General features: G+C 38.1%; 1 protein-coding gene across 1 annotated transcript; it reads right to left on the bottom strand.

Annotated features, from left to right (window-relative positions):
• Positions 1-19,881: 19,881 nt before the first annotated feature.
• LOC308439041 (cytochrome P450 3A11-like) lies at positions 19,882-44,840 on the bottom strand (the record flags this gene model as incomplete). The annotated part of the gene is made up of 13 exons (XM_080940620.1): positions 19,882-19,977; positions 22,533-22,695; positions 24,119-24,345; positions 26,061-26,221; positions 29,150-29,219; positions 30,103-30,230; positions 36,403-36,551; positions 36,849-36,937; positions 37,017-37,130; positions 38,805-38,904; positions 40,955-41,007; positions 42,769-42,862; positions 44,770-44,840. 13 exons carry the CDS (start codon positions 44,838-44,840, stop codon positions 19,882-19,884), a joined length of 1,515 nt encoding a protein of 504 aa, XP_080796746.1.
• Positions 44,841-72,089: the final 27,249 nt, after the last annotated feature.

Raw genomic sequence — 72,089 nt, 5'->3', positions numbered from 1 at the left:
TCTTCTATTGTTGAAAATAGTTTTCCAATTTTTGTTTGTTTTTTCTTTTTTTAATAAATTGAACAACTTTATTTTAAAAAACAAAGATAAATCTACAGATTTTACACATTTTTGCATAAATATATGAATATATTTTTGTCATTACCTTATTTTTTAAAGATTTGATAGTGTGGATTAAAATCTTACTAGTTACAATGGGCATAAAGTACATATAAAACAAAATATGACCTGGAAATAGCCAAAGTTTTCTTGGTGGGTAAAGATTAAGCATAATTGTTTTTCATTTTCTTATCTTTTTTTCGGACTTTGTTTATTCTTGAACTTCCTATAGTCTGTGAGTTGTATATGGGGTGTTCAGAGCTTTCTAGGATTAGTATTCAATTATCAGTGACTACATATTATGTCTGTTCTTTTGTGACTGGGTAATCTCACTCAGAAAGATATTCTCTAGATGCATCAATTTTCTTAAAATTTCATAAAGTCATTATTTCTGATTGCTGAGTACTACTTCATTGTGTAAATTTACTGAAATTTTGTATCCATTCATCTACTAAAGGAAATCTGGGATCTTTGAAGCTTCTGGCTATTATAAATAAGGCTGCTATGAATATTGTGGTACATGTGTCTTTGTTGTATGTTGGAGCATCTCTGGGGTATATGTACAGAAGTGGAATAACTGGATTTTCAGTTAGTACTATGTTCATTTTTATGATGAATCGCCAGATTGATTTCCAGAGTGGTTGTACCAGTTTACAACCACACCAAGAATGGTGGAGTGTTCCTTTTTTTCTGCATCCTCACGAGCATCTGCTGTCATCTGAATTTTTGATCTTAGCCATTCTGGTTTGTGTGAGGTGGAATCTCAGGTTGTTTTGATTTGCATTTTCCTGATGGCTAATGATGGTGAGCACTTCCTTAGATGCTTTTCATCAATTCAACATTCCTCATTTGAGAACTATTTGTTTAGCTCTGTACTCCATTATTTAATAGGATTGTTTGATTCTCTGGTATCTAACTTCTTGAGTTCTTTTTATACCTTAGATATTAGGCCTCTATCAGACGTGGGGTTGGTAAAGATCTTTTCCCAAGAACAGGGCTCGGCCCATCTGCCACCTGGATCAGCAGTTCCCAGAGATAAAGGCCTGGTGAAAAGGGGATCTGCATAGCCAAGGGGCAGAGATATCTTTGCCGAGTGCACATGGAAAGCAAGCCCCTTCCCTGCCTGATCCAGGGATGCAGAACAGGGCAAAGACCATCCACCACCTGGAACAGCGGAGATCCAGGGACAAAGGCAAGGTACAAGGAAAAGGCAAGAACAAGATAGCAAAAGGAAAGAAAAAAAGAATATCCCAGGAAAACCAAGGCAACCTGGCAAAACCAGTACCTAATTCTCGCACCTAAAAAGAAATCAGGAATCACAGAAGCAAGGATTTCCATTATACTACAAGAGATGGAAGAGAGAATCTCGGGGGTCAAAGACAACATTGAAAAAATACAAAAAGCAGTCAGAGAAGATGCAAAAACCAAAAAGCTCATAAATCAAAATGTCAAGGAGATCCAGGACACAATGAGAAGACCAAACCTAAGGATAATAGGAAGAGAAGAGGGAGAAGAATATCAACTAGGAGGCACAGTAAAATCTTCAACAACTTCCCTACCCTTAAGAATGAAATGACCTCAAGCATAAAACAAGCCTTCAGAACTCCAAATAGGTTGGACCAGAAAAGAAATTCCTCCCAACACATAATAGTCAAAACACCAAGTGCCCAAAGCAAAGAAAGAATACGAAAAGCAGTAAGGGAAAAGGTCATGTAACATATAAAGGCAGACCAATCAGAATCACACCTGATTTCTCAACAGAGACTTTGAAAGCTAGAAGAGCCTGGACAGACATAATACAGACCCTAAGAGAGCAAAAGTGCAAGCCCAACCTGCTATACACAGCAAAACTATCAATCACCGTAGATGGAGAGATGATGATATTTCAAGACAAATCAAAATTTACACAATATCTGCCCACAAACCCAGCACTAGTACAATGAATTATAGGTGGAAAACCCTACAATGAGGGGAACGACATCCTAGTAAAAACCAGAAAACTCCTAAGCAAGAAAACCAAAAGATGAAAGAGACACAGACACAACCAACCTACAAAAGAAATAATGGCAGGAAACAGCAAACACTATTCCTTGATATCTATTAACATAAATGGACTCAACTCCTCAATAAAGAGACATAGGCTATCAGACTGGATACATAAACAAAATCCAGCCTTTTGCTACATACAGGAAACTCATCTCAGAGACAAAGACAGACACTATCTCAGAATAAAAGGTTGGAAAAAAATTCCAAGCAAACAACCCCAAGAAGCAAGCTGGACTGGGTATTCTAATAAAGCAATTTTTCAACCAAAACTTATCAGAAACGATAAGAAAGGACGCTTTTTACTCATTACAGGGGAAATCAGTCAGGAGGAACTCTCAATCCTTAACATATACGCTACAAATACAAAAGCACCCACATTCATAAAAGAAACCCTACTAAAGCTTAAAAAATACATTTCACCCCACACAATAATAGTGGGAGACCTTAATACCCACTCTCACCAATGGACAGATCATGGAAACAGAAACTGAACAAGGACACTGTAAAATTAGCACAGACTATGAACCAACTGGAATTAATAAATATCTACAGAAAATACCATCCTGAAATAAAAGAATACACCTTCTTCTAAGCACCCCATGACGCTTTCTCAAAAATTGACCACATAATTGGACACAGTACAAGCCTCAATCAATATAAGAAGATTGAAATATTCCCATGCATCCTCTCAGATCACCATGGTCTAAGGCTGGTCTTTAACAACAACAAAGACAGAAAAAAGCCCAAATAAACATAGAAACTAAACAACGCTCTGTTAAATGATAGCAGGGTCAAAGAAGAAATAAAGAAATAAATTAAGGATTTTCTAGAATTCATTAAAAATGAAAACACAACATACCCAAACCAATGGGATGCAATGAAAGCAGAACTGAGAGGAAAACTCATAGCTCAGAGTGTTTCGAAAAAGAAACTGGAAAGAGCATACACTAGCATCATGACAGCACAGTTGAAAGCTCTAGAACAAAAGGAAGCAGATACACCCAAGAGGATTAAACAAAAAGAAATAATCATACTTAGGGTAGAAATAGACCAAATAGAAACAAAAAGAACAATCGAAAGAATCAATAAAACCAAGAGCAGATTCTTTGTGAAAACCAACAACATTGATAAACCCTTAGCCAGACTAACTAGAGGGCAGAGAGTATACAAATTAACAAAATCAGAAAGGAAAGTGGAGACATACCTACTGAAACTGAGGAAATTCAAGAAATCATCAGATCCTACTACAAAAGCCTATACTCAACAAAGTTGGAAAACCTGGAGGATATGGATGAATTCCTAGACAGATACAAGATCCTAAACTTAAACCAGGACCAGGTAAACTATCTAAATAATTGATAACACTGGAAGAAATAGAACAGGTCATCAAAAGCCTCCCAACCAAAGAAAGCCCATGTCTAGACGGGTTCAGTGCAGAATTTTATCAGTCATTTATTGCGGACATAACACCAATACTCTCCAAACTATTCCAAAAGTTAGAATCAGATGGAAAACTACCTAACTCATTTTTTTGAGGCTACAATAATCCTCATTCCTAAACCACACAAAGACCCTACAAGGAAAGAGATCTACAGAACAATCTCACTTATGAACATTGATGTAAAAATACTCAACAAAATCCTTGCAAACCGAATCCAAGAACACATCAAAACGATCATTCACCATGATCAAGTAGGCTTCATCCCTGGGATGCAGGGATGGTAAAATATAAGGAAATCTATTAATGTCATCCACCATATAAACAAACTCAAATCACATGGTCATCTCACTAGATGCTGAGAAAGCATTTGACAAAATTCAACACCCCTTCACGTTAAAAAGTCCTGGAAAGAACAGGAATCCAAGGTCCATACTTAAACATAATAAAAGCAATATACAGCAAACCAACAGCCAACATCAAACTTAATGGTGGGAAACTTGAAGAAATCCCACTAAAATCAGGGACTTGACAAGGCTGCCCACTCTATCCCACCTATTCAACATAGTACTGGAAGTCCTGGCTGGAGCAATTAGACAGCAAAAGGAGATCTAGGAGATTCAAATCGGACAGGAGGAAGTAAAAACTTTACTCTTTGCAGATGACATGATAATGTACTTAAGTGACCCTATAAATTCTACCAGTGAACTCCTACATCTGATAATCAAGTTCAGCAAAGTGGCTAGATACAAAATTAAATCAAACAAATTAGTAGCCTTCCTATATTCAAAGGACAAACATGGAGAAAGAAATTACGGAAAGGATACCCTTCACAATAGTCACAAAAACTATGAAATACCTTGGTGTGTCTGTAACTAAGCAAGTGAAGGACATGTATGAGAAGAACTTCAAACCTTTAAAGAAGGAAATAGAGGAAGATCACAGAAAATGAAATGATCTCCCATTCTCATGGATTGGAAGATTCAATATTTTGAAAATGGCAATCCTACTAAAAGTGATGTACATAATCAATTCAATCCAAATCAAAATTTCAACCCAGTTCTTCATTGAGTTGAAAAGATAAATGTGCAATTTCTTCTGGAATAAAAAAAAACCTAGAATTGTGAAATCCATCCTCAACAACAAGAAAACATCTTCAGGAATCACTGTGCCTGTCCTCAAGTTATATTACAAGGCAATTGTGCTGAAAACTGTAAGGTAGTGGTACAGAAATAGGAACGTGGATCAATAGAATAGAATAGAAGATCCAGAAATGAGTTCTCACGGATATGGTCACCTGATTTTGACAAAGTAGCCGTAAACATTCATTGGAAAAAGGACAGCCTATTCAACAAATGGTGCTGGTCTAACTGGCACTCAGCATGCAAAAGAATGAAAATAGAGCTTTACTTATCTCCTTGTACAAAGCTCAAATGTAAGTGGATCACAGATCTCCGCATTAAACCAGATACCCAGAAACTATTAGATGTGAAAGTAGGGAAAACCTTAGAACACATAGGCACAGGAGAAAATTTTCTGAACAAAACAACAATGGCTCAAGCTCAAATGTCAAAGATTAACAAATGGGACTTAATGAGATTGCAAACTTTCCTTAAGGCTAAGAACATTGTCAAGAAAACAAAAAGGCAGCCAACAAAATGGGAAAAGATCTTTACCAACTCCACATCAGATAGAGGACTAATATCCAAGGTATATAAAGAACCCCAAAAGCTAGACACCAGAGAATCAAACAACCCTATTAAAAATGGGGTACAGATCTAAACAAAATGTGCTCAGTTGAGGAATATGGAATGGCTGAAAAACATCTTAGGAAGTGCTCAACATCCTTAGCCATCAGAGAAATGTAAATCAAAACAACCTTGAGATTCCACCTCACACCAGTCAGATATGCCAAGACCCAAAACTTAGATGACAGCATATGCTGGCGAGGTTGTGGATAAAGAGGAACACTTCTCCAATGTTGGTGGGGTTGTAAACTGATACAACCACTTGGAAATCAGTCTGGCGATTCCTCAGAAAATTGGACATAGTACTACCTGAAGATCCAGCTATTCCACTTCTGGGCATATACCCCAGAGACTCTCCAATATACAACAAAGATACATGCACCACAATGTTCATAGCAGCTCTATTTATAATAGCCAGAATCTGGAAAGAACCCAGATGTCCTTCAGTAGATGAATGGATACAAAAATTGTGGTACATTTACACAATGGAGTACTACTCAGCTATCAGAAACCATGACTTAACCAAATTCTTAAGAAAATGGTTGCATCTAGAGAATATCATCCTGAGATAACCCAGTCACAAAAGAACAAACATAATATGCAGTCACTGATAGTGGGATGCTAACTCCAGAGGTTTGGACTGCCCCAGAAACAACTCACAGACTGTGTGAAGTTCAAGAAAAAAGAAAACAAAAGAGACAAAAATAAACCCATTATGCTCAATCCTTACACACCAAGTGAAACGTTGACTAATTCCAGGTTACATCCTGTTTTGCGTGTACATTTTGCTCATTGTAACTAGTAAGACCTTAATGCAGAGTATCAAACCTTAAAAAAAAAAAAAAAAGCCAAGCCTGGACAAAAATGTATTCGTATACATTTATGCAAAAATATTTAAAATTTTTGTCTTTTATCTTTGTTTTTTGAAATAAAGTTAAAAAAAAAAATCTTCCAAACTGTTGGCTACCGTTTTGTTTTCTGGACAGTGTCCTTAGACTTACAGGAACTTTTCAATATCACTAACTACCATTTGTTGATATTTGACCTTACACCAGAACTGTTGCTGTTCTGCTCAGGAACTTTTCTCCTGTGCCTCTGAGTTCTAATGTTTTTTCTATTTTCTCTTCTATTAATTTCAGTGTACTTGGTTTAATGTGGAGATCTTGGATCCACTTACACTGGAACTTTTGACAAGGTGATAAGAAAGGATCTTTTTTTATTCTTCTGCATGCTGAGTTCCAGTTGGACCAACACCATTTGTTGAAAAGGTGGTCAATTTTCCATTGAATGTTTACAGCTCCTTTGTCAAAAATCAAGTGACCATATATCTGAGCGCTCATTTCTGGAGCATTATTTCTATTTGATGGATGCATGTGCCTGTCTCTATAGCAGTCCCATGCAGTTTTTAGCACAATTGCCTCATAATATACCTTGATGTCAGGGATAGTAATTCCTGCAGATATTTTCTTTTTGTGGAGGATGGATTTTACTATTCTAGGTCTTTTGTTATTCCAGTTGAAATTGCATATTGCTCTTTCCAACTCTATGAAGAACTGGGTTGAAATTTTGATGGAAATTGCATTGAATATGTAGATTGCGTTTGGTAAGATGGCCATTTCTACAATGTTGATCCTTCCCATCTATGAGCATGGGAGATCTTTCCATTTTCTGAGATCTTCCTCAATTTCATTCTTTAGAGATTTGAAGTCCTTGTCCTACAGGTCCTTTACTTGCTTAGTTGGAGTCACACCAAGTTATTTCATATTGTTTGTGACTATTGTGAAGGGAATCTATTCTCTAATTTCTTTCTCCCCATATTTGTCCTTTGAGTAGAGGATGGCTATGATTTGTTTTAGTTAATTTTATATCCAGCCACTTTGCTGAACATGTTTATCAGCTGTAGGAGTTCTCTGGTGGATTTTTTGTGGTCACTTACATACACTATCATGTCATTTGCAAACAGTGATGTTTTTACTTCTTCCTTTCATATTTATATCCCTTTGATTTCCTTTTGCTGTCTAGTTGCTCTGACCAGGACTTCCAGTACTATGATGAACAGGTAGGAGAGAGCAGGCAGCCTTGTCTACTCCCTGATTTTAGTGGGATTGCTTCACATTTCCCACATTTATGTTTCATGTTGGCTATTGATTTGCTGTATATTGCTTTTATTATTTTTAGGTGTGGGTCTTGGATTTCTGTTCTTTCCAAGACTTTTAACAGGAAGGGGTTTTGGATTTTTTTAAATACTTTCTCAGCATGTAGTGAGATGACCATGTGGTTTTTTTATCTTTGAGATTGTTTATTTGTTGGATTACACTGATGGATTTCTGTATATTAAACCATCTCTTTATCCCAGGGATGAAGCCTATTTGATCATGGTGAATGATCGTTTTGATGTGTTCTTTGATTCGGTTACAAAGATTTTGTTGAGTGTTTTTGCATCACGTTCATAAGTGAGATTGTTCTGAAGTTCTCTTTCCTTGTAGGGTCTTTGTGTGGTTTAGGAAAGAGGGTTATTTTAGTCTGGACAAATGAGTTAGGTAGTGTTCCATCTAACTCTATTTTGTGGAATAGTTTGGAGAGTATTGGTATTAGGTTGTCAATAAATGTCTGATAAATTCTACACTGAACACATCTAAACCTGGGCTTCTTTTGTTTGGGAGGCTTTGATTACTGCTTTTATTTCTTTAGGTGTTATGGGATCATTTAGATGGCTTATCTGGTCCTGGCTTAATTTTAGTATCTGATATCTGTCTAGGAATCCATCCAGCTACTCTGTATTTTCTAACTATGTTGAATTTAGGCTTTGGTAGTAGGAACTGATGATTTCTTTAATTTCTTCAGTTTTAGTTTTTATGTCTTCACTTTCACTTCTTATTTTGTTAATTTGGATATCTATCTTTGCCCTCTAGTAACTCTGGCTAATGGTTTATCAATCTGATTAAATTTCTCCAAAAACCAGCTCTTGTTTTTATGGATTCTGTGATTGGTTCTTTCTGTTTCTATTTGGTCAATTTATGCTCTGAGTTTGATTTTTTCATGCCATCTACTTCTCTTGGGTTTATCTGCATCCTTTTGTTCTAGAGTCTTCAACTGTGCAATCAAGTTTCTAGTGTACACTCTTTCCAATTTCTTTTTGGAAGCACTCAGAGCTATGAGTTTTCCTCTTAGTACTGCTTTCATTGCAGCCCATATGTTTGGGTATTTTGTGTTTTCATTTTCATTAATTTCTATAAAATCCTTAATTTCTTTCTTTATTTCTTCTTTGACTATGCTATCACTTAATAGACCATTGTTTAGTTTCCATGGGTATATGGGATTTTTGTTATCTTTGTTGTTATTAAAGATCAGCCTTTGACCATGGTGATCTGATAGGATGCATAGGAGTATTTCAATCTTCTTATATCTATTGAGGCTTATTTTGTGACAAATTATATGGTCAATATTGGAGCAGGTGCCGTGAGGTACTGAGAAGTTGTATTCTTTTGTTTTAGGATGATATGTTCTGTAGATGTCAATTAATTTCAATTGGTTCATACCTCTGTTAGTTTGACTGTTTCCTTGTTCACTTTCTGTTTACATGATCTGTCCATTGATGAGAGGGGTTGTTGAGGTCTCCCAGTATTATTCGGTGGTGTGTAATGTATTTTTGAGTTTTAGTAGGGTTGCTTTTATGATATGGGTGCTCATGTATTTGGAGCATATATGTTAAGGAATGAGAGTTCCTCCTTACAACTTTTCCCTGTAATGAATAAAAAGATTCCTTCCTAATCTTTTTTGATAACCTTTGGTTGAAAATCTACTTTATTCAATATTAGAATGGCCATTCCAAATTGTTTCTTGGGCCATTTGCTTGTAATGTTTTTTTCCTAACCTTTTACTCTGAGATAGTGTCTGTCTTTATCTCTGAGATGAGTTTCCTGCATGCAGCAAAGTGCTGGATTTTGTATATGCATCCAGTCTGATACCTTAAATCATTGTATTGGGTAATTGAGACCATTTATGTTAATAGATCTCAAGGAATAGTGGTTGCTGTTTCCTGCTATTTTTGCTTTTTGGAGGTAGAATTGTGCCTGTGTTTTTCTTCTTTTGGTTTTATTGCTTAGGAGTTGTCTTGTTTTTACTAGGATGTAGTTCCCCTCCTTGTATTGTGTTTTCCACATATAATTCGATGTAGTGCTATATTTGTGGTCAAATATTGTGTAAATTTAGTTTCCTCTTGGAATATCGTGGTCTCTCCATTTATGGTGATTGAGAGTTTTGCTGGGCATAGCAGCTTGGACTGACACTTGTTCTCTCTTAGGGTCTGCATGATTTCTGTCCAGGATCTCCTTATTTTCATACTCTCTGTTGAGAAATCGGGTATGATTCTGATTGGTCTACCTTTATACGATACATGACCTTTTTCTCTTACTGCTTTTAGTATTCTTTCTTTGTTTTGGGCACTTGGCATTTTGACTCTCATGTGTCAAGAGGAATTTCTTTTCTGGCCCAACCTATTTGGAGTTTTGTAGGCTTCTTTTATGCTCATGGTCATCTCATTCTTAAGTGTGGGGAAGTGTTCTTCTAAGATTTTGTTGAAGATATTTACTGTGCCTCTTAGTTGATATTCTTTGCCCTCTTCTATTTTCATTATCCTTAGGTTTGGTCTTCTCATTGTTTCTTGGATCTCCTGGATATTTTGGGTTAGAAGATTTTTGGCTTTTGCATCTTCTCTGACTGTTTGTTTATGTTTTTAATGTTGTATTAAGCCCCCGAGATTCTCTCTTCCATCTCTCGTAGTCTCCTGGAGATGCTTGCATCTGTGACTCCTGATTTCTTTTTTAGGTTTTCTACCTCTAGTTTTGTCTCTTTTAGTGTTTTCTTTATTGTGTCCATTTCCGTTTTAAATTACTTTTTCCATTCCTTCATCTCTTTGGTTCTGTTCTCCTCTAGTTCTTTCAGTTCTTTGAGTGTTTTTTTTTCTTGTTTCCTCTTTAAGAGCTTCTAATGTTTTGTTATTTTCCTCCTGTTCTTGTTTAAGGATTTCTACCATCATCTTGAAGTAGGATTTCATGTCTGAGTCTTCTTTTTCTGGAATGTTTGGCATTCTGCTGTTTGCTGTGATGGGAGAGCTTGGGTTTGGGGTTGCCAGGTTGTCTTGGTTTCTCTGGGGTACGTACTCTCACTTTCCTCTTGTAATCTTGTTGTCTGTGTTTATACATGGTCTTGTCAGTGTTTACTTCTCGTCTCTCCCTTGTACTTGGCCTATGTTCCTGGATCTCGGCTGTTCCTGGTCACACATGATCTTAGTGCCAGTTCTGCACATAGTGCAGCCATATGGAAATAGACAACCAAAGGCAGGATTCCTTCTCCCATGAAACAATGGGGAGGTGCACATTCCTAACACTCAGTACAGACCACATTGCACCCCAGCTACTCAAAGCACTGTCTCTCCAGGTCTGTGTCCCTGGATCTCTGCTGTTCCTGGTGGCAGATGGCCTGAGCACCTGTTCTGTATGAACCGGCTACCGGCTGAAAACACACAAACCCAAATCACAGTTCCTGCTTCTTTGAAACATTCAGGGTGGGGAGTGCTCTTTCTGAGAGCTTGGCAGAGACCTCTATTCCCAGGATACTTGGCTACTCGGAACACCAGAATCTCCCTAGTCTGTGTCCCTGCATCTCCACTGTTCCTGGTGGCAGATGGCTTGAGAGCCTGTTCTGCACTGAAAGGCTGCAGGCTGGAAACAGACAGCCCAAAGTAGGGTGCCTGTTTGCCTGAACCAGTCGGGGGTGCACCAATTCCACATGCTCGGCTCAGACCTTTCTGTCCAACAGCTACTCTGCTACTTGGAGGGCCGGCTCACCGGGCCTGTGTCCCTGGATCTCTGCTGTTCCCAGTGGCAGATGGCCTCAATGCCTAGTCTGCATGCAAGGGCTGCAGATGGAAACAGACAGCCCAAAGCAGGGTTCCAGTTTCCCTGAACCAAGGAGGAGGAGGGGCACACTTTTCGCATGCTTGGCACAGACCTCTCTATTCCCCGGCTACTCAGCTACTTGGAGCACTGTGTCACCAGTCATATGTTTCTGGATCTCTGCTGTTCCTGGTAGCAGATGGCCTGAGACCCTGTGCTGCACTCATGGTTCGCAAGCTAGAAACACACACCTCCAAAGGATGGTTCCTACTCCTGTTTTTTTTATTTATTATTTATTTAATCCACTTCTGGGAGGTTCAGACAAATAGTTAAAATGCATAATTTGTTTCTCTATGTTTCTGTTTTTAGTTGTTCTTTATCAGAAACCTGTTTGAACAAAGACAGGTGCGAAATTAGGGGAGTTTGATGAAAATTAAAAGCTAATCAGAGTACAGGGCCTTTAAAATATAAAAACACTGTTAAAAACTGAAACAATATGAAAAGCATAGTTGTTGTCTTGAAAGTAAGATCTTGGTGCACAAACATGAAATAAAGGCACCATTCGTAAATCATAGCCAAAGCAACACAATCCCACAAAGCAGTGTAGCTGAGCTAATGTTTACCTAGGTTGAAAAGCTCACCTACTTTTGTTTTCTTGAACTTCACACAGTCTGTGGCTTGTTTCTGGGGTGTTCAGATCTTTCTGGGGTTAGTATCCCATTATCAGTGCATGCATATTATGTCAGTTTTTTGTGACTGGATTATCTCACTCAGGATGATATTCTTTAGATGCATCTGTTTTCTTAAGAATTTCATGAAGTCATTGTTTCTGATAGCTAAGTAGTACTCCATATTATAAATGTATCACAACATTTGTATCTATTCATCTACTGAAGGACATCTGTGTTCTTTCCAGATTCTGGCTGTTATAAATATAGCTGCTTTGAACATTGTGGTTCAAGCGTCTCTGGGGTATATGCCCAGAAGTGGAATAGCTGGGTCTTCATGGAAGTACTATGTCTAATTTTCTGAGAAATCACCAGACTGATTTCCAGAGTAGTTGTATCAGTTTACAACCTCACCAACAGTGGGGAAGTGTTCCTCTTTCTCTACATCCTTGCCAGCATTGTTGTCATCTGAGTTTTGGATCTTGGCCAATCTGACAAGTGTGAGGTGGAATCTCAGGGTTGTTTTGTTATGCATTTCCCTGATGGCTAAGGATGTTGAGCACTTCCTTAGATGTTTCTGTGCCATGTGATATTCCTCGATTGAGAACATTTTGTTTAGCTCTGTACCACATTTTTAATAGGGTTGTTTGATTCTCTGGTGTCTAGCTTTTGGAGTTCTCTGTATACCTTGGATTTTAGTCCTCTATCTTCTGTGGGGTTGGTAAAGATCTATTTCCACTCTGTTGACTGCCGTTTTGTTTTCTTGACAGTGTCTTTAACCTTACAGAAACTTTGCAATCATATTAAGTCCCATTTGTCAATCTTTGAACTTAGAGCTCGAGCTATTGTTGTTCTGTTCATGAAATTTTATTCAGTTGCTTTGAGTTCTAAGATTTTCCCTACTTTTTAATCTAATAGTTTCAGTTTAATGTGGTTTAATGTGGAGATCTTTGATCTACTTGCACTTGAACTTTGTACAAGGAGATAAGAAAGGGTCTGTCTTCATTATTCTGCATGATGAGTGCTAGTTGAACCAATACCATTTGTTGAATAGGCTGTCCTTTCTTCATTGAATGTTTACAGCTCCTTTGTCAAAAATCAGGTGGCCATATATGTGAGGGCTAATTTCTGGATCTTCTGTTCTATTCCATAGATCCATGTGCCTATTTCAGTACAAGTAACATACAGTTTTCAGCACAATTGCCTTGAAATATAGTTTGAGGTCAGGGATAGTGATTTCTGAAGACATTTTATTCTTGTTGAGGATGGATTTTGCTTTCTAGGTCTTTTGTTATTCCAGATGAAATTGCACATTGCTTTTTCCAACTCTATGAAGAACTGGGTTGGAATTTTGATGGGGATTGGATTGAATCTGAAGATTGCTTTTGGTAAGATGGCCATTTTTACAATATTGATCCTTCCAATTCATGAGCATGGGAGATCTTTCCATTTTCTGAGATCTTCCTTGATTTCCTTCTTTAGCGGTTTGAAGTTCTTGTCATACAGGTCCTTCACTTGCTTAGTTACAGTCACACCAAAGTATTTCATAGTTTTTGTGACTATTGTGAAGGGTATCTTTTCCCTAATTTCTTTCTCCACATGTTTGTCCTTGGAATAATGGAAGGCTATTGATTTGCTTGAGTTAATTTTATATCCAGCAACTTTGCTGAACTTGTTTATAAGGTGTAGGTGTTCTCTGTTGGAATTTGTGGGGTCACTTAAGTACACTATTATGTCATCTGCAAAGAGTGATGTTTTTACTTCTTCCTTTCCCATTTGAATTCCCTTGATCTCCATTTTGCTGTCTATTTGCTCCGACCAGGACTTCCAATACTGTGTTGGATAGTTAGGGGAAGAGTGGGCAGCATTGTCGAGTCTGCGATTTTTAATGATTGTTTCAAGTTTCACACTTTTACATTTGATATTGTCTGTTGGTTTGCTGTATGTTGCTTTTACTATGTTTAGGTATGGGCCTTGGATTCCTGTTATTTCCAAGACTTTTAACATTAAGGGCTGTTGAATTTTGTCAAATGCTTTCTCAGCATCTAGTGAGATGACAATGTGGTTTTTTTTTTTTTCCTTGAGATTGTTTATATGGTGGATTACATTGATGGATTTTCTTATATAAAACCATCCCTGCATTCCAGGGATGAAGCCTACTTGGTCATGGTGAATGATTGTTTGATGTGTTCTTGGATTCGGTTTTCAAGGATTTTGTTGAGCATTTTTTGCATCAATGTTCATAAGGGAGTTGGTCTGAAGTTCTCTTTCCTTGTAGGGTTTTTTTTTTTGTGGTTTAGGAATGAGGGTTATTGTAGTTTCAAAAATGAGTTAGGTAGTGATCCATCTGATTCTTTTTTGTGGAATAGTTTAGAAAATATTGGTATTATGTCGTCAATAAATGTCTGATAAAACTCTGCACTGAACCCATCTAGACCTGGGCTTTTTTTTCGTTGGGAGGCTTTTGATGACTGCTTCTATTTCTTTAGGTGTTATGGGATTATTTAAATGGTTTACATGGTCCTGGTTTAACTTTGGTATCTTGTATATGTCCAAGAATTCATCTATATCCTCTAGATTTTCCAGCTTTGTTGAGTATAGGCTTTTGTAGTAGGATCTGATGATTTCTTGGATTTCCCCAATTTCAGTTGGTATATCTCCACTTTTCTTTCTGATTTTGTTAATTTGTATACTCTCTCTTTGCCCTGTAGTTAGTCTGGCTAAGGGTTTATCAATGTTGTTAATTTTCTCAAAGAAGCAGCTCTTGGTTTTGTTGATTTTTTTGAATGGTTCTTTTTGTTTCTATTTTGTCTATTTCTGCCCTAAGTTTGATTATTTCTTGCCGTCTACTCCTCTTGGGTGTATCTGCTTCCTTTTGTTCTAGAGCTTTCAACTGTGCTGTGAGGTTGCTAGTGTATGCTCTCTCCAGTTTCTTTTTGCAAGCACTCAGAGCTATGAGTTTTCCTCTCAGTAATGCTTTCATTGCATCTCATATGATTGGGTATGTCGTGTTTACATTTTCATTGAATTCTAGAAAATCCTTAATTTCTTTCTTTATTTCTTCTTTGACCCTGTTATTGTTTAATAGAGCATTGTTTATTTTCCATGTGTATATCGGCTTTTTGGTTTTTTTTTTTTTTTTTTTTTTTTTTTTTTTTTTTTGTTATTCAAGACTAGCCTTAGAACATTGTGATCTGAAAGGATGCATGGGAGTATTTCAATCTTCTTATATCGATTGAGCCTTGTTCTGCATCCAATTATGTGGTCAATTTTTTAGAAGGTGCTGTGAAGTGCTGAGAAGAAGGTGTATTCTTTTGTTTTAGGATGATGTGTTCTATAGATATCTATTAATTCCAGTTGTTCTATAGTCTCGGCTGGTTTTACAGTGTCCTTGTTCAGTTTCTGTTTCCATGATCAGTTTCCATGGTGAGAGTGGGTTACTAAAGTCTCCCACTATTATTGTGTGGGGTAAAATGTATTTTTTGAGCTTTGGTAGGGTTTCTCTTATGAATATGGGGGCTTTTGAATTTGAGGCATATATTTAAGGATTGAGAGTTTCTCTGAGAGGTTTCCCCTGTACTGAGTAAAAAGTGTCCTTCCTTATATTTTATGATAACTTTTGGTTGAAAATCTACTTTATTTTATATTAGAGTGGCCACTCCAGCTTGCTCTTGGGGCCATTTCCTTGGAAGGTTTTTTTTACAACCTTTTATTCTGAGATAGTTTCTGTCTTTGTCTCTTAGGTGAGTTTCCTGTATGCAGAAAAATGCTGTGTTTTGTTTATGTATCCAGTCTGATAGCCTATATCTTTTTATTTGGGAGTTGAGTCCATTTATGTTAATAGATCTCAATGAATAATGGTTGCTGTTTCCTGCTATTATTGCTTTTCTATGTTGAATTGTGCCTGTGTGTCTTTCTTCTTTTGGTTTTCTTGCTTAGGAATTTTCCTGTTTTTATTATGTGGTGATTCAAGGACTCCAGAGCACTGAGGAAATTCGAATCACAATATCTCAGCCATGAAGTAAAGAGCAGGTCAATGGTGCTTGACATCCCTAGTCATCATGGAAATGCAAATCAAAACAACAGTTAGATTCCACTTCACACCAGTCAGAATGGCCAAGATCAAAAACTCAGATGATAGCAGGTGCTGGTGAGGATGGGGAGAAAGAGGAATACTTCTCTACTGTTTGTGGGGTTGTAAACTAATACAACCACTCTGGAAATCAATCTCTATTCCTCATACAATTGGACGTAGTACTACCTAAAGTCCCAGTTATTCCACTTCTGGGCATATACCCCAGAGATGTTCTAACATTCAATAATGGTACATGCTCCATAATGTTCATAACAGCCCTATTTATAATAGACAGAAGCTGGAAAGAACCCATATTTCCTTCAGTAGATAAATGGATACAAAAATTGTGGTATATTTACACAATGCATTACTACTCAGCCATTAGAAAAAAATGACTTTATGAAATTCCTAAGAAAATAGATGTATCTAGAGAATATCATCCTGAGTGAGGTAACTCAGTCACAAAAGAACAGGAATAATATGCAGTCACTGATAATTGGATACTAAACCCAGGAAACTCTGAACACCCCTGAAGCAACTCACAGGTCATATGAAGTTCAAGGAAAACAAAGACCAAAAATAAAATAAAATAAAATAAAGCCTCAGTCCTTCTTAGGAAAAATAATATATAGCACCCTCTCAGAGTGTGGCACACCTGGACCTTAAATCATTTATAATTCATGGGCTAAGAATATATCCTTGTGGCAATTTTGTATTCTAAGATAATTATGCTTAGTATATACTCACGAAGAAAACTGTTTCCATGTTAAGTTCTGTCCTACATGTATGTACTAAAGATAGTCTTTAAGAAACATAAAAAATCCAAAAAATATGGCATTTAATACTAATTCACTATTAAAAATCATTTGAATACAAGACATGTCTGCTCTTGACATTACCTCCTTCATGGTTCAAAGAGGATATTGGGAATCTTTACCTCCAGACAGAGTTGTTATCATAGTAAGTTAACTACTGGACAAAAATTGCCCTAATTGTTCTGCAGACAATGACTGTCCATGAAAGGACACAAATGTGAAATAGTTGACAATGTAAATCTGCCAAGACAGTGTAAGATATTTGTTCACAATTTCTGTTTCATTTATGGTCTGAAAGATGATCCTGGGTCAGAAGGCTAAAGACAGGTGATCCAACATGTTGAAGAATGGGGGACTATTCAGGTAGTCAGCTGTCTCTAGAATTTTGTAAATTTATGAGAACTATTTTTTTCTGCTTCTTGTATATTCAGGTGATATATAATTTATTCTCAGATTTATGACTGCATTGAAGACTACTTATAGTCTCATATTCAAACGTAAGTTCTTTAGCCTTACAGTAGATTATGTAGATTTGAAAGAATGGTTTTTAGATAGTTATGCATGTTAAAATCAGAACATTATTCAAATATAGAGTTGTAAACTCTTTAATTTAACATAGTTGTTAGAATGATGTACTTATATTGACAGTACTGATGGGTTGAACATTGTTAGTATATATCATATCTCATAATTTACATAACTTTTATAATTGTGTTCTATGTATATCTGAAAGAAAAGCCTCTTTAGCAGAGAAAAAGTGGGAGAATGTAAAAGATTGTGTTCTCAGGCTGATTATGTTACCCAAAAACCTGTTTGCAGTGTCCAGCACAGAGGCTAAAGGAAGCCTTCCCCCAGATGGTTCTGATTGGGAAATAAAGTTACCAGCACCCAATATCTGGAGAAAGATTGAGTCAGGACTTGTAGTCTTCTGGGAAAAAATACACAGGAGAAGGGCAAGAGGGCCCCACCATGAGAGGAGCATAGGGCTAACCTCACTGGGGAGGTACAAGATGGAGAGACATAGCCAAAAAATAGGCACAAAGGGAAAATCAATACTAGAAGGGGCCCCTTCCAGTTTGCATCAGGAAAAGTAGCAAAGATAAAATACAGACTCAATAAGTATTAACTCAGAAATATTGGAAGGAAATGCATTATCCAGATGTAGGTACAGCCAAACATTGCGATAGTTAAGGCATACTAAAATTAATACTGAGCTTTGTGTCTTTCATTTAGGGACTCTAGAGCTTTGGGTGGGTACAATCAGGCCACTCCACCTGAGGAATAATAAGAGAATTAACAGGTCACTGCTATACTAGAGGAGACAGAGTCAGTTTTTCTTCAATAGTGTAGCACCAGAAAGTTATGTCTGCTCCAGTGGATGGCACAAAAGTATGCACATAAGGGAAGCACTAAATAGACTTAATGAGTCATTAACAGATAAGAAGGCATAAAGTTGGGGGGTAGATTTGGCAAGGCATTAAAAGGAATTTGAGGGGAATGCATGAGCATGTATGGAATAAATGTATTGTGTCCACATATAAAATTCTCAGAGTAAAATTTTTACTAATTTTTTCTATTTTTCTTCTGATTCTCATTTATTCAAATTTCTATCTTTCCTCATAATATATATGAACCCTCTGTTCATGGGATCCTGTTCACAAAAGTAAAATGTTCTGTATTCAATACTTGATGTTTTAAGAAATCATTACTGTCACACAACTGTGAGCCATGTAAGCTATGATAATTACCTACCAAAAAGACATGCCCATTTGAACACAATATTGTGCCATTATGGCACAGATATTATTGGAGAAACCACTCAGTTTTTAAATTGGATTTTAGGCCCACTCCAGAAGATTGAATTAATAACAGATACTGTCTATGAAGCCACAAAACTGAGACTTGATATGTCATGATTTCTAAGTGAAAATCTATTAATATTAAGATACTAAATGAATATAGCAATAAAAGTGAATCCTGATAATATACTTCTCTAGTCATAGAATGGTGCATCACTCAACGTGCATTAGAGAAATTTCTTTATGCCACAGTCAATAATTAATGAGAAAACCTAAAATTTGCAAAGATAAAAAGACTTTGAAATGCTCAACTCTAAGCAGGTAGGCTGTGTATAGCATAGGTTTCCCCTCAAAGCACAAGGATCTATGTAGAATGAAAAGAAAATAATTGTAAGATCCAGATGTAGTATATGACTTAAAGGAAACAACATTTACAGACACAGCATGCAGGTGTGCATACAAACTAACAGAGACTGTGACAAAATTTACACAATCTTCAAGAGCGCAAATAAGAAAAAAATCCTACTAGTGAGAAGATCAAAGTTTAGCCAAGGACACATTGTATGCTGAGAGCTTCTGAGAGGGAAAAGATGAGTCTTCTCTGGGATAAAAATGGGTATATCAACTACACTCAAGAGCAGCAGTTGCTCCCAGGAATAGCTATCAAACAAAAACTAGACTACATAGTTTTTGTTTTGTTTTCAAACTCTGTGAGAAAATATAAAGTAGATGGGAAATGAGATGGGATAGAATCTAGGAAGAGTCTGAAGATAGGAATTAATATGATCAAAATATATTTAATAAATCTCACAATAAATAAAAAAACACTTTAAAAAATGGATTTTAAAAAGAAATATTTATTTATATTTCCAAGTACCACTTATTGTAGAATATTGCAACTAAAATATCTGATAAAAATCCTATAATTAAAGTTTTCACATTTGTTTACCATATCATCAAATTATTATTGATCAAATTACAGAGACATGATTACTAATGAAAGAGCTCAAAAGAAACTGACAGACAAAACCAGATGTGGATGGAGATGGTACCATGAGAATTAGCAAAGGCACATATTCTGTTCTGTCACTAACTTGTCATCTCCTTTATATTATATAGTATTTTATGTAGACATTGAAAAAGATCAGTGGATGTTCTGAATCTTTAACCATATATCAAGAGCAGTCAATTAAGCCCCATTTTTTCTCTAGAATTCAGTCAGGAGGTAAATTAAAGGGTTCAATGATCTTAGACATCACCTTTCTGAAGATCCCAATAGAAATCCTTGAGGGAAAGTCATGCTTCAGTTACGACTGCATCCCGTGGCACAATCTTAAGAACAATGGGTTTTTCTGGTTGAAGAATTCTTTGTCTGCTTAATATCACAGGTATCTGTAATACGGGAAGAAAAATATTAAGAAGCAGCAAGTTAACCAACAAGAAGCATGAAAGAAAAGCAAATAAATAAATAAATAAATAAATAAATAAATAAATAAATAAATAAACAAATAAATAGTGTTTTAGATAATAATGCTTTGCAGAACAAAAAAGCAGCATTTAATATTGTGTGGCATGACATTAATTCTCCCTTATTCTAAAGGTTGTATCTATTATATGTTGAGAGCTTTCATCTAAATATGCATTAGGTAAGATGGTGATTGAGAAACTACTGTATTCAGGGTCTGAGACAAATGCATGCTGATTTATGCTATTTGTACTCTGTGCTGATGTAGAGTAAACCATAATTTTAATGTTTTAACCTAGTTCTTAGTTTTAATGTCATATTACTTTTTAACTCATGGAAAGTTATTTTTGGATTTAAAACTTGCAAGATAGCCTTGAAAGGATACATCTCATCTTTATTAACAATCCTTAGCCTTCATATTGTATCTCACCACTATGCTTCAACATATACAGAGGAAGTCTTCGGGAGGATAGAGTTTGCTTTCCTTTCGGGCATCTATTCCTGTCTTTCAAGGATGTGATGAGTGGGAAACTCTAATTATACAGGACTTTTCAGCAATGATTTAGTCACAAGCTCTTTAGTAATAAATGGAAAAAGCCTCTAATTGAGAAATATTCTAGTTACAGGTAAAGGAAGGAGAACCAATTAGTCATGAAGACAGAATTGTCAAACTTTAAATGACTGGAACTTGAAAGAGCATCAGCCCCATGCCAGGTGTGCCTTTGGGTCTAAAACTAGAACCATTTTTTTTTCTGTATAAATCCTTGTACATAATTTAAATGCATTAGTCATAAAGTACCATAGTAAGTGAATATGTGTATGGATAAAGCCATACAACTGCCTTAATGAACAAATCAAATAATGAACAAATCTATCTCCCTGTCAAAAAGAGAACCCATTAATATATAAAAGCCACAAACTAAAAACACAAGTCCTGTACAATTCACGCATTGCTTTACATGAAACAAGAATATGGTATTCAGAAAATGCAATGTAAATGCTTTTTGTAAATGTCTTATTTTACTCTTTTATAATTTTAAGTACTGTACTCATGATTTTGATGGAGGCATACAAATAAGATGGACATATAAATATTTACATAAATTCTATTGTTACTATATATTACTTTTTATGATTAAAAATAATAACTAACCATGTTTTCAGGAATTTATAAAATATTTTCAATACCAAAACTCTTCTCAAAGAACAAATTAGAGTTTGTGGAAAGAATAATATGAGGTGATATACAAAAGGGATTAGCTATCCTTCAAAACATAGAGATAAACAGTTTTTAAAAATCCAAGGTTTTAATGACACAAGCATGGTGAAAATAACCTGCAGGAGCCAAAATCTGAACATGGAGCAAATAAGGAAATAAAGTTAAAAGAAAGATTTATTTGGAGAGTGAACAGGAACTTTAAGTATGAGGGTAGAATAAGAGGAGGAATAAAGATACATCATTTCTGGAAACATGACAAATACCTGTTTTCTAGAGCAGAGCTCCTGAGAAATGAGCTGGAATCACCAAGATGAACCATAAGGTAAAAACTCATGATAACATAAAACTTTTAAAAGACTTAAAGTTTACATATAAGAGTGTCTTGCCTGCACATTGCATAGCTGACAAAATAGGAAATCTGAAGAGAAGCCGAAGTGGGGCAACAGAGACCCTGGAACTAGCTACCATTGGGTACTAGGAATTAAACTTAAGTCCTTTCAAAGAGTAGCAAGTGCTCTTAACGACTGAGACATCTCATGAGAACTAGCGACCATCTTTTAAAATAATTATTACATATTTGGCATGACATGGGAAGTGAAACATTAGCTTTTAAAACTACACTATGGGTAAGATGTATTAGGATATCAAGAAAGACCAGGCATTTTACATTTCTGATTAGTTTTTTGAGACACAAAGTCCATGTTGGCTTCAAATTCACTAAGTGGCCAAGGATATTTTGAAATTATAATCCTCTAGCCTCTAACTCCTGACTGCAGGGATTACAGGTATGTGCCAACACGCTTTTTTATTTACTTCTGGGAATTGGAACCAGAAATTTGTGTATGATATTTTGTCAGCTGAGAAAAATCTAGACACCATGTATGTATTTTAAAACTCTTCTCTAAAACTAATCTAGATCCACTGATTGAAAAGGCTGTGAGAAGAGGAATTCTGTGAGCTCTGAAAGAAGAGTACAACACATAAAAAAGATTGAAGATAGGATGAACGCACCTCTGCATGGTAAAGATATACAAATGTCCAATGAAAAAGACTAGAATTTTAAACAAAATTAATGGAATAATGCCATACTATTCTATAATGTAGAAAAAAGTCTCCATATTTAATTCCTAAATACAAATAGATTATTTACCCAGAAAACAATTATTAAACCTCAAACATGGATAATCATTTTTATACACACAACCCCCATTGGAAAAATGCCTCCCATAAAACACTATTTATAAAGAGAGTTTCCTTCCTTACCTGTGTTTCCTTACAAGGCTGGAAGAAGAAGTTCTGCAGAACTTTGGTGAGAGCAAGTTTCATGTTCATGAGAGCAAACCTCATGCCAATGCAGTTCCTGGGTCCATTTCCAAAGGGCATGTATACATAAGGATCAATGCAGCCCTTGTTCTCCCTGCTGAACCTGGAGACACAACAGTAGATGACAAGTTCACAGAGGATAAAAATCACAAGAGCTACACATGTAAAGATGCCTTTTAACATCTAACTAATATACAAAGAAAGTTTGTGAGTGGTTCATTAAACTTCTGCTTGCAGAAATTTGGCTCTGAGAATTTTGCACTAAATGTTCTTTCAATTCCCCTTTCCTTATAAGAGTCTCTATATAGTTGAGATAAGAAAAATGCATTTTTGAAAAATGAATCCTTGTGTGGAAACACAGTAGTGTAATACTGGATTTATGGGGTAGGTGAAAGAACCATTTTCTGATTGGATGGAAGGCCAATAATTTTGCTAAGTGGACATGGTACTGAAATGCCTTTTAAATATCTTTACACATGAAATTTATTGCTGATCCCAGTGTTTGTCAGGAAACCTTTAGTTTGCAGTTGAAACAGTAAATATATAAACTCATGACTGGTCATAGTGATAAAAATTGGTGGTAGAGTGTTCAGCCCATCCTAGGCTCAAGAAAAATTACAAAAGAAGGGGCAGCTGATTATCATGATGCACACCAGTAGGATTTGCTGAAGGAGGCAGAGACATGAGGATCACAAAAGAAAGAGCAGAAAAATGTAGGAATCAAGGCATGAAATAGATGCTGTGATATATTTTCTTCTGGAAATGATGTGTCCAGTGCACTCATGAACCCACAGTATCTGTTAATACCTACACAAGACTAGATACATCATCAATCCATCATTGGAGCAAAAGGGAGCCCACGTTAATCATCATCCCTAAAGAGATGTTGATAATGAATGTTTGATGCACAGGAGAATCTTTTCTTCAGTGGTGTAGCCCACTGGTAAGCTGACCATTCTCCAGATTTTAACTCATACACCTATACTTACGCAAGTAACCCAAAGAAAACTCGCAAGTCACAAAAAATAAAAGATAAAAAAAAAACATAAAAACAGGAGGAAGTCTGAATAAAGATAGACAGAGATTCCACATAATTGGGAGAAAAAATAGAAAGGGCAATGTGAGATGAAAATGACAGAATCCATTATTCATCCAGGTATCAAAAAATAAAAAAGAACTAGAAAGCAAATACATCTTTAAACACTAAAAAACTATCCAGGATAATGTTGTGTTTCAACTATGAAGAGCACATTTCATTTATGCTACATGAAAAGTGGGTTCCTGACTCACATTTCAGTGGGTTATTAACTATTTGAGAAAGAAGAGGGAAATGCTCTTTGTTTAAATGGTCTTTTTTTCTTTCGCTTTCACTTCACCACTACTCTTTTTTCTTCCCTTTGTCTGTCATTCTTCCCACAGAATGGGAATAGATGCAAAGCACATCTAACTCATCATCCTTTAAGAGACTCATAGCATGCACAGGTCTGCATAGTGCTAGTCAGTTTCTGCTCCTGGGGTTTTGGTACCTTTCGGGGCAGAATTCCTCAGGTTCTGACCAGTGCTGTGGGTCATGGTGAAGAGCATAAGATGGAATTATCATTATTGACCCTTTAGGGATATACACACCATGGATTTCAACATCTTTTTTACAGGCTCTCTCAAGTCTATTACAAATTGGATACAATCTGAGGGTTTCATTCACCACCATATCCAGGTACTCTATCTCCATCACAGTATCATAGGTGGGAGGTGCCTGGGAAGAAATAACAAGATTATAGATAAGATTTTAGATTAACTTTCAACTGAGTCTAGTATTGAATTCTACCAAACTTGAGTTTGGCAGTTCAAAGGGTATTAGTTAGTACTGACAATACATTTTAAAGAATTTATAAAATTGTTTTATTTTGTATGTGTAGGTGTTTTGCTTACACACGTTTATATACACCATATTAGAACAATGCCCACAGAAGCCAAAATAGGGTATCAGACCGCCCGAAACAGAGAGAATAGGCATTTTCATATTGGAATGCAAATATGGATAAATCCTATGGAAGAGTATAAGAGTACTAAGTGCTCTTAAACATTGTGGCACCTCTCAAGCTCCTTACAAAGTGGAATAAATATCCCTTGGTGCCTGAAAGATGCTCAACTAGTGAAGGGTCTACTATGTAACCCTTAGGAAGTTCACATACAAACCATTTACAAAGCCAGATAGAGAGACACCAAACTACAATACAAGTGGCAGGTAGACTGAGACAGTGGATTCCTGGTGCTCACTGGCTACAAAACCTAACCCAATCAATAAGTTCCAGGTTTGGTAAAAGAGCCTGTATCATAAAACATGTTGGACTGTGATTTAGAAATATAGGCAATCTATGTCTATGACCTATACACACATACATACACACGTGTACACATTTTCATACATCCATTCGTATACACACATACACACTCAAACACACACACACACACACACACACACACAGAGGGGGAGAGGGAGAAGAATGTTTCATGATTTACACTTTGGCTTCTCCTGTAACTATAAATATGGAGAATCATGGCACAGAGCTGAGTCAAATATGCAACTTAAATAGGGCCAAGGCTATACTCTCTGGGTACACAGCTGGGACACAGATATTAGAAGTACTTTTGAGACATGTGGACAGCTGTATGATAAATGCATATCATCATCACACAGGTTGTTTACATATTGCTTGCTTAATACTCTGTGGTCCTAGATTACAGACACACCAGGCCCAGAACTGTGTCCCAACAACCTTCTATTGCTATAATAGGATTTACTGTACATTTCTCCTTCTATGGACCTTTTATGATAATTTATAAATTGTACTAGAATAAAAACAGTGTTTGTGCCCTTGTTACAAATTATCAAATGCTGCAGAGTCAACTTGGTGAGTAAAGCCACATGCTACTGAGCCTACTGACTACATTTGGACTTTTAAAACACATGCAGCTGAGAGAACAAATACCCTCGGATTGTCCTCTGACATCCACACACATGCTGCAGCACAGGTCCCACAGATAAATAAATAAATAAATAAATAAATAAATACATACATACATACATACATACATACATACATACATACATACATACATTTATACATACATACATACATACATACATATATACATGACAATATGTAAAAAAACATCTGATGTGAAAGAAGGCTCAGTGATGTGAGTACTTATGCACACTCATACTCACACACAAATTTAAAAACACACACATTCAGCCAAAATTATATATATATACCCACACAAAAAACATAGAAACACTAACCCTCAATCACATACTCTCTCTGTCTCTGTTTCTCTCTTTCTCTCTCTCTCCTCTTCCCAACCTCCCCCCCCCACTCACTCACATACAGATGCATAACACTGTGGGTGACATGATTGTGTCTTCATTGAGGAATTTTCCTTTTACCTCCTAGACTATCCTCTCACCTTATTGGGCAGAGCCCTGTCAATTTCCTCCTGCAGTTTCTTCTGGATTTCAGGGTGCACGGCCAGGGAATACAGGACAAAGGAAAGTGTGATGCTGGTGGTTTCATAGCCCGCAATAATAAATGTAATTGACTGTGCTGTGATCTCTATGTCAGTCAGGGCTGGAAGTAAGAAAACATCTCAGGTAAGCCCTGTCAGGATGGACCATCCCAGTGGAGATCAAGAAGAAAATCAAATGAGCCCCTATGTTCCTAGAGAGGATATAGAGATGTCATTCAGTAACTCTGAGACTGTCTTCACTGTGACAGCCTCATGAAATATCCAGAAAAGGAGGATGCCTCAGCCAGGTTGTCCCAAAGTTTTTGTTGTTCCTCATTATTCCCAGTGGGCAGCTACAAGACATGGTCTTTCCTCTTTGTAAAATTTATTTTTATTTATGAGTATTTCTGTATCTGGGAGTAAGAGCTATGTGTGTGTAGAATGCCATGTGTGTGTGTCAATGGAGGCAAAAAGATGACACTGTAGGCCACAGAGATAGAGTTACAGTCAGTTGTACATCATCTACCATGAAGGCTGTGATTATGTTGCTGGTAAATTCTTTCTCCCAAGTAGTGTAAGTTCTTACTACTTAACTGAAAATAGACTATAAACCCACAATCAGTGTCTATTTTTAAAAACAATATTTATTTTAGCAATCAAAAATGAGAAAAAAGGCCTGAAGATATGAAGCTCAGTAGCTTGGGGCTGGGGATGTAAAGCCTTGGTACCAGTCCCCAGGATGTTTTATACCAAACATGGTTATGTTTCTGTTCTGTTTTACACTGGAAGTTTAACTGGAGACAAGAGAGCCAGTGATAGGAGAATTTGGCTTCTAGGCAACAGGAAGATCAGCCCCTCAATGACTGAACATGGAAAGTTGCCTAGAAGCTCACTTAATGTTACAAACAAGGCACACTTAGTAGGTGAATTCCCACATAGTAAAAATTCATATTTGACAGAGGATTTGTCTTCAAAGACCCACCACCTAGACAATTCTTTGCCATTGGAAGCTTCCTTTTGTGAAGCATTTCTTCACACCAAGTTATAAAAGGCCCTCAGAATAAATCCAAATAACACAATAAAATCTAAGATGATAATCAATGACAAAAGGCTACTTCAAATCTGAGGTGCCATCACTCCACATTCAGGCAAATAAAACAGTTCTGTGCAAACTATGCTACATGATAGCACACACCTGTAGTCTCAGGAGTTAAAGGTCATTCTCAGGTGGGGTCAACCTGGACTATATCTTCCATGTGGAAAAGGGTGAGGAGTTCTAGTAGAATTTGAAGTTAGCTTATGACATAAAATGGTTTTAAGTGGGCAAACAGGAGAGGACTCGAAATACAGAATACTTGGTGATTTTAAACAGTAAACGGGGAAATCCAAAAAATCATACTCCTACATATAACAAAGTGTGTGTGTGGGGGGGGAAATAATTGACTAGGTAAGAATAAAATAGTCTTTTTCCATTAGCTACTGATGCACATGTGTGTGGGGCTGACATTCAGTGCTTGGGTAAGGAATCAGTTGAGAACAGTTGAAGCCCCGTAACTGATTATGAAAATATTCATGAAATGGTAGGTGTTTTCTGAAATACAGAATTGTGAGCTCAATCTGCCTGAACCCTATCCCACTGTGGCATCCATACAAAACTCTAATCATGCCCCAAGTCTCACCTCCACAGGAGAAGATGATATAGACTCCTGCCAGATTAACCACTCCCTAAGTCCCTCCCCTGCACACACACTTAGCACTAGAAAAACAACTATGGCCAATCTCAGAGGCAAACAAATGCTAAGCTGGTGTTTGGATCCCAGGCTATTAAAAAGGACAGAATAATAAAAAGAGAAGGGGGGAAATAAAGCACACATGTTGAAACCTTCTCTTTGGTCTTGGCTTCCTTTGTACTCAGTGAATGTGCTAATCAAGAGTATTATCACTGGCTCTGCACTGTTTCTGAGAGTCCCCTTGTAAAAAGCCAGGTGGGGCAGCACACCCATATAACCAAAACACTGTGGATTGCTGGGACTTCCAGGCAGCAGGCTTAGCTCCTGTAATAAAAAGACCCTGTCTCAAAAAAGAGGGCAGAGAGGAATTGAGCAAGACATTTGGTGACTTTATCTGTTATCTGTACATTCACCTAGGGATACACATGTACACACACTCCAGCACATGTGTGTACTACAAAAAGAAAAAAAATCTTTAAGTGTTTTTTTTTGATGATTTTTGAAGACAGTGTTGCTCTCTGTAGCCCTGCCTGTTCTGGCATCCATGATGTAGACTGGGCTGCCATTAAACTTACAGATCGACCGATTTCTGCCTTGCAGTGCTAGGATTAAAGGCATGCTCCAGCACTGCTGAACTATGAGTGATTCTTAAGTGTATAAAAGAATGAAGAGGACCAGTGCATTTATTTAAATATGTTTTTCCCATAAGTTAATTACAGAACACACAAGAAAAAGTAAATCTATAGCATGAATTAGGATACAGAAATCTGTTAACTAGGGTATTCTGAGATTTGAATACATGTCTCTGGACTCCTTGTTTAGATGCAGATGTCTAGGCAGAGCTCTGAGACTGTGCTGGGAAAATCACAAACAGCACCTGGGATCACCCAGGTAACAAACAGACCACTGGAGAGGTCCAGCATGGCCACCTTCTTGTTAGGAGTAAGCTTTTGCTCATGGTACAAGACATGACCAATATCCAGACTCTCATAACTTCCAGCACAGATGGGCCAGACTCTTTATGAGCTCTGTTCTTTGCTAAGGAACAACTGGCAGGTAATAGGTGTGGAGGAAAGGTGTGAACACTGGTAGGTTCCTCATGTGGCAGTGGATGGACCCACAGCCATTCCTATGTGGTCATCATTAGCTGGACTCTATGGGGGAGTCCAGAAAATTCTATGATTATGAGAGCCACATATGTCTTTATGCAATGTATCAGAGGTATTTTTCTACCTAGAAAAGCTCGAATATATATATTCTCATCAACCCACCCGCTCCCAGAGAGTTTCCATGTCCATAGACAAGGAAAGGCATACTTACCTTTATGAAACTCTTTGTCTTTCGGATTACCATGAGTGTTCATCATCAGCTGAAGAAGATCTACTCGGTGCTGAAAGCAGAAAGAAAAGTTGCAAAAAATGGAAGGTCAATGGTAAGGTCAGAGGTCAGAAAGAAATCAGGAGTACAGAACCTTAACTTTCTTATTTTGAGGAAGTGGTTCCCTTAAATTCAAAACTGTGGATACGATTGTTTGAGTCAAGAAACAAAAGCAAGAGCAGATAAATTAGAAAGAACTGGCTTCTGAATTAACCACATTTACAGTGAATTATAATAGATAAAATTTTAAACAATCACTTTTATGCTTTGAAATCATTTTTGAGGGGGAGGAAAATAGTATTTCCTTTTACTAATTTGTATTTGGTATTTGAAAGTTTTATTTTTAAAAGCAATCAAGTATGGTCATTTCAACCACAAAGTTTTCCCATCCAATTACTTCTGTATCATCTGAAACATTTTTTCCTCCACACTCCATGCCAACTTCTTCATTGCCCACAGAGTCCAGCGAATGATGACCACAAATGCATGACTGTGGTGACATCCACTGCCACATGAAAAGCCAACCAGTTTTCACACCCTCCCTCCACAGCTATCAATGCCCAATTGTTCCTCAACCATGTACAGAGCTTGGAGATGTCCTATCCCATCTGTGCTGGAGTTTTGACAGTCTTGATCTTGTGTAGGTCTCATACTATGTCAATTTCTTTCAGTCCTTATGCATGATATTCTAGTTTTCATTCTTGCTACTTAGTGTTGATGCCTAGCTTATTACCAACCAATTATTAAAAGTTCCACTTCTCCATCCCAAGAAAATATAAATATTCTTTCTGTGTGTGAAAATTTAGAGTTTTCCACCTATCATTAGCACGCAGCTCAAATGTTCACAGCCCAACATCTTATCAAACTGTGAACTTATGATGAAATCAACACATTACCCTCTGCTTAGAATCCAGGCGGGTTTCCTTCATTTTGTACACAAATTTTTTGAAATATTCTATTGAATCCTTTTGGAACTTGCTGATATTTAACATCTCATATATTTTTGTGAAGAATGGAAAAAGTACTGGAAAAGTAAAAAGTAAGTTTTAATAAAAATGAAAGTTTAATCTTAAAAAAAATAAATAAAGCAATCCCAAGTGTAAGTCACCAGTGTCTCAACAAGATGCCATCTCTCCCTGAGCATGCTCACTCTGGGTCAGCACTATACTGCTGCTTCCATACTTTGGTGTAGGCAAAGTTGTAACATGACTCTTAAGTTTTACTCTGTTCCTGTATTCCATGTGGATTCACAAAGAAAATACAAGGGCCATTACAACGGCTCAACAGCTAAAATTTCTGAAGTTAAGGCTACAAACCTGAGTATAATCTTTGAATCCCACTCTGTGAAAGGAAATTTGTGCTCTAATCTACACATGCCACACAATCACCAAAATCATACAGGCACACACAAAACAGCCAAGGCTACACAGAGAATATTGTTTCAAAACTACCCCAGATAGAGCAAACCCCAGCATAAAGACAGGTGGACAAAAAGCAGGAAGAAGATTTGGCACATTTTGAGGACTCAGATTGAGACACTGCTTTGGAACAATGGAAGGACTACCCCTGATGTGGACTTTGGAATGCAGAGACATAGCTGGATCACAGCCATAAGCACTCAGGGACTGTTCACAGACTGCTAAGCACTCAGAAGAGCTTCAGAAGCACTCTACCCTCTGAGCACGGGTGAGCCTCCACTTCCTCCCCACTGACTAGGGAGAGACTTCTAGGAACACACAGGGCATGGGTAGTGCTGTGCTGACTCTGAACTGTCTGTTCTGGCCCAGAGACAGAGCTGGGCCACAGCAATCAGGACTCACTGCTGACCCTCAGAAAGCTGAATACCCAGGAGCAATCTCCCTATCATGCCCACAGACCCACTGAAGAAACAAGCTCCAATCAGAGACATCAAGATCACCTAACATTACAGATAACAAGATGGAAAGAGGCAAGCACAAGAACCTAAGCAATAGAAACCAAGACAACCAGGCAACATCAGAACCCAAATCTCCCACCACAGCAAGTAGTGGAAAACCTGACACACCAGGCAAAAACAAGATATAAACTTAAAATCATACTTCATGCTAATGATGGAGAACTTCAAGAAGAACATAAATAACTCCCTTAAACAAATAGAGCAGAAAACACATAAACAAGTCAAAGCCTTTAAAAAAAACACAATAAGAATTTAAAGAGCTAAACTGCTGAAGGAATTGAAAACATAAGTAGAAACAATAAGAAATCAAAAAAGGGAACAACCCGGGAGATTAAAAGACCTAAAAATGATGTCAGGAGTCAAAGATAAAAGCATCACCAACAGAATACAAGAGATAAAAAAGAGGATCACTTGGGAGAAAAATAACATAGAAAACATTACCTCATCTGAAAAAATACAAATATCAAAAAGCTTTTAACCAAAACATCCAGGATATCCAGGACACAATGAGGAGACCTATCCTAAGGGAGAAAGAAGATTCTCAACTAAAAGGCCCGCTAAATATCTTCAACAAATTAAGAGAAGAAAGCTTTCCTAACCTTAAGAACAAAATGACAATGAAAATACAAGAAGCCTACAGAACTCCAAATAGATTACACCAAAGAAGAAACTCCTTCTGAAGCATAATAGTCAAAACCCTGAATGTTCAAAAAAGAAAGAAAGAATACTAAGGGTAGTGAGGGAAAAAGAATAAGTAACAAATAAAGGCAGAGAAATCATAATTACACCAGAATTCTCAGCAGAGACTATGAAAGCTAGAAGACCTTGGACAGACATCATGCAGAGCCTAAAAGAACACCAATGCTAGCCCAGGGTATTTTACCTACCAAATCTCCCAATTACCATAGATGGAGAAACAAAGTATTCCAGACAAAATCAAATTTACACAGTACACAAACACAGCCCCACAAAGGAAAATAGATGGAAAGTTCCAACATAAGGAGGGAAAATACACCCTAGGAAAAACAAGAAAATAATCTCCTTGCAAGAAAATGTAAAGAAAAACACACAAACACAATTATTCCTTAAAAACAAAATAACAGAAAATAGCAATGCTTATTTCTTAATATCTTTTAACATCAATGGACTCAATTCCCTAATAAAAAGATATAGACTAATAGAATGGATATGTAAAAAGGATCCAGCATTATGATTCATACGGGAAATTCATCTCAAGGACAGACACAACCTCAGAGTAAAAAAAAAGGCTAGGAAAAAACTACTCAAGTAAATGGTCCCAATAAACAAGCTATAGTAGCCATTCTTATATCAAATAAAATAGATTTTTAACCAAAAGTGATCAAAAAATATAAGGACACTAATTGCTCATCAGATAAAACGTCAATCGGGATGAACTCTCAATCCTGAACATCTATGCTACAAAATAGTCTTCAAAATTGAAACAGGGGGAACTCTACCCAATTTGATCTTCAAAAGCCATCCATTCTTACATCCTTGTACAAAACTCAAGTTCAAGTGGATTATGTAGACCTCCACATAAATCAAGGTATACTAAAACTATTCCAAGAGAAGGTGAGAAAGAGCTTAGAACACATAGGCACAGGGCAATTTTTTTCTGAACAGAACACCAATGGTTTATACTCTAAAGTCAAGAATCAACAAATGGGACATCATGAAAATGCAGTTACTGAAGGCTAAGGACACTGTCAAGAAAACGAAACAGCAACCAACAGATTTGTTAGAGGTCTAATATCCAATATCTACCAAGAACTCAAGAAGAGAATAAAATAATCTTATTAAAAATGGGGTACAGAACTAAACAAAGACTTCTCAACTGAAGAATATTGAACGGCTGAGGAGCACCTAAAATATGCTCAACATCTCTAGTCAGCAAATCAAAACAACCCTGAGAGTCCACCTCACACCAATCAGAAGGGATAAGATCAAAATCTCAGGAGACAGCAGATGCTGGTGAGAATGTAAAGAAAGAGAAACATTCCTCAACTTTTCATGGGATTTCAAGCTGATACAACCACTCCTGAAATCAGTCTGGCAGTTCCTCAGAAAATTGGACATAGTACCACCTGAAAACCCAGCTCTTCAATTCCTGGGCATAACCCAACAGACCCTCCAACATATGACAAGGACAAATGCTTATAGCAGCCTATTTATAATAGCCAGAAGCTGGAAAGAACCAATATGTCCTTTGCTAGAAAAATGGATACAGAAATTGTGGTACATTTACACAATGGGGTACTACTTGCTCTTAGAAATAATGACGTTATTAAATTCCTAGGCAAATGGATGGAACTAGAAACTGTCATCCTGAGTGTGGTAACTCAGTCACAAAAGAACACACATGGTATGCACTCACTGATAAGCGGATTCTAGCCCCCAAAAGCTCTGAATATCAAAGAAACAATCCACAGACCTTGTGAAGCTCAAAAAGAAAGAAAGCCAAAATGTGGATGCCTCAGTCCTTCTTAGAAGGGAAAAGAAAACATTCACCGGAGGAAACACTAGATTGAATAGAGGAGCAAGGATTGAAGAAAAGATCTTTCAGAAACTGCCTCAACTGGGTATCTACCCCATATGCACCCACAAAACCCAAGCACTATTGCTGATGCCAATAAGTGCTTACTGGTAGGAACCAGATGTGGATGCCTCCTCTGGGGCTCTTCCAGAGTCATACAGATACAATTGAGGATGCTTACAGTTAACCATCGGACTGAACATGGGGACCCTAATAAAAGAGCTAGAGTAAGAACTGAAGGAGCTGAAAGGACTTGCAACCTCATGGGAAGAACAACATAATCAAATAACCAAACACTCCACAACTCCCATGGACTAAAACACCAACAAATAAGTACACATGGACAAACGCATATCTCCAGTTGCATATGTAGCAGAGGATAGCATTGCCTGGCATCAATGGGAGAAGAGGCATTTGGTTCATCAAATGTGTGTTTTCCCATTGTAGGGAAATGGCAAGGCACTGAGGTGGAGAGGATGATTGGGAGAGAGAGCACCTTCATATAAGCAAGGGGAGGGGGAGGGAGGAAAAGAGCAGGGAGTAGGGAAGTGATAAAATTTGAAATGTAAATACAGAGAATATCCAATAATATATTTTTAAAATCAGGAAAAATAGAAAATCAAACATTCTCCCTCACTTCCAGATTCTTGTCTATATGAATAAACATAAAAAAGTTCTAAATATTGATATCATCTAACATAAAAGCAGATTCATAGGACAATATTAGGTGACAAGGATGGAATGTAGGCAGAAGGACACATGAGCTGTGCATGGAAATATAATAGAAAGTTAATAAAACCCTAAATGACACACCGTGGTTTGTTGTACCCAGAAATGTATAGATAAAGAAAGATATAGAGATAGAGATAGGGGTAGAGGGAGGGAGGGAGGGAGGGAGGGAGAGAGAGGGAGAGAGAGAGAGAGAGAGAGAGAGAGAGAGAGAGAGAGAGAGAGAGAAACAGTTAGCACTCCCAGAAGAACAAGGATTGAATCCCAGCATCCACATAGTTTCTTTGAACAATATATATATAAAACACCAGTTCAAGGAAATACAAGATCCCCTTATGGCATTTTAGGTACTTCATGCATGAAAGCAAAACACCCATATGCAGAAAATAAAAAATAAATCTTATAAAATGAGAAAGAAATTAAGCTATGTAATAGAAAACCTATGCAGGCAGTGGACGTGCATTCCTTTAATCCCTGCACTCAGAAGGCAGGGAAGGTTGAACTAGGTGAGTTCAAGACCAGCCTACTCTACAGAGTGAGTTTCAGGTTGCTTAAAGATAGACAGAAAAATACTGATTCTAAAAATTAAGAGAGAGGGTGAGGGAAGTTGAGGGAGTGGGAGACAATGAGGGAGGGAAGAGTGAGAGGAATCTCTAGAAGCAGACATTAAAACATCTAAGTCCTGCATTTCTGGAAGACAATTGGAGGTACAGTAGCTGCAGCTACTGTAGACAATGTATGTTCAAAGGCTTAATATGTTAAAAAGTCATTTACTTTTTAACTCAGCAATGCTCATACTGAATATAACCCCCAAAACATAAAAACAAGTATTTAAATATAACCTTGTGTATGAAGGCTCATAGCAGTGAAATTCATGTCAAACACGTGTGACTAACTTCAATGTCTCTCAACAGACAGAGAGTAAAATTTGCTCATAGACCTAGGACATAGTGACACTTTCTTCCTTTAATATTGCTTCATTTAATAATGAAAGAGGCCTGTCACAGACTACATAGTCCATGATAACATTCATGTGAAATGCCCATAATACTCAGATAGAGAGGAAGTAAATCAGTGGCTCCTTGGGTAAAGGCTGCTTTAAAGTTGCAACATGACTAGAACAAGGTACTCTATGGTTTATACTGGCAATGGACCAAGTGAGCCTATAGTTGATGCTGATCACAGAGATCAGAGTTCTGAGCATAAAGGGCTGTTTTGTGCTGAGCTCTAAATGGACCATTTATATCATAATCCCACACATCAAGGCTCAAGGGAAATCATGCAAGAGGGTGTGCAAATAAAGTCAGAGGCTGGAAAAGGAGTATAAAATACCATATCTCAAACATGGCAGGGTCATCTCCTGAACTGACAATCTGCATCAGACCAAAACAATAATATTGGTCAGCATCCTAACAGGCAACACTGATTGGGCTCAACTGGCAACCAAAGCAAATAATGTGACAGGGATTTGGGAAAAAATGTATCTCAGTTTCTAAGCACTGTGAGACATTAGAGTTAGAGCTAAGTGTAGTCAATATCATACCTGTATGATCTTGCTACCATGGAGAGTTCTGGATTTACAGAAAGCCAAATTTGTAATAACATGAAAGGATTCTAAAATAAAACCAGGACTCAGAGAGGAACACTGTAATTCTAATCCTCAAGAGGCAAAGGTAGAAAGATCACTGTAAGTTTAAGGCCACTCTGGTATACACAGCAATATCCAGGTCAGCTGGAGCTACACTGTGAGACCCTGTCTCAAAGGAAAGCAAAGTTCAATAACAAAAATAATCAGGCTACATGTCTGTGAATACTCTGAAACACTAAACTGTTCCTTTAGGGGATGAATGATATGGCAGGTGAACTACACACCACTAGAGCTGTTAATTTGGGGGAAATGCAAAAAACAAAGGCAGAATTGACAAACATGGCCACACACAAGAGTAGTGGAACACAAGGAAGAAGAATAACACTCACCTACTGAAAATAACAATGGATCAAAAAAATCTGATCTTAAGAGCTTCTTGGCTTTCTCCACAAAAGGATCCTTCGGGTTGTTAAGGGAATCAACATCCACTCCAAATGAAGTGCTGGTGATCACATCCATGCTGTAGGCACCTAACACCCTAAGAAGAGAGAAGTGTGGGAATTTAACACATGCATCAGGTAGCGGAAAAGTATTCATATTTTTGGGAGACAAGCAATGGCACCTCAGTGTGAACCAAGCTCTTCCCAGCCTACCCACACTTTATCACTGCAAACTTCATGCTGTCACATTTATTCTTTTTAAAGTACATTTAATGCCATCTAGTGATTAAAGGGGCAAGGACAAGCAGCTGGCTCATGTGAACTACACCAAAAGGATTCCCTGCACCCCAGTTTCCCTTCCTCTCCCAGGATCACAGTGATGGACCAGCACTCACTCTTTCATATGGACAGGCTTGCCTTTCTCTGCCTCTTTCCTCAAGTACTTTACCAAAATGTCTCCATACTGTTCGATGATGGGGAACATCTAAACAAAACAGAAAAGCATCCACAGTTAGGATGGGGACTCCAGTCCCACAGGCTGCAGATAAAAGACTTTCACGCACCTCCTTGAGTTTTCCACTGGTGAATGTGGGGGACAGCAAGGCTCGGTATCTCTTCCAATCCTCATCCTTAGATATGGAGATGGCTTTTCTCATAATCCCCACTGGGCCAAAATCCTGTAGTCAAAAAATAGTATAAACAAATAAAAAAAAAAGCCTTTGAAAAATCAGGTGCAAGCTCACCTGCTGATTGTAGTTCCAACTCTTTATATTCCAGAATACTTTTAAATGTAAATATCTCTGTGGTTGTAAAACTAGGTCCAGGGGTGGAGGAGAAAATGAAAACAAGACTTAGTTGATCTCAAGAGGGGTGCAGATGGTATTTGCTTAGAGATATATAGAAAGTAATCTTTGCATGTGGCAAGATCTTCAGGTCTGTATGTCCTGTATTTACATGAGCAATGTGAAAATGATGTCTTCATATGGTCTCTGTCTTTCTGTCTGTTTATCTGTCTGTCTGTGTGTCTGTGTATGTCTGTCTCTCTGTCTCTCTCTGTCTCTCTCTGTCTCTCTCTGTCTCTCTCTCTCTCTCTCTCTCTCTCTCTCTCTCTCTCTCTCTCTGTGTGTGTGTGTGTGTGTATGTGTGTGTGTGTACATGAATACAGGTGCACATACCCATGTGTGCTCATGTGGGAATAGAGGTTAGGCTTCATTGTCTGTAACTTTATACACAATTTTATAGACGAGGTCTCTCTGAGAATCTAGAAGGCTCTAGTGTGGCTTGTGTTGCTACTAAACAAGCACCTGGGACTTTCCTGTTTGCACAGGAAGATCTAGAAGCACATATGAATGCTTTAGGGTTTTTAAAAAATTATTTCACTATGTTATTAGTTTAGTCTGTTGTTCTATGTGTTACAAAGTTAATTTTAATCCATAAAATTGCTTACAGGATTGTCTGCACATAAGAAACCAAGGGACCCTGCTCCCAGTTGGCTTCAGTTGGTAAATAAAAACAGCAACAGCCAATGCCTGAGCAGGACAAACAGAGGTGGGACTATTAGGATTCAGGGGCTTGGGAGAAAGATGAGGATGAAGCAGGATCACCATGAGAGGGACATAGGACAGACCAGCTGACATTCCTAGTAAGTGTGGACATGGAGACCAAAGTGGTCACCTCCTATGGGGAGGCAGGACTTCGAGAGGATGGAGAGGACACATCAATCCATGTGCAAAACCATCCACCCAAAAACCGTCTTGCTAAGAGATGTGCAGAGATAAAGATGAGTAAATGACCAACTAATGGCTGACCAAATATGAGAACCATACAGTGAGAGACACTATAAATGATACCTTACCATGCTTTCAAAACTAGCATAACTGAGTCCCGAGAGGATTCATACAGCAGCAGAGAGGAACAGGTCCAAACTCAACCAAAAATTGGGCAGAACTTGGGGAGTCATGTGGAAGAGTTGGAGGTAGGATTAAATAAGCCAGGGGGTTCAAGAACACCATAAGGAGATCCACAGTATCAACTACAGGGGACCATGCAGGCTCACTAACAGTTGAAGCTGGGACTGTCTCTGAGTTGGCTGCCTGACATATTATCTCATCTCCCTAGCTAGACTGCCTGGTTGGGTCTCAGTGGGAGAGGAGGCTCCTCATCCTGATGCTACTGGATGTCCCAGGGCAAGTTGATACACAAGAGGGAACTTCTGCTTCTCTGAGTAGAAGAGGACAGGGCTATGGAAGATGAATTAGCAGGATGAGACTGGGAGGAAAGGAAGTAGGGGAGCTCCAATTAGGATGTATAATTAGTATTTAATTAATTAACAAAAAAGCAATGTGGCCTACCCGCCGGTTTGTGAAGACAGAAAAGCATTCCTTGACTAGCACATTCTTGATCATCTCGGTGTCTGTGATGACAAACAGAGGTGTTGGACCATCAAACAACCTGTGTAGGGAAGACAGCTGATAAACTAGGTTCTGAAGTGACATCTACACCCAGACTTTGATGCTGCTGCTGCAGGACCCTCAAACTGCTTATACAATTCACAGTCACAGGGGTTCCCAGTTCAGCTTAGGAATTCTGATCACAGACACAGTGGAATCTTTGTAAAATGATAGGTAATGTCATTCAACATAAAATGAGTCACTAAAGAGTAAACATCTGTGAAAGGTGCCACAGTGAGAAATAACAAAAGCAATTTGCTAAGTCTACATGTGTATATGTAGGACTTGCCTATACCATTTTCTATGATTTTTCATATTTGAAATATTGCATGAGACTAGAGAGATGACTCCACATTTAAGACCACATAGTGCTCCTGCAGAAGACCTAAGTTTGGTCCCTAAGATGGCTCACAACCAACTGTAGCACCAGCTCCAGGGAAACCTGATACCACTAGTCTCCATGATCATTTATAATCATATACAGAGTGACACACTCTTGTATATAAACAACATTAAAAGCATTAAAAGTAGAGACTTAATAACTAAATATTAATGTTAAATATTTGAAAGTGAAAATAATACAGTCTTAAAACAAAAATGTCAATGTAAACATTGTTCTACCTAGGTGCTAGTTGCTGACATCATTTAATCCAAGCACTCAGAGTGCTTGTAGATCGCAAGTCAGAGACAGGTTGATCTCTGTGACTTGGAGAGTAGTCTGTTCTATAAAGTAAGTCAAGGACAACCAGGACTACATGTAGAGAAAGCCTAACTTGAAAATAAAACAAAGATTTTATCTTAAGAGTAATAGAATATGTCAATATCTGATGTTGAGAATGCAGCTCAATCTTAGGATGTCTGTCCTGGATTTTATACACTGACATGAAAACACAGATTTTAACTGAAGAGCCTATATCTAGATCTGCCAGGTCAGGTAGTCTGAAATTCAGGACAGGATGAGATGAAAGCATGGAAATGGGAGGCTGCACAGGCTGTCTTCTGTACTCCTGAATTCACTGCAGCAGGGATTCCATCACATGACTTGTGCATAACTGTCAGCATTCCAGCAGGAGTTTTGCAATGCTGATCTTCCCTGAGAATATGCACACAGCTAGTTCTTGGAGGGGGGATCAAAATGGCCCAAAGGAAGAGGCAACTAAAGATGTCAGCTCAGTCCATGGGAACTACAAGAAGGAAAGAAAACTGACTGGAACAGGATGTTATCTGATACACAATTTTACCAAAAACCTTGGCAGGTGTTAAGGAGAAGGCTGAGAAAATGAAGGCACCTGTACCAAGCCTGATGACCTGAATTCAGTTTTCTAGAAGTAGAGACCTAACTAACTTTGACAAAATATCATCTGACCTACATATATGCACCAGGACACAAGTCCCCATTCCCTGAAAATGTTAATCTAAAACAAATTATAAACAACAATGAAGTCTGTACATGCACTGAGGAAGCTGTTTTATTTTAATGCTATGGATGAACCATTTCTTGGGCCCTTAGCTGGCTCATTGCTCCCAGACCCCTGCTGTCAAGTGACATTAAAGTGAAGGAGAGTGGGCTTCTCTGGGGGAAATGAGACAGGGTGGAAAATAGATGGGACAAAACATTTGCCAAAGCAGATTAGAGGGAACCAAAGCAATGCATTTTGTATCAGGCAAAGGAGGTTTCAGAGGAGAAACAAATTAGAAAGTCTCCTTGGGTAAACATCAAGGCATGGGAGGATACCCAAGGGTCACACAATCACAGACAGTAGAAGAGGGAAGACTGTGTGAAGGGCATGAGAGGTAGTGACCAGGTTGCAAACTAAACACACAAATAATTAATGGAGAAAAGAAGAACTCAAGTCCATGGAACATCAAACCTTTCAAAGGCCACAGTGTGCAATGTTTTTATGTCAATTAGAACTTTGAACCCTGGCACTTCATGACATGAGGTATCACCTTTACACAGAGAGGTGCATGGCTTCATTTTATAGTCCTTGCACAATTGGAGTCCATCCTCTTAAAGGAAGTCAACTCCATAGACCTTTCAGAATACTCACCCCCATATTTTCTTATACTTTTTATAGCATTCCATGTCAAAATTCCATAAACCCTGGAAAGAGAAATAGCATAAAATCCATTATTGTCCTGTATGTACTGAGCCTTCTGTAGCCAGAGATTCGAACCCTCAGATCCCAAAAAGTCAGATTTATTGCTTCTGACACATAAAAGGTCTTATTCAGAAATGTTTGACATGTGATGAGCCAGATGTGGGAAAAAGTGAGAGAACAGGACACGTGACACCTTCCTGTGGCCTCTGAATGCCACACACATGTAAGCAGACACAACATAACTCACAAACACACATCTGTACACATCTGTACACAGATATAATGTACATATCACATAACCACACTAGTAATGATGATGATAATTATAACAAACAAAATGGTTTAAAATATTTCCAAGGTAAGCACAGATCCTGTAGGAAGAAAATCCTGAGGAGATAGAAACAAAAACTCTGCCACTGGCCCTGTGTCCTGAGCTTGGGAACGTCTGTCTGGGGGAAGGAACATGGCCAGGTATCAAAGCATGTTAGTCACAAATGGTTCACCTAGACTTAGAGCTTATATGGCACATTACATTCTTATTACTAATTTTAGTTTGTTAAATCGTTATTTTCCTAGTTGCCTACCTTTCAACAAACCTTTATAAGAAAAAGAATAAAGAAAAAAAAACAAAATATTACATAGATGGCTGACAACCATCATCCTGTCTCAGATGTTTTCACTTGCCACTCAGACTCCTGGATAAGACTGCTGCCTTTAAAATAAGAAAGGCAGATGTAGGTACAATTCATTACCTACATTAGAGCTATTTGTCTAACATATAATGTCTTGCATCTCACCCTAAGCACCAAAAAAAAAAAAAAAAAAAAAAAGAAAAAAAAAGAACCTAAAAATTGTCACTAGGTCTATAGCAGTGATTGACTTTGTAGAGTTTACAAGTTCCAAGTTCCATTTCCAGAACCCACATCCTCCATCTCACATCCATCTCTAACTCTAGCTCCAGGGAATCCATCACTGTCTTCTGTCCTCCATAGGTCCTGCATTCACATACAAAACCACACACATACCACCTGATACAAATAAAGTCTTTCTAAATGAACCAATCACTAACAAGGACTCCAATTTCTAAAGAAAGAGAGAAAGTAAATCCTCTACTTCTGAAGAACCCAAATATGCCATAAGAGTACAAGCAGAGTCTAGAGTCATAGGAAAAGCTTCATCGGTTCAGTCATTATTAAAGAATTCATGTATATAAAATGGGAGTTAGGGAGATGCTTTAGTGGGAAAACCACCCTATGAAAACAAGAATTTGAGTTCCTAGGATATGTGTAAATGTCTGTCAGGAGGTAATAGAACCAGTTCATAAGACTCATAGATAAGAGACCCCAGGAGAAAGCTGACTGGTAAAACTGGTCAGGACAGAAAAAATTAGGTAAAAGTGAGAGACTACCTCAAAGGTCAAAGTGCAGAGCAATCAGGAAGATACCCAGTGTCATCCTCTGACTTCCACAAGCACATACACACATGTACACATGCATATGTCCCTGCATACACATATGGGAACTCACACAGATACAAATGCCTGGATACACTCTCCAAAAATATATACACACACAAACATACTGTTAAGTTTTAAGGTGGCAATACAGCCCTCAAGGTACTCACAAATATTCTCAAGAAACAAGAGAACACACAGTATGGTGCCTCACATCTCAGAGTTTCCTCATAAAGAGCATTTAATAGAACTAAGACATTATTGACCACAAGCAGAAGCCATATTTAAAAAAAACTCAGTCAACACTAACCTTGTAGTAATTCAACAAAGTGCCTAAAAAAGGCAAAGGTGTGGGCCCAGGAATTCCCTGTTTCTTAAAAATTCCATGTGTACGGGTCCCATATCTATAAAGGGAAGCAGAAAGATTTGTGACCAGAAAAAAAAAAAACACAGAAGAGGAGAGAGGAGGAAAACCATCATCAAAAATTGAAACAAACCAACCACGTGACTGACCCTCCAATTCCCAAAGAGCTTTGGGAATCGTGAGAGGCCAATGTGAATATCTGCCCATTGCTGACATCTAAGTCTGCTGAGTTTGCATAGATTTAGAAAGAAACAAACAAAGTCAAGTCATACTTAGTCTAAGCCTTATCAATAAACTACTAAGGGATGATTTTGTGCTCTCTGTATTCAATTGCAATTTCTTACCCACAGATCTAGTTACAGAACTCTGGATCAGACTTTGGTATTTTTGTTATTATGAAGCATCTTCTGCGGCACTATTTTGTAAAACATTGTTCTCCACCATCTTCTGATTGGTTAAATCAAGGGTAGAAGAACCTATAGCTGAATGGGAGGGGAAAAAGTGGGACTTTTGTGACAAGAGAGAGGTAGAGAGTCTCAGGTGGGACCTGGGGACATAATGAAGTAGGTGCCAGAGCAAGGTTACAATATCATATAATAGATTATGTTATTGGGAAGTAGGCCAGGCCAGCATAGTCAGGTTAGAATAGCTAAGAATATGTCAACTTAGTGACTGAAGCTTTTAAAAAATATAAAGTTCTCTGTGTCATTATACAAACCATGGTTGGACATAGAAAACCCCATAGTTTTACAATAAACCTCAAAAAAGTAAGTGGAAGTAGGGTGAGGTTGAGGTGCTCAGCAAATCACTATAAACTCAGTATGAAATTAAATAAGTTAGTACCACTGGGGCTATAACTCAGAAGAAAACAGTTTGTCTAGCATATATAGGCCCTAGCATAAGCCCCAATATTGCCAAAACATTAATATGCAATATTAACTGTCATCATTTCATTTTGAGCCTTCGAGATGATTCCACAAGTAATGGCACTGGATGCTAATGTTAATAATCTGAGTTTTGTCTTCAGCACCCACATGATAGGCAAGAACTGACTCTGATAAGTTGTCCTCTGATCTACACACACATAAACACAAACTCACAAACACAACACAAACACGCACATCAATACACATACATTAAACTTTTTTCAAGAGTTAATGTCACTATCTGCCATCTCTTGGAGAAGATTCTTATTCCTCATGTGTTCAAAGGCTACTATCTGAACCCTGAGACATTGATACAAGCCAGACATTAGCAATGCCATTAGTATTGAAGACTCGCCCATATCAACATTGTATAAAGTATACTCCCAAGTTATCTCTGATTAGTTAATAAAAGATTGAACAGTAAATGACTGGAAAAGAAGACAGAGTTGTTGGCCACAATGCAGGTGAGGGTTTATGAGAAGCAAAGCCACCAGGAAGGTAGAGGAAGAAGGTCACCTTGAGGTAAGTCGTGAGAAAGAGTCACCAATGGAGCTCACAATGAAGACAGGAATGGAACAAAGTAAGCCAAGGAAAAAGTTAAATTGAAAGTAACATGGGGAGTATGGCTGGGGTGTACATAGCTTTGTGGGTTAGAAGAGTTAAGATCCTGCACAGTCATAGTCTTAAAATCTTGCTAATAAATTCACAAGGTCTTTGTCTCTATTATTTAGGAATTAGCCAGGTTTCAAAACTGCCACTTTTAATACCATCCTAGCTATGACTGTGGAAGGTGTTAGATAACATGGAAATATAGCTAGAGATGATTGTGATTTCCAGGTACAAGTGGGGTAAAAACTTGGGACCTCTGAAAGAGCAGCCACTGCCCTTAACCACAGAGCTATCATTTCACCAGCCCTGTACTGTTATCATTTCGATCCTCCCAATAATAACAGAATATGGTTCATATTATCACCCCAATACTCAAGACATGGTAGAAGAAAAATCTGTTCAGGTCACTCACCGGTAGAGGAGGATCAGGATGATTGCCAGGAGGATCCAGGTTTCCAGTGACAGAGCTGAAACCAGGTCCATCCCTGTTTGTCTATCAGCACTTTACTACTCTGTGTTCTCCCTCCAGCTGTGTGTGTGACCTTCTGCTTGGCTTTCCTCTGCACACTCTGCTGCACTGAGACCAGCCTGAAGTACTTATATGCTAGCAAGATGGGCAGGACAAGGGATCCAGCCAGTAGATGGATCACCTCTACATCACCTGGACTTTGCTACTCTCTTCCCCTAGATAGTCCACAAAGTTCATCCACAGCCTATTTTGAACTATTTTGTACTAATACTCTATGTGGCAGTAAACAACAGTGCCACATGGAGAAAACCAAAGGTTCTTAGTTTCAATCAAAATTCCAAGCAAAATCAAAACATGAAAAGCCCTCTCACCAGGAGAGGTTTCATTTAATAATACATGAAATGAAGACAAAATGATGTCATCTGCACAGCTTTACAGAATGACTTTCTCCTTTGCTGAAAAATTCTGGAGCTGCCCAAGGACCTGCAACTCCCATGTGATGTCTGTGAACCAAACACTAGTCCTCCAGAAGAGCAGCAAGCTGACAATGATGGCTAGGAAGGTGAGGAAAGAATTCCAAGTTCCCTTTGTTCCCCGAAAGCTAAGTCTGGCTGTTAATTTTATACCAAAGAAAACTGACAAGGATCTGCACACGATAGTCACTTTCCAATCCTTCCAAGAGACTGTCTTGAGTTTAGCTAGTTATTAACACACACACAGCACTTCACAGTATATGGGCCCTTACATTCTTTTTGTGGTCCTCATAATAAGTCCTTGAGGTAAGTAAGTCATTGTCTCCATGTTGGAAATTAATCTAAGTTCTGAAGATAAGATCATTGTCTGCCATTATAAAGGGTCTGGATTCAATTCTCAGTACCCATCTAGTGGTTCACAGTGGTCTTTATCTCTACCTTCTGGGTATTTGTAGCCATAAATTCTCCTATATAGTGCACAGATATACATGCCAACAAGACTCTCATACACATAAAGATCTCTTCTGAAATCTTTAAGCCCATGTTACAAGAGGGGAAACCTACAGCTAAGGATTGAATTTGCATGAAGTGGTTGCTATTAGGGTTTTGTATTTGTATATTTTTAGGTTAAAATTAGAAAAATTTCACCAAAAAACCATACTAACCCAGAGGCAAAGTAAGTAGGGCACAATGCCCAGCACATTTATAAATTTCTACAAATTAAACTCAAAGAAGAAATTAACAAATATATGTGTGCATTTATTGTCAGAATCACTACGAAAGAAAAGTCCTAAGCTAATTAATAGCAAACAAAACCAAGTGACGGGGTAACAAGAGGACATGCAATGACAACCGAGATTGAACCCAAACTCAGGAAACTTAGCCCAGAGATCAATGTGGAGCTTCTGGTTTCTACCTGCACTCTGGACCTAGACAATGCTGGGAGAGAGCCAGTCTCACAGAAGCATTGACACATTTGAAAGCACAGGGGAGACCACCACCACTGCTCAAATTCCTTTTCCAATAGGATCCTGCCTGGAGCACTCAGGACACTAGAAACAAATAGCAATCCTGGACAGGATCCTTCTTTCAGTTTTTGACTTGGACAAGGGCTGACCCTGTGCTATAGCTCTCTATAATCAGAATCTGCTGGGAAAGGGCTGGTCCACCAAACTTACTAAAACTACTGAAAGTACAGGAAAGACCACAATTTCTGCTCTGTGAGTCATTCCCAGAACCCTTATAACACAAGAATAGAGGAGCAGTCTGTGACAGGATACTTCAGGTTTTACCCTGTGCCCGGTGCTGACCCTGTGCCACATCTATTTCTATCTAGACCCTGGGAGAGAACTACTACCACAGTAATGCTAAGATAAAGGCTTACAAGAGGGTCAAGCCAGTGTCAGAATCAAAAAGATCAGCTAAAACCAGAGATAAATAGATGGTGAGTGGCAAGTCCAAGAACCTATGTAACAAAAACATAGGCCACTGGCATCATGAGAACCCAGTTCCCCCACCATAGCAAGTGGGTACCACAACACACTGAAAAAGAAAGTTCTGATTTAAAATTGCAACTCATGATAATGTTAGAAGACTTTAAGAAGGCCATAACTAACTCTTTTAAATAAATACAGAACACACAGGTAAACAGGTAGAAGCCCTTTAAGAGGAAACCCAAAAATCACTTAAACCATTACAGGAAAATACAACTAACCAACTGAATGAATTGAAAAAAGCCATGCAGGATCTAAAAACAGAAATAGAAACAATAAAGTATTCACAAAGGTAAACAACCCTGAAGATAGAAAACCTAGAAAAGCAATTAGGTGTCATAGACATAAGCATCAACAACACAATAGAACAGATGGATGAGAGAATGTCAAAGAAATCATTGACACAACAGTCAAATAAAATAAAAAAAATCTTCTAACCCAAAACACCCAGGAAACATAGGACACAATGAGAATATCAAACCTGAGGATAATAGGTATAGAAGAGAGAGAAGATTCCCAACTTAAAGGCCAGTAAATGCCTTCAACAAAATTGTAGGAAAAAAAAGTTCCCTACCCTAAAGAAAGATATGCTTAGAAACATACAAGAAGCCTACAGAAATCAGAATAGATTGGACTTGTAAAAATTCCTCAAATCATATAATAGTCAAAACAATAATGAACAAAACAAAGAAAATATATTAAAAGCAGTAAGGTAAAAATGTCAAATAATATAAAAGTAGGAGTATCAGAATCACACCAGATTTCTCAACAGAGACTATGAAAGCTAGAACATCCTGGGAAGATTTCATATACATTCTAAATGAACAAGAATAGCAGGCTAGACTACTATACCCAACAAAACACTTAATTAACATAGATGGAGAAACCAAGACATTCCATAACAAAATCAATTTAACAAAATATATTTCCACAAATCTTGTGTTGAAAAGGATAATAAACAGAAAACTTCAAACAAGGAGGAAAACCAAACCATAAAAAAAGCAAGAGAGTAATCATCTTTCAACTTACCTAAAAGAAAGAGCCACACAAACATAATTCCACCTCTAACAACAAAATTAACAAGAAACTATAATCACTGAACCCTACTATCTCTCAGCATCAATAGACTCAGTTCTCCAATAAAAAGACACAGACTAACAGACTGGATACATAAAGAGGACCAACGTTTTACAGAAGCAGAAAAAACACCTCGGTAACAAAGACAGACACTACTGTAAATAAACACTGGAAAACAATTTTGCAAGCAAATGGTTCCAAAAAAGAAGGTGCAGTCGCCATTCTAAAATAGAAAAAATCAAATTTCAATCGAAAGTTATTAAAAAATATATAAGGAAAGACACTTTATACTCCTCAAAAAATTCACCAAGATAAAAACTCAATTCTGAATATCTATGCTCCAAATGCAAGGGCAACTAAATTCATAAAAGAAATGCTCCTAAACCTCAAAGAACACATTGCACCTCACACAGTAATAGTGGCAGTTTCAATACTCCACACTTATCAATGGGCAGATTCTAAAAACAGAAACTAAACAGGGACACATTACAAACTAACAGAAGTTATGAACCAAATGGATTTAATAGGTATCTATGTAACACTTCATCCTAAAACAAAACAAAATATGCCTTCTTCTCAACACTTCATGGTACCTTCTCCAAAATTCATTATATGATTGGTCACAAAGCAGGCACCAAGAGAAAATGAAAATAATCCCATGTATTCTACCAGATCACCATGGACTAAGAGTTTTTTTTAAAAAAAATAAAAATGACAGAAATACAACATACACATAAAAGCTTTAAAATGCTGTAGTCAATGATAACTAGGTAAAGGAAGAAATAAAGAAAGAAATTAAAGATTCTTTAGAATTTAATGAGAATGAAGGTTTAACATGCTCAAACTTGTGGTATACAATGAAAGGAGTGCTAAGAGGAAAACTCACAGCTGAGAGTGCCTTCAAAAAAAAAAACTGGAGACAGCATAAACTAGCAGCTTGACACCACACCTAAAAAAAAAAAAACTAAAAGAAAAAGAAGCAAATATACATAAAATAGTAGAAAGGAGGTAACAATCAAACTTGAGGCTGAAACCAACCAAGTATAATAAAATAGAACTATACAAAGAACACACAAAACCAGAATTTGGTTATTTGAGGAACTCAACAAGATAAATAAAACCTTTGCCAGACTAACAAGAGAGCACAGGCACAGTATTCAAATAAACAGTATTCAAATAACATCATGGAAAGATCAAGAATTCAAGGCACATACCTAAACATAGAAAAAACAAAATACAGCAAATCACTAGAAAAATGAGACAAAATGGTGAGGAATTTGAATCAATCCCACTGCAATCAGGGACAATAAAAGGCTGCTCACTCACTTCCTGCCTATTCAATATAGTACTTGCAGTTCTAGTCACATCAAGTTAGACAACAAAGAGATTCCATTTCACCCAAGTGAGAAAGGCTTAGATAAAAAACTCAGGTTACAACAGATGCTGGTGAGGATGTGAAGAAAGAGGAAAACTCCTCCAATGTTGGTGGGATTATAATCTGATACAAGCCCTCCGGAAATCAGTCTGTTGGTTTCTCAAAAAATGGATATAGTACTTCCCGAGGACCCAGCTATACAACTCCTGGGCATATACCCAAAAGACAATTCAACATATAACAAGGATACCTGCTCCACTACGTTCATAGCAGCCTGATTTATAATAGCCAGAAGCTGGAAACCCAAGATGTTCTTCAACAGGGGAATGGTGACAGAAAATATAGTACATTTAATAACGAAGTTTTGACAGATATTAAAAATAATGAGTTCATGAAATTCTTACGCAAATGAATGGAACTACAAAATGTTCTGTGTGAGGTAATGTCCCGCGCAACCGTCTCGCCAGCAAGAATGACGCGGCACACTAAATAGGATTCTTCTGCGGTAAACTTTAATGCTCTCGAGAGGCAGAGCATAAGCTTGAACACGTGAAGACGAAGACCCCGAACTATCTAGCCCATCCCCTTATAAAGGGATCAGTCCTCGCCTTGGACGTGGAGCCCCCTGATTGGTTGAAACTCATCAGGCCCTATGACGCCACGGGAGAGGCAGAACTCAAGGAGTGGAAAGTTACACAGCGTGTACTCACATGACTTGTTTATTGCTAACTCCAGCCAGATGTCAGCACCATCTCGTAATGGAGAATGTGCAGGCAGCACCCCACATCTCCCCCTTTCTTTTATTCTTTAAGCAAAGTAGGACACCCATATTAGGAGGGCGGAGATAGAAGTCAAATCCTCATTAAGGTGTATAAAGACCAGGAGTAACCGCTAGGCTTTTTGTAGCCCGTAGTACTCTTGACCTGTCACTCTGCTATTTTTCTGAGGGAGGGACACTGGGGCAGGCAACCTTCACGCCAGATGACATACCTCCCAGAGATACCCCATGACAAGGGGTTCTCAGTGCGATGCTTTGCTCGGCATCCCTCATGGGCTGCTCAAACCAGACACTCTAATCTTGTGCAATAAACCGAAGTTCTAGGAGTGCAAGAGCTGTCTGGCCGGCGACCTACTGCTTAAGCAAAGACAACCAGATATTGGCTGATGCTCCATGTTCTAGAGCGACAAGCGCTTGGGCAATAACCACTTTGTCTCTCTTTTTGTTTGGGCCTTGAGCTTACAAACCAGCCAATGAAGCAACACAAGTCCACAGCAAAGGATTGCTCCAAAGAGTCCCACCCCCACCCAAGTTGATATCGGTGGTGAAAAACTTAGGGAAGACTGTAGCATCATGTTCCACTGGAATTGGTTTCGGGAATGCCGACAGAATCGCCCATCTCATCTCTCCTCTGACTCTCTGGTTCCAAAGCATCAGGAGCAGGGCTGTCATCAGGAGTCTCCACCATTTTTTGAGCCTCTAGGGGACCCAGAAGCGATTATTTTCATCCTGAGGGAAAACACAAACAGCTCCCCTGGATCTGATCAACACAAGATCCGGTCCTTTCCATTTATTAGATATGACATCTTTCCATTTCACCATCTCTCTTGGTTTGTCCATGGGTAGGCAATGCCTTTCAGCCGCTGTATGGCCATGGTCATCAAGACTTAAAAAATTTAAGGTGAATAGTGCCATGGATACTGCGATTTTAGGCACAGGGGGCAAAGCCTGCATAATTCCCCCTTTTTGTTTTATTAGATATGATTTAAGGGTGCGGTGAGCACGTTCCACAATACCTTGTTCTTGTGGATTATACGGCAAACCTGTAAGATGAGTCACAGCCATCTGGCTACAAAATTGTTGAAATTTTTGTGAGGTATAAGCAGGTCCATTTCTGTCTTTAAGAACTTTGGTTTACCCCAAGCACTCCAAGCCTCCAAACAATGTTGGATGGCATGTGAGGCCTTCTCTCCAGATAAGGGAGTGGCTGCAATTACACCCAAACAGGTGTCAATAGATACATGTACATATTGCAGATTACCAAAGGAGGAGACATGGGTAACATCCATTTGCCATATTTGAAGAGGTTAGATGCCCCGAGGATTAACTCCAGAGTGGGGCGCAGGCAGAAACTGACTGCAATTTTGGCAATTGACAACAATATTGTGAGCCTGTTTTTGGGAAATGGAAAAGCGGCATCACACAGTTTCAGAAGTTACATGAAAGTCTTTGTGAAAACTTTTAGCAGCCTCTAGAGGCAAAGACATGGCTATAGCAATCATTTTTGTAGCCCTGTCTGCCAAATCATTGCCTTGAGTCATAGGTCCTGGCAATCCAGAATGAGCTCCAATGTGAGTAATATAAAAGGGTGATCTTCTGACTAGAAGGCAGTTTTGAATTTGTGCAAAAATTGAGGCAACTCTTCTAGACGGTTTAATGATGCCAGCCGCCTCAAGCAGATTGACAGCATTAACAACATAAGATGAATCAGACACTATATTTATAGGTTCTGAGAAACGTTGTAAGACCTCAAGAACCACTACACATTCTACCACCTGTGGAGAGGCTTCTGTATACTGCCTCAAATAGACCTGTCCATTAACCACAAAAGCCCCCAGTCTGGTCTTGGAACCATCAGTATAAATCACTAACCCTTCTTTTAGGGGACTACAGGACGTTACTTTAGGAAAAACTACAGGTTGGGTTAAAGAAAACTGTAAAATTAGATGTTTTGGGTAATGATTATCTATTTTTCCCGAAAAGGAGGTGACTAAGATAGCCCAATCATTTGAAGTGGCAGCAAGAGTGGAAACCTGTATGGCATTATAGGGAACAATTAGCAAATGTGGTTCAGTGCCAAAATGTGTGATGGCAGATTTTAGTCCCCTCAGTGCCAATTGTGCCACAGCATCTGGATACCAGTCAATAATTTTAGCTGGCGAGGCATTAGGATGTACCCACAATAATGGTCCTTGTTGCCAAAGCACAGCAGTAGGGAGTCTGTTCGTTTTAAAAACACATAATAAAAAAGGTTTATCATAATCTATGCGAGCCAATTGTGCATCTTGTATAGCCTCTTCTACCAACTGTAATGCTCTTTCTGCTTGCGGGGTCAAACTTCTAGGTGAGGAGACACGAGGATATCCTTCTAGAATATCAAATAAGGGTTTAAGTTCAGCAGAAGGAATCTTAAGAAAAGGTCTAAGCCAATTGATGTCTCCCAGTAATTTTTGAAAATCATTAAGAGTGTGGAGGTGATCTCTTCTTATCTCGAGCTTTTGAGGGACAATCTTATCAGGGAATACCACAGACCCTAAAAATTGACCAGTATCAGAAATCTGGACCTTTTCTGTGGCAATATGTAGGCCCATTTTTGCCAAAGCTTGCTGCAGTAGGGGAAAAGCCTTTGATAAGATTGACAAGTCTTTGTCACATAATAAAACGTCATCTGTATAGTGCAGCATAAGTAACGATGGAAAATGTCTTTTAACAGGAATAAGGGCTTGGTGAACATATAACTGACATATAGTCGGGCTATTAGCCATGCCCTGAGGCAGGACCTTCCATTGGAACCTCTTGTCAGGTTCTGCATGATTAATAGAAGGAAGGGTAAAGGTGAACCTGGGCCTATCTTGAGAATGTAAAGGTATGGAAAAGAAACAATCTTTGATATCTATTATCATTAAAGGCCAATGTTTTGGGAGTGCCGTGAGAACCGGTAGGCCACCTTGTATAGGGCCAAGCAAATGCATTTGCTTATTGATGGCTCTCAAGTCATGCAACAATTGCCATTTTCTTGATTTCCTTTTAATCACAAAAATGGGGGTATTCCAAGGTGAAGTAAAGGGTTCTACATGACCCAATTGTAGTTGTTCTCTAACTAATTGGGTAACAGCTTCTAATTTTTCAGAGGTAAGGGGCCATTGAGGAACCCATACCGGATCCTCCGTTTTCCATGGTATGGGCCGTACTGCCTCAATGGCGCTTAGGAAAAACCCAGACCCTGCCTTTTTTTGTTGGGGTTAGGCGAGACAGGCTCTAGGGGTCCTTGTTCATAGCGTCCCAAGCCTTTTCCCTCTTTATATCCCATCTTATCCATAATATAAGCCTGTGCAGAATATTTATTGGATAGAATTAGCCCCATTTGTTGCATTATATCTCTCCCCCATAAGTTAACTAGAAGAGGGAGTACATAGGGGACAAATCGCCCACATTGGCCTTCAGGGGCTTTCCAGGTGAGCGAGGCTGCACTAATGGTGGGGCAGGACTTATAACCCAATCCTTGTAAGGAGTGTGATGACTCTACAACAGGCCAGTGTTTGGGCCACCAATGAGTGGATATAATACTTTTATCAGCCCCTGTATTGAGGATGCCCTCAAATTTCTTCTCATTAACCCATAAGTTAAGCCTTGGCCTGGTATTCAAAGATACTGCTAAATAAGCTAAGTCGGTCCCAGAGGAACCCATCTGTTTTTCTGCTTTTTCCTTAGTCTTTTTATCAGAGTTATCAGGGAGGAGCAATAACTGTGCAATCCTGTCGCCCTAAGTTACAGAGAATATGCCCATTGGGCTGGAGCACAGTACCTGTATTTCAGAGGAGTGGTCATTGTCTACTATGCCTGGGTGGACTATCAGTCCTTGTGCTGTAAGGGATCTTCATCTGAGGATCAGTCCTAGGGTTCCTGGAGGCAAGGTGACCGCTCCTACAGGAATGGGCTGAACGCCCATCTGAGGCATTAATACCAGTGAGGAGGAGGCACGCAGGTCCATTCTTGTTGGCCTGTTTGTATGCTCACTTTGTTCTCCCCTAGGGGTTTGGTAAATTTGCTCCCATATCTTTGAGGGCCCTGGAAACGGGGGCCCAATGGCCCGTTTTTTGGCATCTCATTGGTCTGGGCGGTCTGGCTCTCTAGTGGAGGGAGGAGCCAGCCTTTGAGGTCTCTGAAAGAGCGGCAATGTTCAGCTTTATGGTACCCCTTGCCACATCTTGTGCAAAGGGGCGGAGGATCTCTAGTGACCATCCGACAATCTTTTTTCAAGTGACCAGATTTTCCACATCTAAAACAGATCCATCTATCAGGGGCTTGTGGAGGGCCCCTCTGGGACTGCAAAATGGCTGCCACGAGACCTGCATTAGTGAGTGACCCTCCCAGTTCTCTACAGACTCGAAGCCAATCTTGAAGACCTTTGCCATTTCTAGGGGCGATAGCGGCTCGGCATTCTTGGGTGGCCTGTTCAAAAATAAGCTGTTCAATAAGAGGGGCAGCCTGCTCGGGATCCCCGAAGATCCGTCCTGCCGCCTCGGTCATGCGGGCTACAAAATCTGAAAAGGGCTCTTGAGGTCCCTGAATGATTTTTGTAAGCTGATTATTGGCCCCTCCCTTTTTTGAAAGTGCCTTCCAGGCTATGCTTGATACTTGGGCGTAGGCACCCCAATGATAAGCTGTCTGATCTGCTGCATAGCGACCTTGGCCAGTCAGCAGATCAAACATCCATTCTTGTTGTTCAGGAGTCAGGGCCGTAGCATTGGCTCTTGCTTGGGTTTGGGCAGCCTCATACCAAAGAGCCTTCCACTCCATATACTGTCCCATGCTCGGTAGAGCAGCCTTGGCAATTGTCTGCCAATCAGAGGGAGTTAAGGCAGAGATAGCCAATCTGTCAAGCTGAGCGATAGTAAAGTTGGCGGTTACCCCGTATTTTCTGACTGACTCTGCCAATTCTTTTATTTGATTATATTCTATGGGGGCATGAATGCGGCCACCCTCAGCTGTCTCAAACACAGAGAAAGCAAGACGCATCTGCCTTCTCACCCTTTCCGGGAGGAATTTACAGGCGTGCGTGCTGCATAAGAAGGAGGGGCCACGGGTAAAGGAGGTGCTGTCGGAACAATAGAGGACAAGCGCATGGGCCTGCACTGCTCATCAGGATAGTATCTTTTTTCCTCATATATAGCTTCTTCATCTATCTCTGCTTCTTCTTCTGGGTCTAAGCCTTCTCGCTCATCATCATCTGAAGTCTCGAGGCTATCAATGTTAAGAGCCTCAAAGTCTTCTACAGGGTACAAGCTGACTCCCCTTTTCTTAATATTAGAGGGCATAAGGGAATGAAACTCTGAAGGTTTGTGGGTAACAACTCTCCCACTGTGCAGCGTACCTGGAGGTCTGTTTTTCTTAGGGGGGGAAATATCTTTTCCTGCGAGCGCCCATCCTCTCGCTCTGTTCGGCTTCTGATAGTCTATCCTGGACTTCACTCAATGCCTCTTGCCCCACAGCAATAGCGGGCCTACAACTCTCATCTTTTAAACAATTTTGTACCATCGTCCAAATGGCCATGGTCCCGGGCCCGAGGTCTCTGGCAGTGTGCGCACAGTCTAAATCTCTACCCAATATTTTCCATGAGGCTGGTGAGAGAGACCCAGAGACCGCAAACCAAGGGGCAGCACTCTCTACCTCTTTTACGAAACGCTGTAAGATGTGGGTGGGCAATTCTAGATCTCTCTGCTTAAAAATTGACTGCAGGGCTGTAACGGTCGAGTGTGAAGAGCCCATCACAGTGATGTAATGCCCTCGGCTTATTTACGTCACAGCAGAAAGTGAAACTGAAAGGCGAGTCTCAGTGCGTTCCACTTTTTTTATCTACAAAAGACTTATGGAACGCAGGGGTGCCTCGGCTTATCTACGTCCAACTTAAGCACAAAATTAACACCAGCCCCGTTGGACACAAGAGGAAATTAAGAGGAAGAAAATAAAAACTGCACTGACAAAGACCAGAGCCTCTACGGACCCTTCCCACGGCCTTGGAAGATTTAAACCAAATTTAAAGAAAGATCCAGGGTCAGACATACCTTGCCGAACTTATCTCCCCGCAGTTCTGGATCCTCCCTGCCCAGAGACAGGGGGTCTTCGCTGGTGCTGATGATGGAGTGGTCGAGTTCCCGGGTTCAGGCACCAGATCTCCCGCGCAACCGTCTCGCCAGCAAGAACGACATGGCACACGAAATAGAATTCTTCTGCGGTAAACTTTAATGCTCTCGAGAGGCAGAGCATAAGCTTGCAACACGTGAAGACAAAGACTCTGAACTATATAGCCCATCCCCTTATAAAGGGATCAGACCTCGCCTTGGACGTGGAGCCCCCTGATTGGTTGAAACTCATCAGGCCCTATGACGCCACGGGAGAGGCAGAGCTCAAAGAGTGGAAAGTTACCCAGCGCGTGCGCACATGACTTGTTTACTGCTAACTCCAGCCGAATGTCAGCGCCATCTTGTAATGGAGAATGTGCAGGCAGCACCCCACAAGGTAACACAATCACATAAGTACACCCTTGGTATGCACTCACTGATAAGCAGATATTAGCACAAAAGATAGGGATACCTAAGATTAAATCCACAGTCCACATGAAGTTCAAGAAGAAGCACGACGAAAGTGTGGATGCCCTTCTTAGTCAGGGTTTTATTCCTACACAGACATCATGGCAAGTTGAGGAGGAAAGGATTTATTCACCTTACACTTCCACATTGTTGTGAATCACCAAAGTAAGTGAGGACAGGAACCTAAGCAGATCAGGAAGCAGGAGCTGATGCAGAGGCCATGGAGAAATGTTGCTTACTGGCTTGCTTCTCCTGGATTGCTCAGCTTGCTTTCTTGTGGAACCCAGATCCACCATCCCAGAAATACTACCATCCATAATGGGCTGGGCCTTGCACACTTGATCACTAGTTGAAAAAACACCTTACAGCTGGATCTTATGGAGACATTTCTTCAAATGAAGCTCCTTTCCCTATGATAACTCCAGGTTGTATCATGTTAACACAAAACCAGCCAGTACAATTCTTCATTCCTTCTTAGGTGATTCAAAAATATTCTCAGAAGAAAATATAGAGCCAAAGCTTGGATTAGAAACTGAAGGACATCCAGAGACTGCCCCACCTGGGGATCCAGCCAATATTCAAACACAAAACCTAAACAATATTGCTTGTTCCAAAAAGTACATGCTGACAGGAGCCTGATATAGCTGTCTTCTGAGAGGTTCTGCTAAAGCATAAAAAATACAGAGGGAGATGCTTGCAGCTAAACATGAACTGCTAATAGGGTTCTTAATGAAGGAGTTAGAGAAAGAATTGAAGGAGTTGAAGGGGTTTGCAACCTCATAGAAACAACAAGCAGAGCTCCTAGAGATTAAGCCAGTATCCAAAGAGTACACATGGATGGACCCATGGCTTCAGCTGCACATGTAGCAGAGGATGGTATTGTTTGGCAGCAATGGAAGGAGAAGACACTGGCCCTGTTCAGACATAATGCTGCAATATAAAGGAATATCGGGGGAGGGGAGTTGAAAAGGATGGTTGATAGGGTGAACACCCTCACAGAAGCAGGGTGAGGAATAATGAGATAGGGGATATGGAGCAAAATCAAGAAATGGGGCTAACATTTGAAATTTAAATAAAATATATCCAATATAAAAAGCAATGTGAGTGCCAGCTATCACACTAACAAGGTATCTCAGAGAACAAAGTCAACTGTCTCCAAATCTGAAAACCTGAGTTCATTTCCCAGCATCTGTGTGATGTAACAGAAGAATAAATTCCCACAGGTTGTCTTCTGGCCTCTTCAACCTAAAAAAATATATACTCACACATAAACAAGTAAATGTGTAATAATTTCTATTTTATTTCTAGATAAGGTTTCACCAGGTAGCCCTTTGCTCTCAAGAATCATGCTTGATAAAACAGACTGTCCTTAAAATTGTAGACATCTGCCTACCTCTGTCTTCTAGGTGTTGGGATTAAAAGCATGTGCCTAAGAATGTGGGAGAAGAGATCATGGGGTTTCAGGATCAGGTGGGTTTCTGGATGTGAGGAGAGACAGGAAAGAAAGCCAGAGGGTCAGGAGATTAAAGGAAAATCTTCTGCTACTGAGATGAGGGGTTAGGGAATCTCTGGGTGATACTGGAGAACTGGAATAAGGAAAGATGTTAGGAATTAGTGTGGGTGAACTTAGCTAAGAAGCATAGCAATGGGGACATGGAAGCTGAAGAAGCCACCTCCAGTAGTCAAGCAGGACACTCTGTGGAGGGATCAGAACACAAATCAACCCACAAAATTTAGACACAAAATTTAGTCTGCCTATAAGAAATACAGGGACAATGATGAATCAGGGACGCATTAAATGGTCAACCAATAACCAGCCCAACTTCAGATCAATTCCATGGGCAAGAAACAATACCTGTCACTATTAATGTTACTCTGTTAAGCTTGCAAACAGGAGCCTAGCATGGCTAAAGTTTATGAGGATCCACCATGCAGCTTTCTCTGATGGATGCAGAGATTTACTGCCAAACACTGAATGGAGCTCAGGGACTCTTAGGAAAACATTGAAGGAAAAATATTGTGGGCCACTGAAGGGAATAGGAACTCCTCAGAAAGACCAATGTAGTCAATTATACTGGACCCTTGGAAACTTACACTGAACCACAAAGCTAAGAGCAGAGGTGGGCTGAACCTAACCCCCCCATGTTCCCATTAAAATGCAAAAAAGTGCAACTCACTCTTCATATGGGTCTCCTAACAACTGGAGTTAGGGTTGTTTCAGAAGCTGTTTCCTTCTGTAGCATGGAGTTTTATGACATACTCTGCCTTTTCCTGGGAAATGTTACCTGGATGTGGCCTCTTCCAGTTCCCTTCTGTTTCTCCTGGTTTGTTTCCAGAATCTGTTAAAAACAACACACTCCTGTCTTCCCTCTCTACCTACTTTTGCTCCTGTGGGGATTAAGTTACCAGCCCCTTTATGAGACGTTTGAATCTATGAATAAATTGCATAATATTGCTCCAATATCTTTAGAACCTTCTTTTAGCCACAATGCCAAGCTCTGATATGTCATGTCTGGAAATGCATGGTCTTATCACATTATTATCTCCATCTCTCCCTCTGCACTAAATTTAGTAACTTGCATCAGCTAGCCCCTGCCAACATCCTTGAACCTGGCCTGGAGAAGAGGGAACAGGCATTAGCTACCTGGAGATCTTACACAACTGCGGCTTTCTACTCATTGGCAAGGGAAAAAGATGACCTATCTCTTTCCCTGCATCTCCTTTTCCTATTGGGATTTGGAAGGCCCACCTGAACCTTCCTTCCAGCAATTAGCCCCACAGCCTTCTTTATTGAGAAGTCAGGAACCAATTGGGGAACAAGACCTTAGAGACAGTAGGAATTCCCCTTACACTTTTCTATAGAATTTGTTCCCCTAATGGGCCTGCATTGTCTGGCCTCAGTGGAAGAATTGCACCTAGCCCTACATATATTTGATGTACCAGGGTGGGGGGATGAGGGTTCTTTCTTTAGAAAAATGAGCAGAACAGAAATAGGGGAGTAACTATGGTAGGGAACCAGGATGAATGCAGTAACCATTATGAAAAGAGAATACATTTATTAATTAGTGCAGGGAAAAAAGAACAAAAAAATAAAAAAGTACCATGACAATCAGCCAGAGGCTCAAAGCTACACTTTTCTCCCAAGTTCAGGGGAACTTTTATCTGGCTTCTGCAAGCAAGGTACAAAAATACACACACACAAACAAACACACACACACTCAGAGAGAGATAGAGAGACAGAGAGACAGAAAGACAGAGACAGAGAAAGACAGACACAGAGACAGACAGAGTCAATGATATACAGAAACAGAGAGAATGAGTCTTTAATTAAAAAAAAGGTTGTGTCTTTCCAGAAATCTGGAAATAAATATGATAGTATAGAACTATTTCTGTAGAGAAACATGAAACTATTATATTTCATCATACTAACAAAAATGATTCCCCCAAATATATTAAGAAAACATTTTTTTTCTTTTACACTTATGAGACTGTTAAATAAGCATATAATGTTTCAATCATGCCAACATTTTTCTATTCCCCACCCAACTTCTGCTATTGCCCCATCACCTCTCTATTTCATATACATATACATACATATATACATACACATGCCAAGTCCTTTTAGTGCTGATGTGTGTATATCAGTTTAGGGATGACCACTAGAGGGTCGTCAACTCACAGCCCTCAAACCACCTGAACCCAGAGTCACTCTGAATACAGCCCGACACAAAATCATAAACTAATTAAAAATATTTTAAACTCAGTGTTTAATGAGGAGATCCAAATTTCTTACAACTCAATTTGTTACTTTTGGCATAAGTTTTGTAGATGACAATGATTTGTCACATGGTCAAACAGTTGACTCAACTATTTGACATTTTCAATATTAGCACATCTAACTTTTTCTCTGGACCTCACCCACCACAAAACTATACAAAAATGACACATTATTTCAAAACATGTTCCTTCAATTTACTTCTTACTCTTGATACTTCTTTTCCTTACACAAGACCAACTTGTGCGTCATGGAGTAATCAGAAGGCAAAATTAAAGAGAACAGAGAGAAATAAATATTTGTTTGACATCCCCATTGAACTCAACAGATTTTAAGTATAGCAAGGGGAAAGGTAAATGAGTGCGTGCAAAAGATAATTTGCCAGGATCTATTGGGTTCAAGAGTTAGAGCTCTAGAACACTAACTGAGGAAACCATTTACTGCTAAACGTCAAGAAACATTAATTAACTTTGTATCTTCTTTAAATTGCATTTCTTGTGTGTTAGAAGTACATGCCACAATGTAGGTGAAGAGGTCAGAGGACAATGTTGATGAGTAAGTTATTGATTTCTGCTATATTATTTCCAGAGACACATGTACAGTCCTTAGTTATGGCACCAAATATCTGTACCCTCAAAGCTACAACCCTACCATTTCATTTGGTTGATTGGTTGATTGGGTTGGATTGGGTTACTGTGGTTTATTGTTTCTCTTTTTTTAATTTGTTTATTTGAGATATATTAGTACCCTGTCACTATCTTCAGACACATGAGAAGAGGGCATCAGATCAAAGTACAGACGGTTGTGAGCCACCACAGATAAAAGTACAGATGGTTGTGAGCCACCAGGGGTTGCTGGGAATTGAACTTAGAGCCTCTGGAAGAGCAATTGCTGTTCTTAACCCCTGTGTCATTTATCTAGTTCCTGGGATGGATTTTCCAGACAAGATTTTTCTGTGTAACCTCTCTCTGAGGACAAGACTGAACTCAAACTATGAAACCCTCCTAACCCTGACTACAAAAAGCTGAGCTTAAAAGCATGTGCCACAAACAGGATGTACACAAAACTGTTTGTAAGGTGACAAATTTATACTAGCTGTCCTGGTGACCATTAACTGGCAATTTGGCACAACCCAAAGGAACCTGAGAATGGAATATCAGTAAAGGGTTTGTCCACATCACACCAGCCTGAGAATATGTCTTGAATAAATTATCTTGAATACTAATTAATGTACTAGGGTCTGACCAGTTGGGGGAGCCTCCTCCCCTAATCAGACAGCAGTGGGCTACATAAGAAAGTAAACCTATAGAATAAGTAGCAAGTCATTCCAGGAGTTCTAAGAATAGAGATATCGTGTGTTGTGTGGCCTTATTGTGGTTTTTCTGAGGAATCTATGCTTTTGTGAATGTAACCTCCCTCATAATCAAAATGTAAGCTTAATAAACTCATCAATTCATCAAGGAAAAAAGCAAACTAAGCATAAACCTAAGCACTCCAGCAAGCAACGAGCAGTAATCTTCTGTGGTTCCTGCTTGAAATTTCTGCTTGACTTGATGCCCTAATTTCCTTCAATGGTAGAGTGTAACTTATGAATGGAAACAAAAGCCATGCGTCCCTTTACATTTGGTCAGACTGTCCTATCACTGTAACAGAAAGGCAAGCAGAATGATAGCACAGAATAATGAGACTCATTATGTTGTCCAGTCTGCTCTGGAACATATGGGGCTCCTGCCTCTGTGTACCACATGCTGAGATTACCAGCCTATCTCAGTAGCTCACATTCCTTTTGGCATTCAGTAGTAAGAGATATCTAAAGAAACAATTGGCTGTGATGCCTGCCATCCACTGTAATTTTCTAGAGATTCTGCCAGTCTTGATCAGCTTCTGGTACCCTAACCTTATTTCACACTTCTTCCTAGAATCCTGAGCCTCTTCCATGTGCCCAAAATGAGCCTTCACTTGCCCTGCTTTTAGATGCACCTGTCAGAGACCATATAGTAACATGTGACCTGAATCAGACCAATGCAGAGATGGTGTCCAGGTGTTGTAGTACAATCCTTTAAGCTTATTACTTAAGCAGAGCTAAATGTATTTCTCTCAGTTAGAGGTCAGCCTGGGCTACATAGTAAATTTTAGGACACCCAGAGCTACATAATAGAGAGACCCTGTCCTAAAGTGTTGGTTGAGGAAAAAAGCAATGAGCACCACTGGGTTTATAATACAATGAAAGATGGAATCAGTGACTCCAAGACCTTACGGGTGTTACAGAATATCTGGGGTGGCCTCAGAGCATAAGGGACTATCAACATGTCTCTCCTTATGCTCTGCTACAGAATACTAGGGCAACACAGGTTGCTGGGTGGTCTGGAGAGCTGCTGGAGGGCTCTCACTCCTGAAAACAGAGTGGGGTCCACTTTTTCTCTGTACTGTTAAAGCTGGGAAAGGCTGACCTGAACACAAACAGTTCCGGTGGCTGTTTTGGCTGAAAGTATACACATTTTTAGTCCAACACCAATCCAGTTGCATAAGGACTGAGCAGAATCATTAGGACTCACAGCCTACACAGAGAGACAAACACCCAGGAACAATCTCTCTCTGGAGTCCACAGGCCCACAGACCCACAGGAAAGAAAAGTTCTAGTAAGAGACAACAAGATCACCTAGCATCACCAATCACAAGATGGCAAGAGGCAAGCACAAGAATCAAAGAAACCAAAACCAAGACAACTTGGCAACATCAATTCCCAGTTCTCCCACTACCGCAAATAGTGGATATCCTAAATCACCAGAAAAACAAAATTTAGATTTAAAATCATACTTAATGATGATGATGGAGATCCTCAAGAAGCACGTAATTAACACACTTAAAGAACTACAGGAAAACATGTACAAACAAAGAAAATCCCTTAGAGAGGAAACCAAAAAAAAAAAAAAAAAAAAAAATCCCACAAAAACCACTTAAAAAGCTAAGGGAAAGTACAAATTAACAGGCGAAGGAATTGAAAACAGAAGTAGAAACAACAAGGAAATCAGAAAAGGACACAACCTTGAAGTCGGAAAAACTAGGAAAGACATCAGGAATCCTAGATGCAAGCACAACTAACAGAATACAAGAGACAGAGGGAAGAATCACAAGAGCAGAAGATACCATAGAAATCATTGACACAACAGTGAAATAAAATGCAAAGATCAGAAAGAATCTAACCCCAAACCTTGAGGAAATCCAGGACACAACGATTAGAACAAACCTAAGGATAATAGGTGTAGAAGAGAGCCAAGACTCCCAAAATATAACTAGTATTTTAATATAATAGTCAATGAGAAAAATATTGTTTATTGTGATTTTGTACTCCTTATATTAATAATCCAAAATAATAATCTTAATCTTTAATTTAATTTAATTCACATTTAAACACACTTGTGTTTTTAATTGATACTATTTAGCTTAATATTTTGAAAACTTGCTTTTACATTTCTTATTTTGGAATTATGTTTATATTAGTATGCTCTTTATTTATAATCATATGGCCTTTCTCTTTCAGATACTTAATCAGAATTTTTGTGCCTAGCAATGCTGGTGTCTTTCATAGTTGGCAACTCAGTGCAAGAAATTCAGACACAAAAGACAGCGGGAACATATATCTTTATTTCTCCAGTTCTACTCTAAAATAATTGGAATATATTGATTTACATACAAAAATATTACAATTACTAATTTGAATATGTAGTAAGATATGATCAAGTTTAGAGAAGGTCAAGTTTGCTTACTAATATTTCATATTGAACTAAAATACAATCAAATCATTTTCTTACTAAAATAAAGAAAGCAGCTGAACGTTGTACTTACTAATCAGGACTGCAGGTTTAAACTGTACTTGTAGTTTTTTATTCTTATTGTAGAACAATTAGATTCAGAAAAATATAATGATGCCTTTCATGACCAGGTGAGATTTAATGTGTTTTTCCTTGTGTTAGAATTTTTAAAGTTTTTTGGAAATATTGTATATCCATTCCTTATTGTCTTAACTGTATCTGTATCATTTAATTCATATCACATAAATGGTCCAATCAACTAGGTGCACATTCCTAAAGAATTGAAAGACTTTTAATTATTAAAGAAACATTATTTAGTTCTAGTCAAGTATTTCATGTGAGTACACTACTATCAAGAACTTAAAAGCATTACAAATACTTTTTATTAGACAAAAATTTTCAAATGTTGTTTTATTCAAATAGGGAATGTTGAAACTATTGAAAATTATGATTAAGTACTTCCAGTAATCAAAAAATAAAAGGAAGTAAATAAAATGCAACAAAATATAATAGGATCTAAAAATACCACAAAATATGCAAACAAGACATAAAGAGCCTTTTTAACACTTATGAATCATTTGTTCTTCTGTAAATGTATCTATGTTTAAGGGCAAAAAATATCAAGCACTCATCCCTCCAAATTTTTACTTTGCCTTATTTTTTAAAATTGGTTGAAAGAGTCACTTTTCTACTGACAAAAATATATTCATATAGTTTTATTCTAAAAAGCTCTTTAAAATCTGTATATATATCTCTCTTTTTAAAAATAAAGTTGTAAGAAAAAAAAAGAGTCACTTTTCTTTCACATTCATGCCATTCCAGTTATTTATTTTTTTTGCCAGGTTTTAAAATTTCTCATAAAGGTAAATTAGTACACAGAATTATACAGAAAATAAGTAATTAGAGTAAAGAATATACTTTCAGTTGTAAACATATTCAAAGAATTGCTTTTTAAGCACAGATTTAAAATTTCTTTGTGTGCTGGCATGAAGCAATTGTTGCAAGTTAAGGAAGTAGAAAGAATCTTACTTATAGGTTCTGTACAATAACACGGTAGAGAAAATTTTCCATGTGCTTGCTAAAACTTGCATTTCTTACATAGAACATCTATTACTCAACATTATGTAACGTCAATTCTACTTTTATGACTATTCAAATGGTCTTCAGTTACTCTTATTTCTGATTAAGTTGATGAAGAGGAAGACAATGAAAAAGATGATGTCATTGATGATGACAATTTCAAAGAAAGAAAGTTGAAGGTTGTTCTTTAACAATATTATACTTTATAATGATAAATTATTGACCAAAGTTAATAATAAAAATCACTTAGTAAGCAAAAGTATAAATAACTAAAAAATGCAGAAATATATCAAGAAAAGCATGGTCTGTACATATTTAGATGTGTTAGATTACAATTTTACCGCTCTGTAAACCAGAAGTTACCCACATAACACAGCTTGACACCTTTTAGATTCCTATGTCACTTTTGTTTTATATATGTTTTTACTCTTATAAATGGCTAATTAATAGTTAATCTAGATAAGAAATGCATTGAGAATATCTGTTATACTCCACTGACTGACATATGAGCATCTCTTATTTAGTTTTTAAACAGCCAAGGAACACCATTTACTCTTTTATTAGCTGGTCTAAATTATCTTATTATTTTCTCTTTGAAGAGGGGGAGATAATTTAGAAATTCTTATACAAATCCAATCAAACTACAAATATAGAATGACCCACATAAGACAACTTAAATATAGAATAGTCTCCTCGGTAAGGACTCTGGCCATTCTGGCTGTGATAGATCAAACAACTTGCCTTTTTGCCTTTATTTGTGGCAATAATATGCTTATAAATAAGCAAACAAGAAAATATATTTGCTTTAGTAATAAAACTACAGGCTTTTATGTCATCATCTTAGTGATTTATTTTTTAATAGCAAGGTTTGATATAATAAAAATGGCTAGTTACAGAAAATATAGTTGTATCCATGGTTAAAGGCTCCAAGCTAAAATATGATGAATAAAAACAGATTTTTTCCCCAGAGGCTAGATAGATAGCTGAGAGATTCACCTGTTGCTCTTGTACAGAATCTGGGTTTGGATACCTTTGCCCACACAGCAGCTCACAATACCCACAGCTCCAATTTAAGGGCATCCAATGCACTATTGTCTTCTGTGGACACTAGGCATACACACACAAGTATTCAGGACACTTTCTGAGTGTTCTACATCTATAAAGAGACATCATGAAAATGCTAATTCTTGTAAAGGATAATACTGAATAAAGGCTAGCTTACAATTTCAGAGGCTTAGTTTATTATTATCATGGCATGGGACATGATGTTTGGTAGGTAGACATATGGCTAAAGAAGGAGCTGAGAGTCCTAAGTCTTTATTTTAGGTAGCAAGAATAAAGAGACACTGGGACAGGCTTTGTCCTTTGCAAATCCCTAGGGCCACATCCAAGGAAATATAGCCTCTAACAGGGTAATACGTACTCCAATAAAGCCACATTCTAATCTCTTTCAAGTGTTACCAATCTCTGATGACCAAACATTCATATATATGAGACCATGGGGAAAGGGATTCTTATTCAAACAACCACAGCAGGAAAAGAAATTAAGCACATAACACTTTACAGTCCAATGTTTAAGACATTAACATTTTATTTTATGTTCTAAGTAATGTATTATCCAACCTTATAAATGGCTATTCTAGGACAGTGGGAATCTTTGAAGTAAAGGGCCTCATCTTGTGTTCTTTTTCCCACATCTTGAGATACCAAGAAATGCCCATGTGAGAGAAGTCACAAAGATTAAAATCTCAGTTTTTGATTCTTCTATTTCTCCCACTGGCTGGTTGAGGTATAGAGACCTCTTTCTCGAGTGCAGCTAAAATGCTTAATACTATCAAACATTTTTATGTAATTGTTCTTTATGCCTTTTATCATTTCTATCAATTGCTGAGCCATGTCATATGTCTGTATGGGATACTCATCTTTGTGAAAACAAAGTAAAGTAATTCCTTTGATCAGTGATAACTGTTAAAAACAGAAAAAGGACTCTGTGCATCTTGACATTTTGGCAGTGGGTACCCGGTGTGTATCATAGTCACTGTTTCTCCAATAGAAAGGAATAACTGAGAAAAGAGACATAAGAGTAATCTGGAAGCCTTATGGAGATGAGGATGCTGAGTTATACCACAGGCTGAATATAGTTAGAATACTGTATGGTCTTCCTTTTACATGATGTCAAAAGAAGCAGGTTGACTCCTTTCATGTGTGTGCATATCCTACAATCTACAAATCTTATTCTGTGAGTTTGAAGAACATGAAACACAATCACTGGTCAGCCTCTGTTCCAAACTCCCAGAACTCTCATACTGACCAGAAAGTGTGGTGACCACAGTGCATTACATCTTTGTCCTATACTGACTGAACATAAAAATAATGAGCAGACAAATTGGGTGGATGGTGTCAATAAAGATCAAGTAATTTATATGTACAATTTAACCAAATATTTGCTCTGCCTTACATTGTAATTTCCCCTTTCTGGTTTGTTTATTAGAAAAAAAATCTTATTTATATTCATATTATTGGATGATCTCTCCATTTTTAGCTTAGTTAATATTAAATTTTTATTTCTAAGCTTGCATTCCTGTAGTCATGAATTCAGCAGGACAGAATATGCTGTAACCCTGAAAGTTGATCTTGCAGTAAAATCACAGAGAATATCTTTCTGATTCCTCTATATAACATGAAGGAGAAATGGCTTAGCTCTGATGACAGTGAACTGAAATTATTGAGAAACTTTTAGTGAAGATTTAGGTAAGTGATCAGTGAAATGCTTATGAGAACTATGACTGCTATTCAATAAAATATAGTTTGAATAGTAGAAAGAAACCAACAAACATAAAACCAACAAACAACCACAACAACAAACTATTTAATTCAATTTGGGTAATTATATATCTAAAGGATATCACTGTGCATTTTGTAAAGCATCATTTATTGAGACTGAACTAATTTTATTAGACAATCCTTTACAGTTTTCCACTTAAATGACAAATACAAACATAAGTGTTTTAATAATTCCAAAAAAATTGTAATATTAAAAAATATAAATAAATGAGCTCTTTGGAGTCTCCTTAGTAAATTTTATTATAAGCAATAATGAATATAATGTAGAGAACTGGTGTCATCAGCATCAGTTCCATATATTATAGGGCTGAATTTCACCACAGGCCCTTATTAAATGTTTTTAGGATTACAGGTGAGATACCCTAAAGGTCAGAGTCTTTTCCATTGACAGGTGAAGCATATCAATGAACAATATTTTTAACATTTTAAATCGTCAGAATATGTAACAGCGAACAGCATAATGGGTATCTTAATTTTAGTTGTCTATGTGACTGCAAGTGTGTGATTGTGTGTGTGTGTATGTGTGGGTGGGTGAGTGTGTCTGTGTGTGTGCACAGATTAGAGGTGTGACTCTCACTGAAGTAGCATTTGTGGAATAAGCTATGATGGCTTGCTATCAAGCTCCCAACCCTTGGTTTCTTCATTCTCAGAATTCTAGAATTATATAAACATGTTTGATCTCAGGTATTTGTGCTTGCAAACCTTACTTTATTCATACACATATTACCCAAGAAAGAAGATAGCTTTTCTTTTCAGTTTTGATCTGATGGTGCAGAATTTATACTGTGTATACAAGACAAAAGGCTCCATGTTACTGGAGAATAAGAGGACTAATTGATTCTTCTATTTTTACCTGCTAAAAACAATCAAGACATAATGCTTAATTAAAAATTCTAAATTCTTTACTTATTTACTTTAAAATGAGTAATACAAATTAAAATTCAGAAATATGTTTAGAATTCCGCATTTTAAATTTACTGGTCTTTTTTGAATTATTTCTATGTAGTATTTTCAGGTAACAGATTTTTTTAGTATATTAAAATAAACCAAAGAAAAATAATTCTACAATGTATAAAATTGTTGATGTGAAGAATTGTTTGCTGACAGGAGCCTTATATGGATGTCTCCTAATGTGCTCTGCCAGAGCCTTACTGATACGGATGAGGATTCTTGCAGCTCACCATAAGACAAAGCAAGGGAATCACAATGGAGAATCTAGAGAAAGGACTGAAGGAGCTGCAAGTTTTTACAAATGCATGGAAAGAACAACCATATCAACCAACATGACCCCCCAGCTCCAAGTATTAAACCAACAAAGAATGAGTACACATTAGGGACCCATAGATTTTGCCCACATGTAGCAGGGGATGCCATTGTCTGACATCAATAGGAGGAAAAGCTCTTGGTCCAGTGAAGACTCATTTCCCCAGTCTAGGTGAATGCCAGCTCATTGAGGTGGGATTGATTGAATGGTAGTGGGAACATCTTCATAGAAAGAGGGGTAGACAGGATTGGGTAAAGGGAATAGCATTTGAAATGTAAATACATAAAAATATAAAAGAAAAAAGAAAAAATCATTCATTCTATTTTCATCCCATTCCATAAATATAAGGTATATACCAAAGAGGGTGTTGTGGCATTCAGAGATGTAATTTTAGCTAGCAGGAGACATTCCATATGAGTCCTGAGAAAAGCAATTCTGTAGTCTAGGAAAAGCCAAAGTCACATTTGAACTGTCAGTAATCTCTTTCAGCTCTCAGATGTTTACATAAGAAAATCTTGTGACTCTTGATTATTCAGATGAACAATAAACCAAAAGAAAGAAATCATGCTCTGAATAGTGAACATAGCTAATGAATACCTGAGATCAGAATAAAGCAGTGCATTTTATGCATTGTGTAACTGCTGCAGAGGAAACATTGAAGGATATTCTGCCTGAAAGAAAAATGACCTAATGTCTGTAATTGCCAGTCAATTAATCAACAGTTCAAATTAAAGAATAAATAAATAATTTGGTTTGGGGTGCATTTCACTGAGATAAATTGACTTTTTGCTGTAGGATACTTTATTTTAGTGAAATAAAAGTGAAAATCATTAATGAATAACAAAATTGGTGATCATTGCATATGTAAGAGTAGCTTGGAATATAAGAATAATCCTCAGAAAAAAACAAAAGAATAAACAAATGAACAAAATCTCTTCAAAGAATCAGGCCAGGAAGCTTATCTAAGTTTGTCCTCTAGAAAGAATTGTCCCCTTGGTTGTTTTGTAGATTAAAGGTTTGCTAGGATCCAGAATAGCAGAGATTACATCCAAAAGAATAATACTGTCAGTGAAAACACACTTTAGCACTAGAGAACACTTGCTACCACTAGAAAATTTGAGTAGAAATAGATTTGAACTATAAGCTTTGTGAATTGTTTCTCAAATTTCTGTTATTTATTATTTATTCATTGATATAGTTTTATCAACAAGTTTGAGGAGATAATCAATTACAGAAATCTGATAAACAATTCACATAACTTGTAGTTCAAATCTATTTCTCCTTGACCTGCACACAGGCAAACACACACACACACACACACACACACACACACACACACACACAGGCACACACACAGGCACACACCTGGATTACATAATAGGAAATATCTATTATAGAAATAGGTAACTCAAACTCTTGACAAATAAATAGTGTCAACCCAAACTGAAAGTTTTGAGTGTGGCTAGTGCACCAAATGACTCGATTGTCACAAGCTATTTTTAGATTAGTAGGATATAATTTGCAGAGTATTTAGACTACTTTAAACTATTACTCCTGTCAAATCATTAGCAGTTAAGTTCTTTTGAGAAAAAAGATTGTTTGCCACTGAACTTCAAAAAGTAATGAGCACTAACACTTAAGCTTCCTGAACTTCTTATAATAAAAAATTATCTCATCCTCCAAGCCACAATGTTGTCCATGTATAGAAATGTTTTAGTAATGTGTAGACATAGAAAGCTGAGAAGATATAATATGTTACCACACATGCTGGCAAAAATCCCGTAGTATCTATCCCTACTATGATGGTTTCTCTCTCTCTCTCTACATGACATCATAGAAAACTCCCTAAAATCAACCAAAAGAAAAGGACAAGGGTAAGATCTGAGTGAAAGATGCTTCTGTCATATGTCACATATTAACAGATAGTAGAAGAAATATTTTTGAGACTCACTGATATAATCATGGAGAAAAACATTTAAAATAAATCTAGTAAGCAGACAGAAATCCAGAGTGCCCAGGCTGTTCAATTTTATTGTAAAGACAATTGGTTAGATTCTAATTAAATTTGTGCCTATAGATTTACAGTTTTGGCCAGTCATTTGCCTAGATGGTCAGATGCTTTAAAAAGTTTTTCACTGAAATAATGATAACAAATCAATTTTGGAAAAAGAAGATATAAATATACTGTGTCTTGTGAGAAAACTCACAAAGGTGTCTCTCAAAGGATCATGTTCTTGAATGGATAGAAATGCCTCATCCTCTGTCTGCAAACCTCTTTCCCTGGTTCTGTGACAATACCCTTAAAAAAGTGACCATGTGCCATAGGATTTTGGCAATAAATATAATACCATTAACCAACGATTTAATGTTATGTCTACCATTGAATGCACACTCTTATCAAAATTACATTAGCAGTTAATACTCTATATGCAATCAATAATTTGTATTTTCAAGAGTTTCCTGTTGATAGTCAACACTAGGTTAGTTTGCTTGTTGAATATGCAGAGATTTGTCTCTAGAATATAAGTGTGAGAGGTGAACTGACTTTTGCTGCATATAATGTTCTATGAAAATTGTCATCAGTTGAGTTAAAATTTGTCTGATCTACCGTCTTGATTGGTGTCTTACCAAGATTTTCATTTAAACAAGATTAAATCATCTAACTTCACAGAAATTTGAAGTTCCAGAATGAGTGTATGGGG

The sequence above is a fragment of the Micromys minutus genome, assembly GCF_963924665.1.
Source record: "Micromys minutus genome assembly, chromosome: 29".
Classification (NCBI taxonomy): Eukaryota; Metazoa; Chordata; class Mammalia; order Rodentia; family Muridae; genus Micromys; species Micromys minutus.
This window is presented reverse-complemented; position numbering and strand designations above follow the sequence as displayed.